Consider the following 72,089-nt stretch of genomic DNA (forward strand, 5'->3'; position numbering starts at 1 on the left):
GTTTTCCTTTGTTTCATGTTTTAAGTAAAATAAAAGAAGTTTCAGGGTAACCTCAACCTATCCAAGTATCCACGCATTTCATTCATAACTTGCTAAAAATGGAATATGTCCTTCAGGAATCACAATGGGCAGGACGAGGATAGATGACTATAACCAAAAACCTAATTGAAGACCAAAAAAACTACGACAGATACGTCACTGTCAAAACTGTCAATGTCACTTATGTCACTGTCAAGTAAACATTCCAGGTTTCGCCAACCTTTTTCTAATATCCTTATTTATATTCGCATTGATAAAAAAGGTTTTTGTCAAAACTATACAACTTTTGTCTGCACTGCACTTTATTTCCAACAATCAACTAACATTGATTGATACAATTCTAACGTGCTAAGTATAAATACTATAAGTTTCTTCAATCACAGAGTAGTACCTACTCGACTATATAGAGGACGAGTCATTTTTATAGTGACAATAGGTATAAAAAATAAAACGCTTATCGTCTCTATACCCAAAAACCTAATTGAAGACCAAAAAACTACGACAATGTTGCCACTGAATTTGTATCGTTACGATGTCTCACGTTACTTCTTACTGTGGAATTAACCAGTCTCCTCGTGAGAGTCGTGAGCCATTTAACATGGTTTTTAATAGTACCAAAAAGGCACTTTTCCATCATAATCTAAATAAAAGAGTTTGTTCGTAATTATTTGTAAATGAATGCACCAAATGTTATGAATACCTGAAGTGATACAAGCACAATACCAGCTTTGCAACCAAAAATCAGGGATATTTAAGTTTTTATTAGCTCGTCTTGTATTTATGTAAAAATAAGTTAATAAAAGTACTTTTTTAAATCGTAGGAGTCAAATTACCAATAAATAATTAATTTTAGCGTGTTTATTTACTAGCAAAAAGCAGAGCTTTGTAAGGGCTCGCGGAGGTTTTCTACCTTAACGTACCGAACCGGTTGCTGTCCGGTATTACGCCTGTCTGTTACAGCTTTTACTTTGTCCTTTAAAAACGTGTCCAGACGACAACATCAAATTGCCAATATCATCCACACGTAATATACAATTTCATAAGTGCATTACATCCTACACGGTCGCCCAGTACTTTTTGTAAGGAACCCAACTGGCTTTCCTACATAATGTTGGGTCAGCGAGCCAATGTTCTTGAATTTATTTTTGCGTCCACTCCACACAATTGATCGAAAAACTATCCCGTCTGGACACCTACTGGCGGTAATCACGCTGCTCCGCACATAAACTAACACACACAGTTCCACTAGGTACAGCCAGGGTCCAGCATCAGCTCTATCTTGGGTACTGCTCTTCCAAGTTCTCATTAAGACGTGTCAGATGACCAAAACAGCGTGTGCCTATGTTGCACCAAACCTGAGTTCCACTAGGTACAGCCAGGGTTTAGCATCAGCTCTATCTTGGGTACTAATCTCCTAAGTGCTCATCAAGACGAGTCGGATGGCCAAAACAGCGTGTGCCTATGTTGCAACAAACCTGAGTTCCACTAGGTACTGCCAGGGTTCAGCATGAGTTCTATCTTGGGTACTGTTCTCCCAAGTGCTCATCATGACGAGTCGGATGTCCAAAATAGCGTGTGTCTATGTTGCATCAAACCTGATCGAGTTCCACTAGGTTCAGCCAGGGTTCAGCATCAGCTCTATCTTGGGTACTACTTTCCTAAGTTCTCATCAAGACGAGTTGCATGACCAAAACACCGTGTGCCTATGTTGTATAAAACCCGAGCTCCATTAGGCACTGTCAGGGTTCAGCATCAGCTATCTTGGGTACCTACTGAAAGTACTGATCTACCCAGTGATCATCATGACAAGTCGGATATCCAAAACAGCGTGTGTCTATGTATGTTGCATCAAACCCGAGCTCCACTAGGTACTGCCAGGGTTCGGCATCGGCTCTATCTTGGGTACTACTCTCCTAAGTGCTCATCAAGATGAGTCGGATGACCAAACCATAATGTGCCTTTGTTACACCAAACCTGAGTTCCACTAGGTACTGCCAGGGTACTGGGTCATTTTGCTGAACTGCACGCCGACGTTTCGATTGGCGTGCAGTTCCCATACAAGTTGCAGTCGGGTTGTAGTCCGTCTGTATCGGCCCTAAGTCACTGAAGTTTGTATTAATTATGCTTATCTTTATCAAAGACATATGTAACTTTGTCTTTATTTATAATTTTAGCAGTTCCAAGCAATAGTAACACCAAAGGCGCCATTCATTAATTACGTAAGACAATTTTTGTCAGCTTTTGACCCCCTCCCTCCCCTATGTAAGAAATAATAAGAATAGGCTGACCCCGTCCAGCCACCAATATAATTTATTTTCAAAAAAATATTTTTATGAATGTTTATTTGTACCTGTACAAAGGTACTTGAGCTCGTTTAAGCTAACTCTGCACCGTGTTTGATAGCATAGAGTGTGGAAGTATTATTTTAAACGTCATAATTTCATAGAAATTAAAAAAAATATCGCATCTTTGTGATCTTACTTAAGAACTATGAAAACCCCCTCCTACCCCCTTGTAAGAAAAAATAAGATATGTTCGACCCCCCTCCACCCCAAAATCATCTTACGTAATAAATGAATGGCGCCAAAACTGTATCTCGAACTGAAAATTACCCGATTTAAGTTTGCTAACACAACATGACTGATCATCACATCGTCAGCGTCACAAAACATACGAGTAAATTGACCTCCGCAGTAAATATACAGCAAGATTGATTGTTCTAGTAGGTATTCACAAAAACTTAATTGCTAAAATGGGAATCAAACCAAGTGAAGCGAGGTGGGTTGAATCCAAAATTGTACCCACTTTGGTATTCATCGTTGTTAATGGCGTAAGCGCCATCGACATTATTGAACTTGAAAACACCACATAGGTATCGTATTGTCTGAATACCCACAACACAAGCCTTCTTAAGTAGTCAATTTGTATAAGAATGTCCAATATTTATTTATTTATTTATATATTACTAACGCCATCTGTTAGAGAAAGAAATAATTAACATTAGCACGAATGTTAATTCATCATTTTGCCAACAGATGGCGCTAGTAGTAATACAAAGTGTTATTACTTTATTTTATTTTTTTAGGTTTATAAAATGATATTTTTATGTTTGATAACACATCTAGACATGAATTTAAATTACTATGTTAAATTTCAAATCTAACAGTGCAGTAGTTTTTCCGTAAAGTGTACCACAAGAATGCATAGTTCGTCGATTAGTGATAGGGCTCGCTTCGCTCGCCCTAATAAAAAAAGGATTTTACTATTTTACAAATAATTTATTGCAGTGGCAACATTGTCGTAGTTTTTTTGGTCTTGAATTAGGTTTTTGGGTATAGTAAATATAAAGTAGTAGAAGTCTGGCTACTGAAATATTACCCAAAGTTTTGGCGGGAAATTCAAAAAATCTTGGGCTGGTCACACTGTGTGTAGTAGGAATTATAGTTTTGATTTGCTGTGCACACGTAAGGTACCTAAGGAAATAAGTTAAATATACGTTGACTGCACTCAAAGTCAGCTCACATTAATTTCTACCACTACCTATGTAAAGTATAGTCAACGACAAACACATATGATTACGTTCCAATGTTTTGATTTTATTGATATTTTCCAGAACTTCTACTTTATCCGTTTTTTTTTACACACTTGTCCTGTTTATGAGATTCAGGTATTAATAAATTCACATACTTAATCAAAGTTATAGGGAAATGTTAGAAGTTTAGAACTAGTACTTAAAGTATCAAAATATTAATAGAGCACCAACCTACGAAATTGTTTCCGACTTGTAAACATTGCAGTTTTTCGTTATAAAACCCTTCACGTCGACTTCGCACATTGTCGTAATTATTTACGGACGTCACTCGGTATAGTCATTATTATATGTATTATTTAAAATAAACGCCTTAGGGGTCATCCATTAATTACATCACACGTTTAGGGGGAGGGAGGGGGTCAAGAAAATGTGACATGTTGTGACAAGGGGGAGGAGGGAGTCATAAACTTTGTGACGTCACTTTAACTTCATCAGTAACTGAAAATGTATTTAAATTATTTTATACGCTAATTATCATTTAAATAACAAGCTTTTAAAACGATAATCGTTTTCATTCGTTTAATTTAATTCTTAATCAGTTTTGGGTTATAAAATTCCTAATATTTCTTTTGCCAAAAATATTTTGATAAAATATTAAATAAATATTTGCCGATTTCGTTGAAGAAATGTGACGTCACACCAGGGGGGGGAGGGGTTTGCCAAATGTGACCAAGTGTGACAAGGAGGGGGGGAGGGGTAAAAAAACCCAGAAATTCGTGTGACGTAATTAATGGATGACCCCTTATAAACCGCGAACAATTTGAATGAATGGCATAAATTGACAACAGACTTTTAACTTTTTTAAAAAGCATAGACAGTTGGTGATGCAACAAGGAAATATCTGTCAACAAAATTTGGCTAGCCAGACTCTATGTATTATACGATTCCTGTATAGATTGGGTAGGATACTGACTGTACATAGGTACCTATTTGAAACGGGCTCTTTTAAACCATTTTTAGTGCGAACTGAACGATGAACATGTAATTCTTGGTTATATACCTATATACAGACCTCAATAAGCCTTAGGTATACCTAGTAAGTACTCACCGCATTACCAACCGAAATGCAACAGCAGCTCCGTCTCTCTGCTCGACGAATACAGTCGCCGTCAGATATATCGGAGCGGCCAAGATACTAAAAATATCGCAACATAGGTACTTACACTTAATGTCTTGATAACAGTAGATTTGTTTACTTATTTGTGAACTCCTTGGCCACCAGTTAAAAGTGTGGCTGTTAATACCTACTATACTATCCGCAAAGCTATCTGGCCGGTAGGGCAATAAACGTCCGCTACCGTTAGGGGTGTAACATGTCGATAACTTTACTTTACTTACTTTACTTTATATAGACTCCGAACACGCTAAGTAGGTAGGTATGCTCCAACTTGGCATGGTGACAATGCACAGGTACCCATACATATTCCATACAACACACAGACACCGCATTATGAAGCGTTTACAAAGAGCATGAGGTTACCACACACACAAACGAGCAATTTTACTTGTAAGCTGCTATATACGACTGCATGGAGCACCGCAACCTACATAGTTGTATTTTACTCCATTTTATAATTTAATAGCCGAGTATCTTTAATTTCACGAGTAGGTACAAACAGCAACACTGTTAACTGTAACTGTCCATCGGTGGACCTTATGCCTCTTGTAATAAGGTTTACGACCTGTCAGTTAACAGTGCGGGCGATGGTGCTGATCGTAATTGTAGAGTCAGACCAAGGCAAGACTGCAACGATTTTGATAACACACGCAGTGCAAGTGTTATTTTAAACATCAATCTTGTATGAAATTATGACGTGTAAATAACACTTGCACTGCTATAAAAATCGTAGACTTTTCTTGGTCTAATTCTAGGCATAACTGATATAAGCGATCCCGCATCCATACTAAATTAGTACGGGAGCGCTTATGTGTGGTGACCTCGATTGTCTTATGTTCTCCGTCTAGTATAGTAGTTGAGGTGGTCTGTGCGCTGCGCAGTGCATATAGGAGTAGGTTACCATACTCCACGTAAAACTTGGCATGAACATTAGAGGGGTTGGAGTCTACTAACAACAACATAGATACTTGTATAATTAACCGCTGGTAGATTTTGTCTCGTTGCAATAAGGTTACAAATGTGTCGGCGATGGCACATTTAGGAACTATTTACTTAGGGTGGTAGTTGCATGGTACAACCATACAACCACGCTACACCATGGAATTGTAGATGGCTTTTCAGGAAACACAAGTCCGATTATAATTTACTTTAGCAATCTTTCTTTTCTTTCATTCTCACTTAATGTGACAAAGAGAATATAGGTACCTACATTTACCCTTACCTTACGGATCAGTCATGATCAGATAATTTTATTTGTAATTTTGACACGAGCATAGCACGAGGTAGGACATTCACAGACATACCTCTACAGTGACTAACTTTACACCGCATTTTAATTTTTTTTTCGGTCATCATAAGTGTCACTACTCCATAGTAGTCCAAGGTAAATGTGGATGAGGGGTGAAAGATAACAAATGAATGTGAGGATTTACTTTTTATTTTCAACTCCTGCCGTTCCGCTATAGGATCTATTTCAATATTCACCTAACTATAGGTATTCTATCAAATTGCATACAAAATGCTGGCATACATTTGTTCTTGACTGTTCTAAACGCTTGGCATCGCTCGCCCGAGCTGCGGCCCGGCCGTCCTCGGTGTGGACGGGCCCTTCTTCCTATACTTATATAGTCCATTTGTTTCTGTCCATGGCGCCGGTGCCACCCGCACCCGGCGGACGCAATCATAATACTTAGGTATACATGATACTCGAATATCTCAACATTCACTTCAAGTCACAAACAATGTGTCACAAGTCACAACGCAAGTATGTACGTCACCGTCTACGTCTCAACTATTTACAAATACAATAAATAGGAATAGAAAATAAATGCTTACAAAAATATAGTTAGAGCACGGGGCGTACTGTGGCTAGTTTAGTGTGTGCCGGGAGTCGCCGGCGTGACTAGAGGGTGTCACCGCTGCGGCGGCGCGTCGGGCGGGACAAGCCCCAGCTCCGTGAGCACCTGCGTGACGCGCGGCACCAGGCGGTCGGCCCAGCGCCACAGCGCGGCGTCGCGCACCGGCTCCGCGCGCAGCTCCTGGCAAGACTTGCTCAGCGCCGTCACGCAGTCGGCGCGGTAGTGCTGCAGGCGCGCCTGCTTAGTGTCCAGTGCGTACGACGAGCACGCGCCGCCCAGGCACGCCAGCGGGAAGTGGTTGTGCAGCGCCAGCACGCGCCCCGTCTCGTGGAACGCCTTCACGTACTGGCCGGGCTTGGTGAAGTTGCGCGTGCGGTACACGTGCTGCAGCATGTGCATGTAGCGCGGTGCGCCCGGCTCCCAGCCGTGCTGCAGCTGGTCCAGGTAGTACACGTTGGACGCGTGGAACGACGACCGCGGCGGCTTGCCGGCCGCCGGGGCGGCCAGCGGCATCACGCGCTTCAACAGCGAGCTCCAGTCGGGGTCCTGCAGCGGCACAATCACCTCGTCTATGTCCAGCAGCGCCAGCCAGCGATACTGGTACATGTGTCGGTACAGACAGTCGTTGTACGGCACCAGTTCCATCTGTCGCTTGTGCGTCGTCTTCTTCTTCAAATACATGTGCTGCAGGCCCGGCAGGTTGGGCTGCCCGCCCGGCAGCGTGATTGGCGTGCTCTCCACTATCCCCCGCGCGCGGTAGTACGCGAGAACCTTGCTGATGTTGGGGTGAACTTGAAGCTCGTAGAAGAACACCTTGTCGGCGCCGAGCAGCCGCACGAGCTCGATCCACTCGACGAGGCGCACGGACAGGTCCTCGTGCTGGAAGTCGAGCCCCTTGACGCAGACGGCGAACTCCTTCTGGGCGCGGTCGGGCGGCTCGTCGAAGTGCACGCGCAGGCAGTTGGTGGCACGGTCGCACGGCTTCTCCACCAGCGACACGGCGGCGGGCCGCAGCGCGCGCACGTCCGCCGGCAGCACGCAGGCTAGTAAGTACGGCTGTAGAACACCGTCGCGGTAGTTACCCCACTTGCTGTTCCACACGTACTTGTATTCGAGGACGCGCACAACTACAGGGTCGGGTCGTTCTTCGAACCAGAGCTGGCAGTGGGTAGGCAGCGTCGGTTTGATGCGGTCGTGCACGGCCAACAATCTCACGGCGGGCCCGATGCGCGAGGCGTTTCGAGCGTCAAGATAAGCGCCGTACAGATGGAACACGCCCTGACTCGAGCGCAACGTCTGCCAGTACGTGTTGTGGAACTCGAGATCGAACACGGAGGGGAACGGCGCGCAGTCTTTCGATTTGTAGAACTTGTTCTTGTCGTTGCGGTGCTTGTGCCAGTAGGTGAGCGGCAGCGAGGGCAGCTGGCGCTCGGCGTCGGCACGCAGCTGGTCCTCGGTGAGGTGCGCATCGGCGGCGGGCGTGGCGGAGGGCGCGGGCGTGGAGACGGCGGGGTCGGACTGCAGCAGCTGCCGCGCAGGCGCGTGGTGCGGCGCGGGCGTCGGAGTGCGCAGGCGCGGCAGCCACACCACGCACAGCGCGCCCCAGCACACCAGCAGCAGCAGCGCGCGCGCGCCGCGCCAGCCCGCCAGCCGCGTCGGGACCCCGCCCGCACACCGCATCACCTGGAACGCACAACATGATCACGTTAATATGGTTTTTACTTCGATAACTTTCGGGTAAATGTTTAGGTAAATTGTATTTATATTTAAGTTTGACCGTCCAACCATATCAGGCAGATTATTGAACATGTCTGTACATGAAAATGCTACGCCCCTGGGATGCGTGGTAGGCTAGCGTAATACGAAGAAGTCGAATGGAATGCTCTCAGTATGGATTGATCCGATGGATCGCAACATTGAAATGTTGAGAAGCATAACGAATTCTAACGACGGTATCGATTAGCATAAAATAATCCTTAGTAACTTATTCATGCAATGAACATTCGGTCACGGACGCTTACATCAACCTGCCTACGCAAATTACGAATACTTTGAGCGACGAGGTACCGAAAAATATTTCCAACCGCGCCCGACGAGTAGGGCCGGCACACCGGATCCGACGTCGTCATGTTTGTCGTTTATCACTAGCGGAAGACAGGCACCCTCAGGATCGAGGTCCGTGATAACTATCGCGGCAGCGCGATGGTTGAGGATCACGTTTCTTACAGGAGATACATGGCATCATGCATTACACTTTGGCCCTAATAATGTCACGCCATTGTCAAGTGTCAAGAGTTGAGAGAAAAAAGATTTTAGTAAACAGGTCATCCTTATTAAACGACTTTTTTTTAACAAAATAGAAAACGAAAATGTAAAGCCCCCTCCACACTCGTGCGCGAATTTGCGAAATCGGCTCCACTCTCGCGTTAGCGGCAGAGTTGGGCAAAAATTAACTTGAATAAGAATAAGAATAAAAACAGAAATTTTATTCTTATTCAAATCGATTTGAATTAGAATAATTCTTACACTAGTTATTTTAGAATAAAATTAAGGTGAATAAATCATGCGATAGAGATAGCGTTTCGTTGTCGTAGCGCAATCGATTGGCATGTTGGCTACGCACCCAAGGTGCCTATCCAAGATGACAATTTTTGTTTTTAATTTAATAACCAAATCATTAGGTAAATTTAGCTGTTCTGGGGTCCTAGCCAAGATGCCAATCGCTTGTGCTCCGACAACAAAGCACTTTCTGTCTCTATCACTCCTACATATTAGTGCGATAGTGACAGAAATAGCGTTTTGTTGTCGTGGCGCAAACGTTTGGCATGTTGGCTACACTCCCAATGTGCCTAGCCAAGATGCAAATTTTAGTTTTTAATTTAATAACCAAATTATTAGGTAAATTAAGCTGTTCTGGGGGCCTAGCCAACATGCCAATCGCTTGCGCTTCCAACGAAGCGCTTTCTGTTTCTATCACTCTTACATATTAGTGCGATAGAGAGACAGAAATAGCGTTTTGTTGTCGTGGTGCAAACGTTTGGCATGTTGGCTACGCTCCCAAGGTGCCTAGCCAAGATGCCAATTTTTTTTTATTTTAATAACCAAATCATCATGTAAATTTAGCTGTTCTGGGGGCCTAGCCAACATGCCAATCGCTTGCGCTCCAACAACGAAGCGCTTTCTGTCTCTATCACTCTTACATATTAGTGCGATAGAGAGACAGAGAGAGAGCTTCGTTGTCGGAGCGCAAACGATTGGCATAATGGCTAGGCCCCCAGAACAGCTAAATTGTACCCAAAATATTCGTTATTAAATTAAAAATAAAAATTGACATCTTGGCTAGCCACCTTGGGTGCATAGCCAACATGCCAATTGTTTGCGCTACGACAACTAAACGCTATCTTTGTCTCTCTATCGCACTAATTGACCGAAGCGAAGCGAAGGTCTACGTTTTGACTCGGGCATTTTGCTTTCGTATGTCCGGATGTTCTCCTCTACAGGTCGCAATTCTTAACCGATTCTCGTGAAATTTTGTGACCGAATTTTATGACTAAATAAAAATTTTTTGTCAATCCGGTTTTTGGAAATTTTTAAAAATGGCGGATTCGTGATACCTTGCGCCTAAACAAATAGTCGTATCGATATCATAAGACTTTTTTCTTTTTGAAACATGTTTACAGAGTTAATAGCAAAAAATGCAGAAAAAAATTATCGCTGGTTTAGGCGGTATTTAGATATTTAATTTTAACTAATTTTAATTTGAGAAGGAGTAGCTAAATTTCGTCAACCCATCTAAGAACTATTTGGCTCAGTTTGTAAACGTTCGCTTTTTCTGTTTGCACAGAGGGTCTGGGTTCGATCCCCAGTAATTGTATGCTGGGATATTATAACTTTTTGTATTTTTTTACACATAAATTTCGTATTGTTTTTCTTTAATTTACTATACATATTTAAAGCTCTTAGCACCATGTTATTTCAAGCTCTGCTCGCGAGGTCTACAGCTCACAGAGCCACTAGTATGTAAGAGTGATAGAGACAAGCGCTTCGTTGTCGGAGCGCAAATGATTGGCATCATGGCTAGGCCCTTAGACCAGCTAAATTGAACCTAATGATTTGGTTAGTAAATTAAAAATAATACGGTTACTGAAACTATGCGATATGCGACTGTAAATTTGTAAGATTTTATTCCATAAAATAGGTATAAATTAGGCAAGAGACTAACTACTTTTACATCTACCTAACTATACGTAATTAGTACCTATACCGTACCCGGACTACATTTTTATGCGTGGAATATTATTTCGAATAAAAATCATGATTATATTTATTTGATTAAGAATAAGTTATTCTCATTCAATTTTTTCTCATACGAATTATTCCCGACCAAAATTATTTGAATATTTTTGACGGGAATAAAATCGAGATGATTTTATTCCTACGAATTCTTATTCAAATAATGATTTTATTCTTGAATGCCCAACACTGGTTAGCGGCTTCGCGCCGCGATTCGCGCACGAGTGTGGAGGGAGCTTAACGAGTCCTGTCAGTTTCTAAATCGTCTAATGTGACGTGTGTCGTACGCGTTTATTTCACAAGCATTTCTCTTGAATGTATTTAACCAAAACACGGAGCTTGACGTGATAAGTGAGCTGAATGTAATCCGGCCAGTCGGTCGGTCAGTGAGCGGGATGAGATTATTGTTAATTATTGTGATTACCATGCGGCGGCTCCTGCCGGTAGGTACCTACTCGGTAGACATGTAAAACTGCTCGCCCGAGAAAGGCCGTGGTACGGCGTGAGAACTATATTATCTCTTCACACTACAAAAGGGACACCAGGGTTTATCGCGTGATGAAATACTAGTTAATGAACGCAAGCGTTACCTAGGTCTATAGGCAGCTGTTATATTTAAACCATCTTAATTTAACCGGCCCTGTTCGCCGCTGTTTTTGCCTTTAGTTTTTGCTTGCAACTCGCTTCTTGCTGCGCCCGCGGCGTTAACGGCGCGGCCCCCAGCGCAGGCGCCGAGAAGAATGCAACGGTAACTGATCACTGCCCACAGCGCTATCATATCGACACATTGACCGCTCGTCAATCTTATCACGGCGAGATAAGATCTATCTGTGGCCAGTTATGTGTTCACTTGCTTAAGTATATCGATATTGACCATTCCTCAATCTTATCACGGCGGCATAAGGTTGAGAAGTGGTGTTGCAGTTAGTGCGTGACGCGTTTCGCTGACGCAGGGTCAGTATTAATTAGATCATAGATCGGGTTAGTATAAGGCTTTCAAATAAACATATCAAGGTCACTCAGTGCACGGATAAATTCAAAATGTACCTAGACTAGAGGTACAATCATTGGTGCTCAAGATTATACTTCTTGTGGTACCCTAGTTAGGGTTCCGTACCCAAAGGGTAAAACGGAACCCTATTACTAAGACTTCGCTGTCCGTCCGTCCGTCCGTCTGTCCGTCCGTCCGTCCGTCTGTCACCAGGCTGTATCTCACGAACCGTGATAGCTAGACAGTTGAAATTTTCACAGATGATGTACTTCTATTGCCGCTATAACAACAAATACTAAAAACAGAATAAAATAAAGATTTAAGTGGAGCTCCCATACAACAAACGTGATTTTTGACCGAAGTTAAGCAACGTCGGGCGGGGTCAGTTCTTGGATGGGTGACCGTTTTTTTTTTTGCTGTTTTTTGCATTATGGTACGGAACCCTTCGTGCGCGAGTCCGACTCGCACTTGCCCGGTTTTTTATAGCTAAGTTTGCAATAGGAACTTGCACTTACTTACTCGTACAGGATATCATGTTGACATGAGAAAAGTATAAATAAATGGTACCGACATGGTACCGATGTATTTTACACCAAGTGTTTCTCTAAAGTTTCAATTTCAATAAGACAAAGTTATTAGGGTTCGATTCCCAGTGTGGCTACTAGGCTAGGCTACTTACACATTTATTCCTTGTGTGATGGTATAGTTGAAAATTTCAACTATAATTGTTTACTCAATATTTGCGTAAGACTCCTGTAAGTGTAGGCATATATTAAGCATACGCAGTACGTAGGCCTTGCTCAGTAGCCTTGACGTCAGAGTTATCCTGATGATCATCGCTCGGATCGGAAGCTCGATGGCACGTCGCAAGGCGTGCGTTGCATGCGCGTATATACTTGAAGCCCAGGTGCGCAATTGCGCATCTTAAACCACTATACTGATTGATACTACTGACGATAAAAGGCCCGCAAAACTGACGCGTTTCGCGGACAGAGGTACGAGAGCTACCGTAATGTCTTCTTTCTCATCCAAAATAACGTAGTTTTTACAGCTCTTTGCAGCTCACAATATTGGTGAATGGTGTCATAAGAAGGCTCAAAGTCACTTAAAGGGCAATGAAATGGAGAGAGCTGTGCTCTCTTAACGAAATTAAGCAAATTAAAAAGATTTTGTGATGATTTTACGGAAGATGGTGAGCTGCGAGCCATCATAATCATAATGCAGATAAATACAACAGATGTCTGCTAGAGCTAAGCTAGGTGGGAAGATTCTCGAGAGAAGTACCGAACGAAAGCAATGTGGGACGGTTCAGAAGCCCCAGAAAAAGTAGGCCTACCACCTGGTCAAAGATCTTAGAAAGCCGTTCACAACACTTATCGTTCTCGAGGCCTTTGGACGTCTTGCATCAGATGATGTTACCTTGATTGATATAACTTTTTCCTTGTTAATTCCTGTGTAAAGCGTTACGAGTCGTTAAATAGTTGCAATTGTCTCCGTGTCACACTCGCGAGCAACAATAGACGAGGAAACTAAGTTGCGTGGCAGTGACTGAGATCTTGAACTGATTGTCACAGCAAGGGCAACTTAGTAGAGGACGTGGAATCCAGTGTTTAATAAGATTTCCGTTTTAATTTAACTAGTCAGTCAGTCATGCATGCCTTGATTCTACAGAAAGACATTATCTGTTTGTATTTAAACCTGTTCTTTACTATGTTATTCACAATTTTGCTCATTACGAAACTCATTAGCCTTGAGGACCTAAGCAACTCAAGCAAGCCTAATGATGATGGCGTGCGATTTGGCAAACATATTGAAACAAAACAAAGGGGTCGTCTTGATTGAATCGATCATAAAGAGCCGGTATACGTGCATGTGTGCGCGGGAGCACTTGGGCCATGGATTAACCCACATGGGCTCCGATAAGTGAAGCGTTTATAAAGGCGCTCATTTACTTCCTGGAGAATACTACACCGTGAGCCGTAGGTCCACTCGATTGCATCCTACATTATTTTATAGGTAGGTACTATAAAGCAGTTATGTAGTCAGTACATTTACTGCCATCTTTCGACACAAATGATTAACACTTTTAGAACGCCATTTGACTTCAATGCTTATTTTTTTGTAGTTATTAAGTGAGTAAAAGGTGTAAACCTCCCCGAACCTGTTCTACCCGTCTGGTTGGCCAGTCGATATAGGGCTTTACAAGCTCCGTCTAAAACGCAGGTTGTCTATAGTCGGGCAGACGGAAGTCGCATTATGCATGTGCGCGCGCACCGCGCAGGGCCGGCTGGGCGCGGGTCGACGCCCGCGAACCTGTTCCACTCCACCCGTCGCGGCGGTCGGCCCTCCCGGCATCGGCAGAACTCGATAGGGCTCTCTGTTATTCTTATGATTACATTCAGCAACATTGCTTTCAATCTAAGGCGATGCCACAATAATGTCAACAAGGAAATTGTCAGTGACATGGTCCGCACCATCGTCAGGCAACTATGCTGCAGCAGCAACGCATTGTCATCCGAAAGTGACTATTATAATCCCAAGGCCGGTTACTTTCTTAGTCCAAAGTCGATTCTTTCTTTTCTACAATACCTACCTACGTATGTATGATTGAAGATTGATGCAACAAAGTTAAGCAGTCGGATCACTGTGTCCTAAAACGTGTGAAACCCATTAAATTTGAACTTGTTGGACACTCATCGCAACGTATTATATTATAATAGGACATGTATCTTATCTATTCGATACACACGAATATACATGTTGATTGGCATTGGAGACCCTGGCCATTTTGTCTTTCGTATTACGTATGACACCTATTTCTGTTTATAATGGATCCTAGGCCTGTTTGACTTCCGTGCAACACTCGCGGTGTCACGGCAAATGGCAATTATCACAGCACTGTTGCGCTTGCGCCCAACCAAACACATCGCGTTTCTATAAACATTACCCGCGTATCGGCATCGGCGCCCGCGCAGGTTACACAACGGAGATGTGCCAAAGGTCGCCTTTCTCCGCGTGGCGTGTGTCACCCCCACACATAGACATCTCGTGGTGTGTGTCACCAGTCACCATCATCACACGAACAGATGGCGTGAGCGAAAGAGGTCAGTTCAAAATGTCGTTACGCTAATAATCGTGATCAATCAATTTAATGCATGCGACCTATTATAAACAATTTTTTATTGTCTTTGATTCGTCCCGGTCTTTACTGGTGGGAGTTTAATACTATTGCCCGATTAGTGCTCATTACGTGGTGCTTTGATTCGACGGCGAAAGGGCCTTAGTCTGCCCATGGTCTACCCAATGCCTACTGAAATAGTAAAACCCCTCCAGATAGGAAATCGAGCCCAGTAGTGGGACATTTAAAGGAATGATCTTGTAATTTGTGTTGCTACATGAATTGGACAGTGTGCTGTATGAATCTGATAAATCATAACACCGAGGAAATAGCTGCTAGTTCCAGGCGAAAAATTTCGCAACCGTTTGTCGCATTGCACTTTTAATAGCAATTGTGGCTGTAGCTACAAGTACCTTAAAAGAGTTTGTGCGTATCAAATAACAAACTGACCCATTTGAAATGTGGGCTGCCAAAAAATAAAGCAATTTGTGTAACGAAAAATCATATCTCCGGAACGGACAAAAAGAAAGAGCAATGTCATAAATAATAGACCGTTTTCTTTGTGCTGATTTCTTGCCGAATAAAAATACTGGGTTTATTTATCGCATGATGATCAAGTTGCGGTGCATTTACGACATACAGATTGTCAGGCAATTTTAGGCTCTAGCAGTCAGTCTCAATAGTGTAGATTTCTCATCATCTTCTTAAAAACTGGGTCACTCAAGTCAGGTACAAGTAATTAGGTATTAAATAGCATACGCCCATTTTTGCCGGTGATCCTTGAACGGATCGGAATAATTACCTATGTCGGTAAATATTTTAACATGATTGAGTTTCACGGGAGTTTTCTAGTAAAAATTGCTCATTAAATTATGCAGCTAAAGGGAAGGATTATTCCTATAATGGTGCTCCGGTTGTTCGAATTACATCGGCGCGGCATCGCTTAGAAGCGGCAATTAACTGAATTAGAAACGGATTGGACTCACTCGAGATTCGTGGAACCGAACGTGGAAAGCAACGGCGTAGCCCATTTACATTCACTACACTTACTCAACTAAATAACCATGGGATCTGTAGATAAAGCCCGTCTAAGCTAACTCTGCACCGACTGTGACGTGACAAAGTGTGGAAGAGCTATTAAATAGTTCATCCTCAGCGTTTGTCCCGTGCTGTGACGGGGTCCGCTTTACTGCCTTTTTCCTTCCACTTAGCTCTATCCTGGACCTGGACATCGTCTTCAGCTATTTAATAATAAACGTTATATTTTCATAGACATTTGATGTTTTCTGTGACACTTCAATACTGTCATGTCACTGTAAAGTCTGTGCTCGGCTCGTTATTGCCAATTCTTTATCACATTAAAATGAATCGCATTTCTCTGAACTCAGCCATGGCGGATGCAGGGACAATGGACTCTGTTGGCTATTGATAGGTATGATATGTATGACGAGTACATACCTACTCATTGCATATTATATTATCGGTGTGCTTTTCGCAATTAACTTGACATACAAAGTTCGTGATGTGCTAATAACTTTTGGTTAAATTTCGTGTTAGCATAGCATGTCTTATTTTCAGTGACCAACATTTTTAAAGTAGTTTCAGGCTTTTGAACTCAGCCGACAGGTTAATGAACAGTGCACATAATTATATCAGTAAGTACCTACGAGGTTTCATTAAGAACCACAAAACTTTTATTGCTCAAGTCAGAAACTTGGAATTGTTTTTATTCAAGTCTGATAACGTTAATTAAAGGAAGCAGGCGATTTCCTGGCGAAAACAGTTGTTTAACCTGTCTTAGCATTGCCATTAAGTTCACCTGATAACGTATCTTTGCTCTGCGTAGTGCGTAGTCTATTACCTTGTGTATCTGCAGTATCTGAGCAAACATGAGCAGTGATATTTGTCGGAGTGACGTATTTTGGCGTAACAATAATTATAAATTATAACATCACGCGGCGGGAAACCACGTACGTTATCTACAAATATTTGCCGATATGTTATCTTGTGGAGATAAACGATGCCTACAATAAATGGAAACTGAGAAAGAATCTTCGACTGCCAATCTAGGTATGTGCTGATACCTATCAATGTCCGTATAAATATTGTAAGTAACATGTATGTAGTTGGTGGCGATAAATAAAACGGTAAACCCAAGATTACTTTACTATGAAGTCTAAACTAAACCCACATGAATACTAATTCGGGAAATCCTTTGATCTGTTGGCGTTTAAATTCACTACCAATTTGAAAACCACACGTTTTATCGTCATCAGGCAGGCCACCAAATTCGCATCATATCACATATATCTAATAATAATATGTTTCTGTAAGAAAATGTGTTTTTCTGTTTGCAGCATATAAGTACCGTATTATGTTGTCTCGCCAGATCGTGTCGGGGCGGCGGAGCGTGCGTGCGCGCGCATCCGGCTGCACACTCTGCTTTAATGACTGTTTTCATAACAAGAGAGCGTGTCGCCACCATCGCCACGCCACCACGCACCTTCCGAGACTGCGAGACAGTAGCCCTACACGTCAAACGATTTCTAGCCTCCCAGAGTGATATCCGCAAGGGATAAGATCTCTAAACTCTAAATATTATGAGGTCAGAGGAGCTGTAGGGGTGATCCATTTGCCCACCATCCTCCACGCTCAAACTTTGTGCTTGTATTGTAATTCTGTCAGTCATGCGTGGATACCGCAGATAACATTTAACTCAACTGAAACATCATAATTATAGATAATTCGCACTTTTACATTTGGACGTTGGGGGTCATCCATTAATTACATCACACGTTTAGGGGGGGGGGGGGGGAGGGGGTCAAGAAAATGTGACATGTTGTGACAAGGGGGAGAGGGGAGTCACAAACTTTGTGACGTTACTTTAACTTAATCAGTAACCAAAATTTTATTTTAATCATTTTATTTACTGTACAGTTCAAAAACAAGTTTTTGGAACGATAATCGTTTTTATTAGTTTAATTTTTTTTCATAATCAGTTTTGGGTTATAAAGTTACTAATATTTTGACAAAAAAATAATAATACTTAATTCGATTTGCCGATTTCGTTGAAAAAATGTGATTTCACACCAGAGGGGAGGGGTTTGCCAAATGTGACCAAGTGTGACAAGGAGGGGGGAGGGGTCAAAAAACCTTGAAATTCGTGTGACGTAATTAATGGATGACCCCTTGGAATTTGTCTTCAAAAATCCTAATATAAGAACAGCCGTCGAACTTGTTCCAGAACAGCCAGGCTAGTGTTGTTCCACCATGTTGCGCTATAATACGGTTAACAATTGAATGCGTTTTCCAACGGCTGTTATGCATGATGAGCTGGGACAGTACTTCTCGTGCTCACTGGAATTGGGATTTTAAATTCGAGTAGCCCAGGGAGCGGCGTGGGGCGTGGGTGTGACATTGTTTGGATCAGCTTCCCGTCGTTGCAACAGTTCGGGCGGTGCAGCGTGCCAACTGTGTCAGTGGGACGGTTTGCCAAGCCATGGCCCGCTGCCCGACGCGACGCATCCACGAGACGGGTAAACACGTTTGGGACAAGATAATTATAAACATATTCGAGACCGAATTTAAAGCAAGCTTTTGTGAGAAGGGATGGATGTTAATGCTGTTGCTGTCATATTTAACGTTTATCAGTTCGTTGATTGACAAAACACGATTACGATTAGGTACTTTAGGAGTGGGTGGTTTGTCTCATTAAAATCTGTAGGTAATATTGTTGTTCATATCATCACGATATTTTTCCTCCACAAAAACCAAAGTAAATTATCATGCATAAGTTCCGTGAGCCTTATTGGTTTTGACTGTTTTGAGCCTGAGTTTGAACTCATGACCTCCCGATGTGAAAGCCACTTCGCGCTTCACTCAGCTTGTTTTAAAATAGAGCAAAGCAACATTATTCGTGTAGTATTATGTCGTCACTGTGTCCTTTCTAACTCGCGTTGCATTTGCGGCGTGAAAGGATTGAGATAGCGTGTCTAATAATCATATAGCTATGGCGGTATATAACTATATACTTACCGTGATGTAAGTCTAAAGGGAAGTGTTTCTGTGTTGCATCGTATTGCCTGCGATGTTTGATCGTGAGATAGCTAAGCGTATAGAAACCTATTTGGTTTGGTAAAGGGCAAGCTTTCACTGCAAGCGTGTCTGGGCAAACCAAGAAACTGTATAATGTTGGAATTTACACACATCAACACCAACAACAGCTCTTGAGGAGCACAAATATTACCTTGAAGACATCGCGCATATGATTTCTCCCTTTTATTAGAGTGATGATGATGATACCTTGTTACGCCTCATCAGGGATAAGGCTTTCAGAATTACCTGGAAAGAAGAGAAGTAAAGAGTAAGTAAGAAGTTTAATGTAGTAAGCAATATGAATAAAAGTTGCTTTAAAGTTGGTTCAAGGAAATAAGGCTAAGTAATTTTTAAAAGAATGCAGTAAGTATTTTATGGGCGAATAACCTTCTTTCAAAAGTTTACTATAACATTAAATTACAGTTACATTCACTTTGTTTATAAGCGTCTTGGGGCAATTATTTTTAAGCACATTATGCTACCATTAATGCATTTCTATTTACGTCTCAATTAATTTGTAAGCATTCCGGTATTTAAATTTGATGCCCTGCCTAAATTGAGTGACACTTGGAAATCGCAGTAACCCCTTGCGCGTGTCGACGGTTAAATGACGAATTTAGGAACGTGACGTGACTCATCTAATGTATTGTTTAAACGTCATAACGACTACCCAATGGAGATTTCTAGAAGCGATTACCTGGTACCTGTCGGGTCTCATTTGTCTGAACAAATTTCTGCGATTGAAGGGGAGTTTGGTGGAAGAATTATTGTGTCTTGCCAGCTACATACCTATGCTATCTGCAATCTGTTTATGTTGTTCGAACGAGTAGTAAGTAAGTGTATCTAGCCGCAGTCTATACCTATGTCAACGACATAAGGGTAGGATAGGAAGTATGTATGAAGGCAGGATGAGTCATAAGAGGGACAGCATCCTGGAGCAGTGGAGTAACAAACGTATCCGGCAGTCCACAAGTATTAGACTTGGTGTAGTAGAGTAACCTTGACGCGCGGCTGCGCCCGCGGCTTCCGTCGCGTCACGCCGGTCATTACCGAGGCCTTACTACTATATGGTCTAAGAGCTAGCCACGGCAACAGGTATGCAATTTATAGAGCAACGAAATCCCTCTAGTTAGTATGCCATACTATCATTATTAATTAATCCGGGCGCCTGGCAGCTGTTTAGCGGTGGGTGTGGGAGTGGATGGGCAACAAAGTGGTTGTAAAATCAATTGAAGGTGTGCAATTTATAGAGCTCTGTGTTTGGTGTGATATAATAGCTAATTGTGTATTTAATTCAAATATAACAATGGCAGGCGTTTTATTTGGGGGAAAGTAGTGCCAGATGATGAAAATACACAATCACTTGTGCGCCTGCAGGAAGATCACGAGCAAATTTCACCTGACTCACAATTGCTTTACGCATAGTGTCGTATACGTCTTCTACTTTTTCCTAACACTTACCTAGGCGTAATTGAACAGAGTAGTACTGTTATTTATTCTGTGACAGAACACACACACATAAATTGCACACCTTCAATTGATTTTACAACCCCTTTGTTGCCCATCCACTCCCGCACCCACCGCTGAACAGCTGCCAGGCTCCCGAATTAATTAATAATGATAGTATGGCACACTAACTAGAGGGATTTCGTTGCTCTATATAAATTGCATACCTATTTCCGTGGCTAGCTCTCCGGCTATACCGAGCCTTCGACGCCGAAATACGCTGGAATTCTATTGAGTCATATAAACGGAATAGGTCCTGATTTGTCTTTCTTTGGGGGGTATTAAGATAAAATCTCGACCAGATTTGTTATTTATATGATGCCATTAAAATTTAATAATTTCTGATTTCAATGTTGTGATTTAATGGAAAAATATAGGTAACCCTTTAATAGTGTGTAAAGTTGTTCCACCATAGCCCACGTTGCTTACTTAGGCTTCATTGCTCTTTACTTTAGAGAAAAAGTTGTTTTGTTTTTCAGTCCATTTATCATATCATATCATATTATATTCCATCATTGGTATAATGACACGTATCATTATAAGTCATCATGGATATAGTTAAATTTAAAATCCACTTTAAATATTAATACATTTACCAACCTACGATACGAAAGATTCATTCCTGCCGATGTCGTTTGTACCGCGAACGTACCCATAACTAGAAGCATTAGTTTAATATGCATCATCATATACAGCCAACCTATTACGGACCTTAATGCAACGAGATTAGATCTATTAAAGGTCAGTGCGATTTTAATCCCGCGGAGATGCGCGCATAATGCGCTGCGAAAGGTCGCGGGCGAAAGGTTAAATAGAATAAATGCCAGAGAAATATATTCAAACATTATACCGTGTACCGATACTAACATCTTCCGCGATGTATAGTTGACATTTGTACACCACGGATATTCCTATGAGGAAGTCGACAAAATTGTGTATTGCCTAACTTATTGTACTTACCAGATATAAAACTCAACTGGTTCTACAAGTAAACAGGTTTCTCCTGTGCTAACATCAGCACTCTTAACTGAGCCTCGGAGGTAGCGTTATCATATGAAATAATGGAATACCTATCCTCCAGGACGGTCATTTCTCCCAAAATCCTCCATCAGGCAACTCGAATCTTTTATCTAGCTTCTAATGGTTGGTTGAGATTTCTAAAATACCTACCTATCCTGACACACCAAGTCCTCCCGCAATCCTGACAAACGACCAAACATCCAGACAATTCAGGGGAAATGCTGTTTAACGATTTGTTAATTTGTTACTTAATAGTGTGGGTGATATTTAGTACTGAATTTTGGAATACATATTTCCTAGTTAAACAATTGACTGAGCAGCAGGGAGAACGCTGCGACGGAGACTAGCCGAGAGGAGAGAAATTAACCAACAGCGTTGGTTGGAATCCACATCAAAAGGCAGCGTAAAACGGTGATGGGTAGACGTGGCTGAGTGTGGCACGAGTTTAGTTAGTAGCATCAAGTCGCTAAACGAGCTTTATTGAGAATAGCGTCTGGTTTGTTTCCACCTGTTTCATTTTCTTCTGACTGTGTTTCAGGATTCCAACAAAACTATCAAGTATAACAAATTGGAATCTAAATCTGCTAATAGGTAATTAATTGTTTATCAGCTGAACAGCGATGGTTCCGGCGCACGTGGCCTTGATTTTTTCACCTCTCATGTTCCGCGGCAATTATTAAACCGTAGTGATTACCACCGAGAGTAGGCAAGTAGAGCGAGCACTCGAGCGAGGAAAGCGACACACACTGACAACTGATAATTCGTTAAACTCATTGCAAAGCTCAAAGCAAGTATACTATAGAGTTGCCACATGCGTGCGCCCGTAAGGGACAGGCCCCTGTTTCACCGCTGTGACAATTGTCACTTGACAACGACAATTTGCCGCACATTGCTGGTGCAACCACTAAATATGTTTTGACGGTAGGTCCTTTCTTTTGACCTGGAAATGTATAGAAAACCAAATGGGGCATTAAAAAACCAGAAATTTCAATTTCAACCATAATAAGAAATAGCATTTGTTGTTAGTTATTTCGAGAATAAACAAACCGCAATAAACAATGTCCAGAAAACCCAGCCCCGAATGAAGCCGGGTAAAACCGTAACTAACACCGGAAGTCGTTATTTTGCGGATATTGATAGTCAAATTTTGATTAGAGGTTATAATAAGGAAAATTATGCTAATTTTATTAATAAAAAGATTTGATTTGTTCCCTAGCTGTATTTGCGAATACTTCTTAATATCATTGTCGGCAAAATACCACGACAACTGAATTGAAGGTTCCGCAAATAAATCACATCCCGCTTTATTCGCATCAGCCAATGGAAAGGTCAACACAGGGAAAGGACAACATAGCTTAGACAGTCATAGCAAAACGTACGAGCACTTAATTTTTATATTAAGTAGTACTTAGTATTCTGCCAGTGGTCATCCTTGACGCGTGAGCACCGAGCCACGTCGCTCAAGACGCGTGAGCACCGAGCCACGTCGCTCAAGGCTGCAGGAGCGTTGTTACAGTCATATAATTACGATGATACTTGTTTTTCCGAACCGAAGCTATTAGATGTTTACGGGAACAAAAAGTACAATTGGCCAATTACCACACGCTCAGAGAGTATCATTTGAATGTTCGGTTCGGACCGAGCGAGGCATTAAATCAAATTAAGTTTGCTGCCGCTCATGTAAACTGCCGGCATAGATATATACTCGTAATACACCTCAGTGAGTAAAGTGACCGTTTTTATTATGCTTATTGAATTAAATAAAAAAAAAACATATAATTTCATTCGACAATCTGGCTTCAGAACTGTCCCCGGCGGAAGAAGATTAGGTAGTTTCCTATCTTCTTCCGCGTATCTTTTTGCGTTACAAAACTCACTATCTAATCTACCTATCTTCGTTGTTTTACTACATATACTTATGAACGAAAAATCCGTAAGTACACTTTAATTACATTATTGAACCGTGTCGTGGCGCCTGATGCCGAAGTGAAGGAAAGGCCCTAACAAGGGAAAAAATCTGTTACGGTTGGTAAAATTGCTGTAGTGTTGTTCTGTTGACAACTCGGTTGGTTATATCCTCTAAGGTTGACAATGTAAATGTAATCGGGCATTATTTTGCGGAAGTCCATATCAATTAAATCATAAATATTACTTTGCTAATCTACAAAATGATAAAGTGCTATGCTATAAGTCAATAATGCTTGCGTAATTGTTGTAAGCAATTTATGTTTCCCACCGCGAAAATAAATATAACAAGTACCAAAAGTACCTACAAATTCCTTATGTATTTTTCGCATTGATTGACTAGCACGTTTTTATTTTTTATTTTTCAGGTTAGCAGAATAGGTAATATTTTCCTTATAATTTCTATTTACAATTTAATAACTACATTTCCAGCTATTTAACAAGATTTAAATGAATTTTGCAATGTCTATCTATCTAACAAGGCAATTAAGAATTGGCTCGACTAGAAACAAATTTAGAATCATACTGAAATGCGAAAGATAATAATAATGTACCATAGATGTACAGGGTATGTAATAGGTATGTGTTTGTACACCCACACCACAGCGGCCACAGCATATTGATTGTGTAAGTTTTACAGTCACACTGTCAAATGCACATTGTATCTTTTAACATACCACATACCACAATGTTTAGATATAAATGTCCCGTGACACCCTGGTGGATATAATACCGGCCATTACAGCTAAATCATATGAATTAGTATAACTCATAATTTATACATGTAAGCAGATTCTCTAGTTGGTGTTGTGATGCTGCAGCGGCCGTGGGACCGGCGCGCGCGCAGTCGAGGCGGCTTCACTGAACTTTACATTTCTATTGGAAAGCGGACGCTCATCGGCAAACACATATCTATCTATGATATATCTTATACTACCTTTAAACGAGCAATTCTTATACATATATTTATTTATATATTTCGGGGACCTCGGAAACGGCTCTAACGATTTTGTTGAAATTTAATTGCTATTTGGGGGTTTCCGGGGGCGAAAAATCGATCTAGCTAGGTCTGAAAACGCGCATTTTTGAGGTTTTAGGCTATGATATTTTATATGGTTTTAGGTATATGTCTTCCGAGCAACGCTCGGTCTCCCAGATATTATATAGTTATGGCACTCACCGTAAAATTGTGAACACTCGTCAGTTTATAATCTCGCTATTTAAATTATAAACTGACTGTAGGTTGATTACAAAATAACCTAACCTACGCTACGTTAGATTGTAACCTTACGGGGCACAATATTACGGTGTCATATACATTATGCAAGTAAACAAGTGTGATACGAATATGTTTCTGTAAAGTCCATAGATTTAGATTTAGATATTTATTCTCATAATATTAAATTACATCATAAATTATGCTAGACTAATCTACATGAATTTATATTATGATCGTCATTCAATATTTACATAATATTATTTAATAGATACAAATTAAAAAATGTCTTGCAATAATTAATCTTATGTCAACAATTTATCCATTCATGTCAAAACAAAATACGGGAATAACTAAGTACGAGTATCTCTTAATGATGATCGTCATGTTCTAAATAAAATACTAGGTACATATTACAATATACATAAATCAATAACTGAGAACATGTCAAATTTATACGATTCAATTTACAATTTAAAATGTCAAGGTCATATACTCATTAACAGAATAAAGTGGATTATCCAATAAAAGGACTCTCAGTTGACGTTCAAATGTTTTGTCAGATGGTTCCGTACGTAATTCAGCGGGTAGACGCTCGTACTCGTAGTATGTCGGGCCGATTACTCGCGGGTTTTTGCATGAAAGTGCCATGCGTCGCGGCACTGTTCTGAGTCTCCCCGTGGATCTGATTATTTTGCCCGTGACCTCAACACGTTTAAACAGTGGCAAGTTTTTTTCTAACGAACATCAATACTTCGAATATGTAAATATACACTTACCTATTAAAGTTATGTATGATTATGATGATTAGCCAAATCATACTAGAGAATTGTACGATTAGATTAACTACCTAATTAATTTGATTTACACGCATTTCCGAGTATGTATTTATCGCTTCACGGCTACTGTACATAATTGCTAACATTAGGTAAGCTGCTTTTATCGGGAGAAGTTAAGAGGCAAGGGGACGACCCGACCGCTTCTCCATCTCCATACAAGAGTAATCTGCATTTTCCTCTCTGGATATTGATATGACTCTCTGGATAATTTAAGTCTAAAAAATGTTTACTAATACATACGCAATTAATAAATGACATTGCCATCGACAACTATTTTTAATTTTTCTGAAATTTTCAAAAATATTAAGGGTCTATTTCCCAATGTCCAAATAAAGTCCCGAATAAGCTACTTAGCACTAATCTGACAAATAAAGTCATCGTTGGCGCTGGTTGTACGCTTAACTGGTTGATAAAGTGCTAAGTTTTGCAGGAAGTTTTATCTGGCAGTTAATAAAATTTATTTTTTAATTAGTTATCCAATACTTTACTCAGACTTTAAACAGAACCTAATAAGTCTGCAAATTTTACGTGATACTTATTAAAAATTTCAAATATAACATGTAGAATACTTCATTATAACAACTTCACACAAATAAAATATTTTAGCTCAGATTTGTACCAATAACCAAGGTTATTTCCAGTAGAATGCTCAATTAAACTGCAAAAACCCATCCTGTTTCGCACTCGCTTAGATAGGTAGTCCTTATCCCTAGGTAATACAGGTGCTCTTGCGCCGGTGGGGGGGGGGGGGGAGGGGGAAGGGAGGGGAAACGGGTAGAACAGGAATAACCACAAGTGCATCCTGTCCTCGCCCTCCCCTCCCGCGCGTCGGGCCCCGAAAGTCCCCTCGCAGATGAGCCGATGAAAGCGATTTGCGAGCGTTTCAACCGTTTACAATGTTTGTGCTAAACTTCGTGATTACAGTTTACATTAGCTAGCAGCTTGCTGAATGAACTCTGACTTATGTGCAGTTGTGTAGGTACTTATCTTATGCAGAATTTGATAGCCATTTGCAAGTCACGATTTAATTTGTAATGCCACTATCATATGAAAGGCTTTGTTATTATTTGACGTTATCCACGTCTGATAGTTTGTTTAAATACCAATACATTAAAATTTTACGGGTTTATTCTGATTTAAACTTTCACGATTTATACACATTCGGAACGTGGCCAACGTGGGAGGTAAATTTTAAAACTTATGAAAGTTAATATGTATTAGGTAATAACTAATGAATATTTGGGATTAAAGTAATCCTAGCAAACGATAAAGGTACTTATTACCTACTTACTCTCAGTCACTCAAGAAAGACCCACATTTATTGTAAATATTATCTCTTTGTGTACTTACTTGTTTTGTGCAATGAAGTGTTTTATGACGAGGTGTAGGTACTACCATTTGAAACGGGTCACTTAGCATGGAAATTGCCATATAATGTGAAATAATCGTTGAATTGAGACGACAACGATCACGTTCACGTTCATTATAGTCGTCGTAGGTAGTAGCCACTCGCCCAACAACGTACGTGCCAAAGTATACTCAGAGGAATGGCGCGTAATTAACTATTTACTTCATAATACGAGCAGTGGCGAGTCTACGAACTATTATATACTGCCCCACCAGGCCAGGCCAGGCCAGGCCAGCCATAACACCCGTAACACCCATTAGGAAACGCATTCGATCGTTTACACTCCGTCTAAGCTAACTTTGCACCGATTTGAACAAAACAAACTGAGGAGTTTCATTATAAGTCTTAATTCATAGAAATTTGTCATTAATTATGAATAGAATAGAAATAGGATATGCCAAATCCTACATCCGACCCATCGATGTAAGGACGTTCTACCAATTGAAATTAGTTTTAAGATTTTATAATTTTCTCTGTGCCTACATTATTCTAGGTACCTACCTATGTTAACAACGGTCGATCGCTCGGTACCTAAAGTGTTTTAAATTTAAATTGCCAATTGCCATGTCTAACTAGGAAGGAAAAACATTTTACAATGTTATAATTATAAAATTGTTAAGGTTGGAAAATACAGTTGGAAACCCATTTAACCACAAGTAGGTACCTGAATTCAGTGGAGTTGTAAACCTATTACGTTCTACCAAAGACAATAAAATAATTCTCTTTGGTTCTACTTATTGCTTTTTGATTTAATCGTACCATAGCGACACATTAAATTACGGTAATTAAGAACCTTTTAAGAGGTGTTGAAAATGCGTGCAATATTAGTGAGAGTGCTTTTACAAGAATGGATGATTATGGCTACTAATTAAAATAACATTACTGCTTTGCTAATCCGCGTTATTATAACGTGCTAGTCAATCAGTACTAATCCGTTATACGCTTACTTGTGTATACAATTAATGTTAAGTACATGCAATTAATGTTTTCGGGAGGGTTTACCGCGGCAATATAGCAAACCACAACAAAAAGTGCAAAACTCAACACGCGTTTCACCCCTCCCCCCTCTACGAGCTATCATCAGTATCATCAGGAGATGCTGGGAATGTTGACGGTCTGGCGTTCATTCATATGGATATCCGCAAAGTACGCCTGATTTTATTAATTAAACATGAAGCTGGTTAAAGTAAGATTCCAAGTATCATAGCAGGAGCGTGCACGACAAAGCGGATGTAATACATATTATATGTAGGCAAACCTTGGCTATTCGGTGATACGTAGTTATTCGGTGATAGTCGGTTTATTGTCTTTTAGCAGAGTTGCCCGGTAATTCTATTGCTTAAAACAATGTTTAAGAGATACCATGGATCTGACTAATGTGGTGTAATATGGTTTCAAGAAATATAATTACCAGGTAACGCGGCTACAAGACATTAAAACTGTTATCACCGGATAACTACGTATCACCGAATAGCCAAGGTTTGCCCTACTTACTACGAACTCGTCACTTGTACATTAGAAAATAATGAGCCAATAGTGATTAACGTCGCTACCGGTTACCGGCGCACGCGCACGTGCTGTGCTGCGTAGCTTTCGCTACATGAGGGCATTCCAACCGCTACAGACTATGGGCCCGATTCGGATTTTGAAATAGACATCTATTAGACATCTTTTAGACATCACCAAGATACGATAACGATATGTTTAAGATCTAACCTGTCAAATTTGACATTTGCGCGATTCTGGAGATACTGTTGAACGATTTCCACAGGATATGACTTAGAGATCCAATTCACATCTAATAGATATCTTACTCTATCTAACGTAAAAGATTTAAGCTAGTTATTAATTTCGTTTAGTAGTACCACTGTATATATATTGTATGTAAATAAATGTTTTTTAAAAGCTAAAAAAAAAAAAAAAAAAAAAAAAAAAAAAAAAAAAAAAAAAAACGTAAAAGTGACATTGGTTGCCCGAATTGCGCTGCAAAAGAGAACTAGTTGATATCTAAACTATAACGTATCTAGAATAGATCTAGTACGTGTCGTCTCTTGTGAATATCTTGAAGTTCGAATACGGCAGTAAGACATAATGCTATCTCCTTTACACTTTTTAAGCCTAAACAAGAGTGCAGAAGATATTTTGACAGTTTTCTTTTTACGGCTACAGTCTTCCTGCGTCTGCATTTAACCCTTAACCTGCTAACACAGTGAATCCTTGAATATTTATTTATCAAAGGCCTGAATCAAGCTGGCGTTTCGCTTGCCTTCGTAGGCTATGGATTATGGATGCTTGCTTACCATAGGGCAGGCCGTATGTTCTTTTCTCACCGTCATGGTTATTGAGGTTACGGTACGGTGGCTTGCCTAAGATTTCGTTTTTTGTGTGTAGCGCAACAAATATACTAATGTCTATTATTGAATACTAACCAATCTAACCACTGCTAGTGACTTCGTCCACGTAAGTTTCGTAAACTGCCTCTCCTTTCCCCTTAATACTCCTACTTACTTAATACTCGTACTTCAACACTACTTAGTGAACAACTACGGGGATTGAAAGTATTAAAACTGACCAATCAATCCAATGCTTGGATACCATACCGGGTTACACACCTTAGCATATTCCACCCAAATCTCTTCAGCCATTGCTTGACTAAGTAACAAACATCTAAACAAACAACCTTTCTCAGATATATAATATTTAGGATCATGGCACCCGGCGCGCGCATTATGCAACACTATGTCCCTCACCGCGTGGGACGGTTTTGGAACTCATTGTCGACAGCAGAGAAGCTCAATTATCTATTATGCACGAGGTTTTGCAACCCGTGACCCCAAGAGACTCGTATCAATCTAGGCGGAACTGCTGACGTTGGGAAACTAATTGTTTAGATACATGTAAGTAATTACAATTTTTATAATTTATATACCGACGAGCGTGATCATCAGAGACGCTTGGAGCAGAAGCCAATTAACTGTCTGGTTTTCTACTGAGGTGGAGATAAAAGGAGATTGCGGGAATCAACCAAAAAGAAGAGAAACTCAGTAATCTGTTTTGCATGAGGTTTTGCAACCCGTGACTCGTATCATTCTAGACGGAAATGAAGTTGGAAAACTAATTGTTTAGATGTAACGACAATTATTTATAATTTATACGTTGACGAGCGATGATCACAGACGCTCGGTGCGGACGCAAACTTACAGTGTCGTCAACTCGTCACTGTCGTCAGCACATATTAGTAGTCATCGGAGATGAGAGGAGACGTGGAAATAAACCAATGTCATAAGTTATAATCCAGCGGAGGCAGAACAGAGAAGAGACAGACAGAGCATTACCACCAATTCTATTGGTTAATTTACATAAGCAAGCAAAGTTCAACGTATAGATGGCACTATAATCGGATACATCAGTACTCAGTAGGTACTGTGACCTTCCACGAGTTCAAATTATACAATAGGTTTAGAATAAAATAGTTGATGAGTAGTAAGATGGCAATCTATCTAAATACAGTCACCAATAAAAATTTGAATCCCCAAAAAAAGTCTTATTTGATTCCATCGCAGGATTCGCAGTTGACTAAACATCGCAATATTCGCAACCTCTTATGTAGATCTATAGAACTAAGTCGTCATTCAAAACCTGTAAAGCTATCTTTAAAAGCATCTTTCAACAACGTATGGTGAGCGGTACAGTGAGCAGTGTTGGCCGAAAGTTAATGCAAATTGAAAATGTGGGCCATTAACCATTATAAATTGAACCTTAAACCGTAACGGACGATTACAGTTTACGATTCAATTTATAATGGTTAATGGCCAACATTTTCAATTTGCATTAACTTTCGGCCAACACTGACAGTGAGTAAGTATTATTCTTGGCATAGACCACTTCACTGATTAACTATCGATAAGTATCATTTACAATTATATTTACATGCAAATCAAAATGATAGTGCAGGCATTTCTTCAAGGATGCGACATGCTCCTTACATAAACAGATACTTACCTACGGTCGCCATTAGATATCGGAGTGGCCAAGGCGCTCACAAATTTGTTACTTAGATATTTTTGAGTACCCTGGCCGCTGAGATATATCTGATGGCTATACATTACGCATAAACGAGCAACGTTGTGCACTTTCACGTCATTACGGGTAGAAACTGATTGCAATGTCATTTGTTACTTGTTAAAACATTACTGTAAGTTCAGCATCAGTATATACGAGTAGTAATGGATGAGACGCGTCAAAACTATCAACCACTCTCTAATAGCTTTACAAAAAGAGATGTGTTTCACTATGTTAAACAATTAGAGTGTGGAAGAAAGTTTTGAACGTGAACTGTACAGATAATTATTATAAACAGCAAGTTAGAAGGCGTCAGATAATTTTGGCGCGTTGTCTCACCCTGCTACCCTTGATGCTGACTGTCATTGTGAAATCTTGAATAAAGGTACTCAAGGGTTAGCTGGAAAAGATACCTTATAGGGATAAATTCGCCTTTGAGTTTCTGTAAGACATTGTTATTAATCGGATTTATGTTCAATAAAATGCATACTACTACACCAAATGTAATACATATACATATGTTACGCAAGCAACATGGTATTATAATTTACTACTCCCATATACATAATGTTTACAATAATGTATGTATGTAAGTACCTATGTGTTATCATTACATTCACGCCAATTTAATACCTGATATCATTTATTAAATACGCATTTTAATGATTATGATAGAAAGGATTATAAATAATCATCATTTATATGTAGGTATATCGAAACAAATGATCAATTATATTACAACTATGTATAGTTAGGTACGTAAGTGTTATTAACTTTTAGCTGCAAATGCGCGGGCTAAGGTTCATTTAAATTTCCTCTTTCCGGTTTTGTTGTTATAAATAGACTTACCTATCCATTTTGTTTCAATACAAATTATCCGACATATGCATGGTTAAAGGAGTAATTATAATATTATGTTTATACCTTTTTGAGTCCCCGTTTTAGCTTGGCCATACCTAATGCTTCGCCGTTCTCTTCTACAGAACGTTAGGTATAGGTATATCTATAAACCGTGGAACCGATCCTCTTGAAATATTGTTTGCAGGCAGGTTTAATATTAATACCCTTTTTGTCGATTCAGTTTTTGGAATAGTGTCAATATGCTGGAGTCATGGGGATTCGCGAGGTCTGCTACTGGCAGAAGTATGTGTTCACGTTCAGTGGCATAGGTTTATTATAGGTACCTACTTGTAGCATATTTCACATATTAGTCCGTACATTCGCTTGGCTCGGTTCCGCCGTAAACGGTGACCTTAATTTAACTCTTACTGAATGAATTAAGACACTCGTGGCGTACAAGGGGAACCGTAAATAGAGCAACGAGGCCGGTGGGGGACCATTACTGCCCACGTGCAGTGTATATACCTACTGTTATAAGTAATAAACGTTACTAGGCTACATTACTTTATAAAAACTGTAAGCAATAAAAACACCATAAAACATATGAGACCTTTCTTCGTGTCCCAGTGATCACAAGTAATTGACGCTTTTTTTAAAACGTAAAGACGGACTGCACAGTGTATACAATACAAACTGCAGCATGCAGTCGGTTTAAACATTGGTGGGTAAAATTATATGTTTTGTAAAAAAAATGTCTAATTTTAGTAATTGGAGTTATTCTGTGACCCAGTCTCGCCACGTGCGCCGGCGCAGACTCTGAGGGAGAGGGAGTGGGGGAACATTAGCTAGAAGCAGATCTGATCAAGCCACGATCAAACAGTCACTGTCGCAATCGCAACAATGGCGCCGCCGCAATTCTCAGACGCATCTGTTATCAGATGTTGCGGTGACGTCATTCGTCGCAACCCAAGCCAAGTGTGTTACGGGGACAGACAGTAGCGGTGCCTCCTCGGAAAAGTTATTGACCTTATCTCCCAGATTAGGAAAGGAAACGATAATGAAAATGAAGGAGCTGACTCTAAGGTTGGTATTCCACCTGTCCAATTTCTTGGTCCAATGTGCAATCTCACTCTCTCACTTAGCAAAATGTGAGATGCAATGCAAATACACATTGGGGAAAGAAATTGGCCATGTGGAATACCACCCTAAGCGACGAGACTGACGAGTAGTCGGCCAGATCACACATAGCAAGATAAGCAGATCAAAATTGCGGCTTGTAACGACTGCAACACAGTTTCACAGACTGCATAGGTATGTGCATCTGCTTCAGATTGATCATAAATACATGCAGGCAAGCAATCAAATATATCCGTGTATAAGTTTATTGTTTAATTTATTAGGCAGTTAATCGCTTAATTGCCTAATAAATACGATTGACGGCGTGAGTTTGAAGTAGAATCTGACTGTAGAATTGGACACAACCCAAACGTGTCAGATAGGGATTAATCAAAAGTTAAATGTATCATCAATCTTCATGCATTGCATACCTAGTCAACTATTGGATGCTTGGAGCCTTAATAGCTGTACCTACACGAGGTTGGTACAACTCGGCTATTATTATAATAATGCGTGACCTAAAGAAGGCGTATAGAAGGCGATCTCAGCGCACATAATATGGTGTGATACCAACAGTGATACCAAGCTCGTCTTTTAGCAACGCACGGTGTCATTGAAAGTGAAGTGTGTGCCGGTGGCGCGGGTCGCAGTGTCGCGGTGTCAGGTCTCAAAACACCGGCATGTTTAGTCTTCGGTAGAATAACATAGGTACGTCTAGGTTCACCGCTCGTGATAACACAATATGTATAACTTAACTTATTGTTTGGAGAATGAACCACATACTACACTCGCGTGCAAAAGTATTGCATCGCTTTGCATTTTTTCGTCCGCACCCAATATATTTGTAAACTGGTTAATTTCACTAAATTATTTTAATGTAATCATGTTCCTTGAAGTTTTAGCTTTACGAAAAGTAAAAAAACATGGAAACCGACCCAGTATTTTTCAAATTATCGGCATTTTCCCGATTTCTGAGCGGTTTCACGTTATCACGCGCACGAGTTGCGCTACCCTTGACCCCTATAAAACGGGGGGCAGAAAGGGGTTGTTATCAGTCACTTATCAGAAGTCGATCGTTACATATCTCCGCGTATTTTCCCGTGAAATAGACCTGGAAAAATGGAAACCACTGAAGCTGAAGTCCGCCAAATCGTCCAGCCCCTGCAAGCGGGGCGTAGCCAACGTCCAGTAGCTGCCGAGCTGAATTTAAGCCAATCTGCAATTTGTAGAGTTTACCAGAGGTTCCAGGGGACTCGATCCTTTACTTCAAGACCAAGAAGCGGCCGCAGAAAGTGTACATCAGAGAGGGACGACTGCTTCTTTGTCACAACATCTCTCCGAGATCGACACCAGACAAGTATTGCCATCCAGCAGCGTCTGCGTGAGGTACGAGGAGTGGCTGCCAGTAAGTGGACAGTAAGAAGAAGACTTAAGAAAGCGAACCTGATACCCAGGAGGCCCGCAGCGGGGCCCAGATTGCTGGCGCGACACCGTACAGCCTAAAGAGAGTTTTCTGAAAATCACAAGGACTGGACCATTGAGCAATGAACCCCAGTTCTCTTCTTGAAAGAGTGCAGAATGTGCTTGAATGGATGTGACCGAAAAGGAAGAGTCTACAGAAGGCTAGAAAAATAGTTAGTTCAATGTTACTTCTCCGAAAGGGTCGCCAATGGCGGTGGTTCCGTAATGTTCTGGGGCGGCATTTCCTACGACGGGCGGACAGACCTGGTTTTCGTGCCTGGCGAGGGCCGTGACAGTGGATTGACCGCTGCCAAGTACGTCACTGATATCCTGGAGGAACATGTTGTTCCTTATGCCGGTATTTTTGATGAGGGGTTCATCCTACTGCAGGATAATGTCCCGTGTCATACCCCTAGGGCCACCGCAGCCTACCTTCTTGAAGTGGGCATCGACACCATGGACTGGCCAGCGATGAGCCCGGACCTTAACCCCATTGAACACGTGTGGGACTACCTAAAAAGTAGGGTTTGGAAGCGGAATCCTGCCCTGGTCAATGTTGAGGTGCTGAAGGGAGCGTTGCTGGAGGAGTGGGGCGCTATTCCTCATCATCACATTAAAAAAATAATGAGGTCTATGAAAAACCACTTGGTTTGTGAAAGGAAGGCTGTGGGTGGCAATACCAAGTATTAATTAAATAATAATAATCGATATTGTATTAAAAGAATGACTTTTATTCTTAAGTTTTAGATTTATTTTTAGAGCATTATGCGACTACTTTCAGTTTTCTGTTTTTTTGTAGTCTTCAGATTCGAAATTTCATTGTATTTGCCATTTTTCTAATGTGTTACATTATAAGCTTTCAGTTGATACCTAAATTTTCAGAATCGGGTATAGAATTACAAAGATATTGGGTGCAGACGAAAAAATGCAAAGTGATGCAATACTTTTGCACGCGAGTGTACATGGTTGCATGATACGGTGCAACAGTTCGATAACGAATAGTTTTCATACTTAGATACATAGAGGAGCACCAATTGAGGTAAAATATTTACTGTTTACAAACGTGTCCATAATATCCATAGTAGTTACACGAAGTTGATGTAATAGAAAGATAATATGATATCGAAGATGTACCTCCATACGATTTTGGGCTTTTTTGGTCACAGACAGAAAATAATTTTTGATCCTGATAGCACAGGTTTTTTAAAGATACTATGTAAGTGGTAACTAAATACAGAGAAGCTATTAATAAGAAATTCTACTTCATTTAGAATACTTAGAATAGATATGTACCTACATTTATGACACTTTGCAACGTTCCAGAAGCAGATTGACGACAAAATAGCAAAAAACAATAGTAGTATTATTGCTTCCTTAGGGATCATCCATTAATTACGTCACACGAATTTATAGGTTTTTTGACCCCTCCTCCCCCCCCCCCCCCTCCCTGTCACACTTGGTCACATTTGGCAAATCCCTCCCCCCCTGGTGTGACGTCACAATGTTTCAACGAGTCGGAAAATCGAATTTTTCAACCGACGAAAAAAAAAACGGAGGAGGTTCTCAAGTCGACGCGTATATTTTTTTTTTTTTTATGTATGACCACGCATAACTTTTTACAGAGGTGTTCGATTTTGATAATTATTTTTTTATTGGAAAGGGTATACCCCGAAGTTGGTCCCATATAAATTTGGAAAAAAAAATCCAACCTTAAGGGTAGGATAATAGGGGATGATTGATTTTTTCACTCACCGATTGTAACGTATGACCACGCATAACCTTTTACAGAGTAGTCGTAATAATAATAAAAATTTGGAAAAAAATCCTACCCTAAGGGTGGGAAAATTGTGGTAATTTATTTATATTACAGACCATAATAGTTAAAGTAGGATTATTAATATAACAGTTAATAGCTAAAGCAAGGTAGGTAGCTATTTTAAAATAAAAGTAATCAAAAATTAAGCATGTAAAAATTTGTATAAATTATAGCCACAGAAAATTATAAAATAAAAACTTTTTAACAAAAAAAATAACCGCCGAAAAAAAACTAAAAGCAAATAAAAAAACCGGCACTAACACGAAACGAGTCGACCAACAAAAACAATAGCACACTGAAAAGAAAAAAAAAAATATTTTGTCTTCAATAACGCAAGTGAATACCTATGAACTATGTATATACATACTTCTGAAATCAATCACAAATCTGCGTATTTATATATTTACAATCTGTTATTTTTGGAGTCGGTGCAGGTGCTTCACTAAGGTGCTCAAGTTTGTTTGAGGCTGGCACCGACTCCAAAAATAACAGATTGTAAATATATAAATACGCAGATTTGTGTGATTGATTTCAGAAGTATGTATATACATAGTTCATAGGTATTCACTTGCGTTATTGAAGACAAAATAATTTTTTTTTTCTTTTCAGTGTGCTATTGTTTTTGTTGGTCGACTCGTTTTTGTATTCATATTTTATCAAAATGTTTTTGACAAAAGAAATATTAAGTAATTTTATAATCCAAAACTGATTAGGAAAGAAAATTAAACTAATAAAAACGATTATCGTTCTAAAAACTTGTTATTTAACTATACAGGGAATTAAATAATTTAAATAAATTTTCGGTTACTGATGAAGTTAAAGTGACGTCACAAAGTTTGTTACTCCTCCCTCCCCCTTGTCACAACATGTCACACTTTCTTAACCCCCTCCCTCCCCCTAAACGTGTGATGTAATTAATGGATGACCCCTTAGAAAAAATAAGCCATTGAGAATGATAAAAGTTTTAACTGGTTAGAATTGTAATAAAAAATGGAAAGGATCCATATTGCAATAATTATCAATACTAATTGAGTTGAGTACACAGTACACATATTAACTTTAATAACAGCAGCTATATTATAAAAATACCGTGTCGATAGGTAGTTTAAAACCTGATTTTTATAACGTCGTTATCTTGTAACTAATCAAATATGATCAGGTTTTAAAATAAACATCATTTACATTATATACCATTTTACTGCTAGTAATGTATACTCAGTCAAATAATACATACAATGATGATTTGTAAAATTTATATACAGAATATATCGATCTGCGTCCGAAAAAGACAGATGATCGACTACTATTTGATATACATAAATAGGTACCTATATTAAATAACTAGAAGGAAATCAGTAAATAAATAAAAATTGCGAGTCGGACTCGCCCACCGAGGGTTCCGTACTTTTTAGTAAGTATTTGTTGTCATAGCGGCAACAAAAATACATCATCTGTGAAAATTTCAACTGCCTAGCTATCACGGTTCATGAGATACAGCCTGGTGACAGACGGACGGACGGACGGACGAACAGCGGAGTCTTAGTAATAGGGTCCTGTTTTTACCCTTTGGGTACGGAACTCTAAAAACGAGGAATTATCCCTGTCCAGTTAATTACTTACATTATTAATGAACAGAAAAACTGCAAGCACAAGTTATTCTGATGCTATTTGAACAAAAACATGATACAAAGAATATTGGGACCTGTGTAGTTAGTTAGTTTTACTGGGCATTTTCCGCAAATCGACAACCAAAGCAAACGCAAAGTGCCTGTTATGCGTGATTCATACACACAATATGAGTCGGAAAAACACGACACTATTTGGTATAAATATATCATTATATCAAATAAATAGAGGAAAATAATTAATAACTTATGAGTACTTAATCAGTCCTTACCTGGTTAATTAATGACTTTAATGAAAGTCACAAACAAGTTATTCGGAAACCGTTTGATATGCATAACTCCGCCAACCGCCCATCCCCTTATAAGTGGTGTTGGAGCTGTGACGAGTTTGGCACTATTGGCACAAGCCTGTAACTGACTAACTGTACAGTGCGGTCGGGTAACGGTGCTGCAGGGATCTCCTGTTTTCGCACTGTCTGTCTTCACTGGCACTGCTGAACGCGGATCGCGACAGAGCAATGTTAACTCTGTCTTTCTCCTTAATCTTGGCTTTTATGTTTCAACCTCAGATACTGCTTCAGATAATTTGGATTTGAGTGAAAATTATATTACTATACAAACATACGGTACGCTGAAAAACGGTAGGATTTTGTGCTCCACCATTGAACTAATAGTCTTAACAATAGCCTAGATAACCAATGGTATCAGTCGATCCGGTTTGTTTTGAGGATAAAATGTCTAATTAATCTAATGTTTATATGTTTTTATTATTATGTTTAATTTATACAACTATTAACTAAACAAATTAAATAAATAAATAAAATAAATAAATATTAGGGGACATCTTACACAGATCAACCTAGCCCCAAACTAAGCAATGGGTGCTAGGCGACGATATACCTACTTATATAGATAAATACATGGGTACGTATTACAATGTCTAAAATTAAAAAAACTAACGTTAAATAACCTACGTTCAAAATACCTAAAATCTAAATACCTCATGGTGTTTTGACTTAAATTCAAAATATCTAAAGTTTAAAAGGGTGCATATTATAATGTCTAAAATTAAAAACACTAATGTAAATTTATCTACGTCCAAAATCACTAAAATCTAAATACGTAATGATTAAATACCAAAAGCTAAAAATGTCTAATGGTATGTTTGGTTTTACGTCAGCGTAACCTGTTTGGCAGAAATAATTTTCAATGAATGTTTAATTTGCAGAATACTTCAGTTTGCATAGTATACAACTCACCATATACAATATTTGCAAGTCCGAATCTTAAGTAGGCTATTGTTAACGTGGCCGATTTTTGTAAACCTTAAACAAACAAATCCGATTCGGAGCACCCCACTATCCACGTGGTCTTGTCTGTCCTACCCCTAGAGTGTATGTCAAAAGCCGGAGGCGCGGAGGGGAAGCAGCCCTCGCCCGCCGTAGCAAAGCGCAGAGCACAATGGGAGCCACAGCGGCTGAGGCTGGTCGCCTTGGCGACCAGCAAGCCGAAGCTGCGAAGGCTCCCATTAGTGCCTGCGCTTTGATACGCAAGGGCGAAAGGGCTGCTTTGCCCGCAGCGCCGGAGCAGATGCGGAGTGCGAAGAAATGACGGCGCATCGGAGCCATCCAGAGCTTCAATATCAAGTCGGACTGCGCATCTGCTCCGGCGCTGCAGGCAAAGGGCTGCTTCCCCTCCGTGCCTCCGGCTTTTGACATACACTCTAGGGGTAGGACAGATAAGACCACGTGGATAGTGGGGTGCTCCGATTCGGATCTACCTTTAGGATTGACCTTTGTTCAATCTACCCTCTTTTACGCTCGTGTAACCTACCCTACTACTTCGTACAAATAGCTAGCAAATGAATCATTTTAGGTATTTTGAACATAGGGTATTTCAAATGTTGGTGTATCAAATTTAGGTGACATATCTGTTGGTATTTCAAACATTAGATATTTAGTCCAATAGGTATTTTAAGCTTAGGTAATTCGTAGGTAGGTGTTACTTGCTTAGGTATTTAAAATCATTAGGTATTTAGATTTTAGGTATTTTGAACGTAGGTTATTTAACGTTCGTTTTTTTAATTTTAGACATTGCAATACGTACCCAAATACATACTTATATACATAGAAAACACCCATGACTCAGGAACAAATATTAGTGTTCATCACACAAATAAATGCCCTTACTGGGATTCGAACCCAGGACCATCGGCTTCGCAGGCAGGGTCACTATCCACTAGGCCAGACCGGTCGTCAAACTAATAATATAAATAAATAAGTCGGAGAGTCACTCAGGCATATCATTTCCGGTTGCTCTCATCTTGCTAACGGCGAGTACTTGCACAGACATAATCTCGTAGCCAGGATTATTCACCAGCAACTTGCTCTTCTATATGACCTTGTGGACCGCGAAGTACCGTACTACAAGTACTTACCTGCGCCTGTTCTCGAGAATGGTCGTGCCACGCTCTATTGGGATCGATCTATCATCACTGACAGGACTATTGTAGCCAAAAAGCCTGATATTGTGATAATAGATCGATCGCAACGTCGGGCCGTGCTCGTTGACATCACCATCCCCCATGATGAGAATCTCGTGAAGGCCGAGAAGGACAAGTCCAGTAAGTACCTAGACTTGGCTCACGAGATAACCGCCATGTGGGATGTTGATTCGACGATCATCGTCCCGATAGTCGTTTCAGTAAACGGTCTAATAGCGAAGAGTCTCGACCAACACCTTGAGAGACTCTCGCTAGGTGGTTGGATCAAGGGTCAGATGCAGAAGGCGGTGATCTTGGACACGGCGCGGATAGTCCGCCGGTTCCTCTCTCTGCAGCCCTGACCACCGGTAGCTTGGGCCTTGCCCCGCTGCTGGCGGCACCCTAGGTTAGGTTTTTTATAATGTGTTTATATTAATTTTTATTGTTTTGTAAGTGTTTTTATATTTTACTTTTATATTCATATTATAAAATAACCTAACTTAAGATGAGAAATAAATAAAGTAAATAAATAAAAAAAAATTGTTTCATGTAAAATTTGCTTTTACCAATAAAGATCTGTATTCTGTATAATGTGCTACACTACGGAGTAATAAGAGAAAATAATAGTTCGGTGGGAAGTTGTGGAACTCCCTAGGGGACTTGATACGGGGAACTTTTAATTGCTGTCTGCAATATTTTAATGTTATTTGGTTTCATTTTAAAAAACAGTTCAACATCATTTGCGTCCGATAATAACACATTTTAGGGCCTGGGTAAAAAGCATCTAAAATCTGCGTAACCAGATGATTGACAACGATTATTGTCTAATTGTTATCTAGATGTGATTCTTTAAATCACCGCGGCAACACAACAATCCATTAATTCACCGACCCATTTGTTCTGAGTCGACTTTTTCAACCGATGAATCACATTACACACGATTGAATTTCCATTATTTATGTCATTTATGTCTGACGGTGGAGTGGAGGTAACTGAAGCGCGACGGCTCGAAAACGTTATAAATTGTTTTCTAATCGGAATACGAGTACCAACGTGTACCTACACTAGGTATAGAAACTTTATGAACTGTACATAAATGTAAACTAGTACTTACTTCGGAATATTGCTCAATCGTCGAGGATGGGATGGCCACCGTGACGAACGCGTACCTTGTGTTACGTCTAATCCGATCAAATAGAAGTAATCTTTGCCTACTCAAGTCATCATCATGATGTATGTAGATAAAATTGTCTGAAACTCGAAGATTTTTGCACATAGGTATCTTGAAGAAAATCTTTTTCACCACACCAGCTCGGAAAGTCTTACTTTGCACTTCAAAAACTGATAGCAAAGTTGCATTTTATTCACATGTGAGGCAAAGTAATCAAATGCAAATTTTGAGTGGTTTCCTTATGTTTGCTGGTAGAATTGACTTTTAAATGATGATTTTGGATGATAAATATTTAATAACATTCATTTGGATGTGATTTGGTTTGATTTCGTTTGATATTTTACATTTAATATTTGCTCCGAATTGGTGTGGTGAAAAATTTTGTGTTTCACTCGGAGGCAAATTTTGCTTAACCCTCGTGCTTTAAAACCCTCGCAACACTCAAGATTCCATTTTTCGAACCACTCGCTACGCGCGTGGTTCTATTTTGGAATCTTTCTCTTGCTCGGGTATCAATATTAGCACGAACGGTTAAACAACAACTTTGCCCCCTTGTAAAACAAATTACTATTTTATGAATTAACGTTAATCATTTAGTTAGGTATTATTAAAACGTATATATTAGTAAGCGGGATTTACCTGTATGCCACCTGACTCATATTTTATGTTTCAAGAAGTTTTAGGTGCTTGTAGTGTAGTGTTTAGTATTCTTATCAAAAACCCTCACAAGAATATGTTTTGCACAAGGTCCTACTTATAAGCCGTCAGCAATAACTTCGTGTCATTGTCAACTCTTATTACAGTCATTTAATTACAGCACATATCGTTGCGCAATTAACAAATTAAGTACTTAAAAATTATATGCACGATGTCCGTGTACTGTGTACAGCTACCACTCTTGATCACAATATATCACGAGGAAACCATTCCTTCGTTCATTCCACGCCATTTTAATTGTCTGTTTATGCTTGTTGTTCGGGTTGACTATCAAGGAAGAGCTAAGACGTAGGTTTGTGGATTTGTAGACCAGTTCTCGACGGTACAACGTATGTAAGTTTGTGCTGAGCAATCTTTCACACAGCAAATTCCCGACAATATGTAACACCAGAGCGGACAGTTAGTGGATGACGGAGTCGGATTTCTAACTCAGCACCGGGGTTCTAAAGCTGCCTGTTCACTGAGGCGGCGATGAGCAGAGATGAAAGGGGACGTGCGGGAATCAACCAATAGCATTGGTCGTCTTCTCCGCTAGATTACATTCATCATCATCATCATTCATCTCTGTCCCAGTGGGATGGCATCCTAAGCCTGTCTAGTCAGGTCAGGCAGTGCTTTTGGCGTGGTGCAAGCTTCAGCCTTCATGCAGCACTAATAGCAGTGTCGTGCGCAAACTCAGGAATGCGCACGGCGGCACATGGATGACTGAGCCTACCTGATTTCTACAGAGTCCGTTCGAGACACTTCTATTCGTTGGAAGTCTTGGAAAACATTTCGAAAACAGAATTTTGCGAGTTTAAATGAAGCTGAGATTCATTGTTAACGACGGAACTAAACACCCTTAACATTGTTAACATTGCCCGTTAACAAAAAAGTTTACAAACCAAGGTATAATGCTCGACTACCTGATCCGAAGTTTTCTCTAAAGTGATAAATTCTTGTCAGGTGAGATGAGGGACGTATAGCAAAAAAGTGGTATTGTAACAATTTCGAGGTTCTTAAAAAGGTGGTTTTCAATTAAAAATCTTTTTTGAACAGAATGGTTTAATTCTTATCCGAATTTGCCGGATCAGTGATGGGATCCTTGATAAATTGATGTAATTTCTCAGAAAGCTTCTTAAGCACACGTTATATATGCGTAATAAAGCACCTTAGTATCTACAGCGAATTAGCGATCATAATTGAATGATCTCAAGGATGTACCTGACTAAATTGGTAGATAATTATATTCGAACGGATCCGATGGAAATCAGATGCCATATTTTTTTTTTATGTATGAGTTGTCTAAACGGTTCCAGCAACTGGGATTGACGTTTTTGTCGTCAGTCCCTCGAGACTTCGTCGCGGGCACCTCTAGTCCGAGGTCACCCATACCGCCGGTGACGTTAATTTGGGAGATATTTACCGTTATCGGAATAACTTTGCATATCTTTACTTATCTAGTAGGCCATTGGGGAAGCATGGACGCTGAAAGCACCATAAAAGCTCTCTAGGAAATGTAGCTTTTAGTACCTGTGTTGTTGCTTTGTGTTAAATGAGATGCGCGAGGCGCATGTCTCGCTTGCAGGCGGTCGGTTCTCGGCTCGGGCACTAGCACTGTCACTGCACTCACAACGACGCGGCCTCCCGGCGGCGCTCTCGACTAGGACTGGCGCGCCGGCGCCCGCGCCGCTCCCCCCCCTCCCCGCGCGCGGCCTTGACCGCCCCCCTCCTGCGCGGACGCATCCAGCTGCAGCAGCCCCCCGCGGTTCCTGCGAGCTGCGGTGTAGCCAGCCCTCCCAGCTTCTGGGCAGCCGGTAAAAGCACTTATAAATAGGTAAGTACATCATAAGTATCTAGTTTGGGTCTCTATTGTTTCCCATATAGTTTTAAGTCATAATATTGTATTGTTTGTCCAAATTTTCGTTAGTCATAATTGGTTTTTCTCAGAAACGCGTAACTTTTCAGGATTGTCATAAAACAAACCTAACCTAACCTATCTATAGAATAACCCTACATGGTTATTTCCTTTCCATTGTGTTGTGCCCCATCCTGCGCTCATTTGCGGACAGGTTCCACTGTTCATACTTGAGGCACTGCTGTGAGATGCATGTTTCCTGCAGTCTATATTATGTGTAATCATTACCAACATACATACTTACTAACATTAGAAATAACAATGAATATTGTATAGGACAGGTGATAACAAATTTTATTAGTCAAATTACTATGAATTGTGTAAGGGATGTTACTTGAATTAAATAAATTAATTTAATTGAATTGTCTCTGTTTTCATTTTTGCGGTAACGGCCTTGGCAACTGTCTTTAGGTTTCTTGAAACTAATGGAGCTATCACGAAGCTTCTTGTCCACTTGCCGACAAAGACCATGTAAGTATTCGGCGTTTGTAGTTGAAAGAGCTACCCGAATGATGAAATCTTAGTCGGGTGACTTCCGGTTCCGGCGAGATGAGCGAACAACAAGATTTTAGGTACAGTTGGTATAGAAGCCACCCGGAAACACGTACTGTACCGTCTGTATATAGTACCTACAGAATGCTCCGAGTGTTTGCTGTTTGCCGTGCGTGATCTTCATTTCTGTAATTGCATTGCGTGCATTGCATTACAACTTTTTCATTTAAACATTTAGAATAGATGAAAATCTATATTTTCCGTAATTCAATCTGAACTTTCCGTTTAAATATAAAGATTCGTTATGCATCTGTCATTATCACATGGTTAAAGTAGTTGGATAAAGTATCTGGTCAATAAAGGATTACCGTAAAATGGGGTGAGTAGGGATTACGAGGGCAGTTGGGTTATGAATGGGGTGATGAGGGATGGTAGGGGGGTGAGATGGTATTTTTAGACCAGAGTTATCACTTTGTTACGTAAATACTTTATTCTCATGAGAAGTCAAGCTATTGTAATATTGTGTCAATTCTAACAATTGTCCCATGTCACTCAATTCCTATCCCCCCTAACCCCGACTACGGGGTGAGCTGGGATTTCCTACTATTTTGTGTTTATCATTGAATCTATGTTATGAAACGACAGATTATCATTGAAAAACTAAAGTCCATACAACTTCATTGTACCGGAACACTTTTCAAGTATATAAATCAACGTGGCACATATAAAAATAAACTTTGATTGAGGTTTGAACTTCGGATTTGGCCCAACTCACCCCATTCTACGGTATTTATTTTCCTTAAAGTGTAGTTTCCTTAAAGGGAGACTTTCAAAGTGTTTTTAAACGGGACGGTTCAAATTGTGAACATACTGGTTTCGCGGCAACATTTTTCCTTCGACCCGTTTGTTGTGAGCTTGTGAGACTGTGACTACTGCGACACCGTGAGTCACCGTCGGCTTCGACGAGTTAACAAACAACTCCGTGTTTTAAGACAACTGACCATTCGTAATTACCCTTTTACACGAAGACAGTAACCAAGATAGCAAGACATGTTACACATTAAAAATGGAAATGAGAAAAGCTACTTTCGCATTTACCTATAATACTTTTTTTTTATGTGATAGTCAGCAAACGAGCAGACGAGCCGCCTGATGGAAAGCGGTCATCGTCGCCCAATACTAGTAGGTATTCTCTGAAAATTGCAATGATTTGTAGGTACCTACTCGACTACTCGAAGCAAGTTGAGTTGTCCATATTTAGATGAGACGTGATTCGACCGAAGTGCCGGCTTCCGCATCCCGCTCACCGTACACTACACCGCACCGTCCGATCGTTCGTTCCATGCATTGCGTGCGTCATGTCATGGACAACTTACGTAATATCTTATTTTATTTCCTATTTACATACAATATATATACAGTGGTACTACTAAACGAAATTAATAACTAGGTCCATGGGGTCCCAGCGCGCATAAGTTGTTCGCAGAAATCGCGAAGCGTCTGGTTGACGTAACTGGTGACCGAAGAGCTGGCGGCTACCTCGCACAACGTATCAGCATTGCGATACACCGAGGAAATGCCGCCAGCATCCTTAGTACAATGCCTCAAGGGCCTATTTTAGATTTAAGCTAGTTATTAATTTCCTATTTATTTACAATCGTGGTAGGTATCAATCATTTATCGTTCACATCAAGAACGAGTTTTGTTTTATTATATTTATATAGTGCTATTTTGCAAGTGTTTATGGATTTTGCAATCCTTGCAACATTCTGGTAGGTACCTATTAGATTTTTATTACTGATTAAACGAACTTACCTGTAAGTGAAGTTCCATCATAATTATACGATGGGATTATAGAACACATTGTAGATGTATGTTCTCAACATAGGAAAGGAAATATCAGAATTGATAAACTTTAAGTTCCTTCATACTGATTTATTACAATAGATAGGTAAATAACATAACATCTTTTGTGTCCCTTACACTTACTTATACTGTTTTATCAAGATTAAATCATACAACTGAAACCAATGAAATACTTCAATGGGTGCTCCATCAATTACGACAAACATAAGGATCTAGCAAGTGCCGTATTATCACTATTAATGTCCACAATAGTTCTGTTATACTTAAATAGAACTTGGCAAAAGTAGTGGAATTGCCTCTCCATCCTGCAGCTTTCCTAATAATGGCGTCCAAGTTTACACCCGCTTTGTAAGCAAAAGATGTAGAAGCATGTCTTGTACTATGCGAAGAAAAGATGGAGATGTCAATTCCGCTATTTTTCAGAGTTGTCTTAATCCAACGACTAAGTGTTGGAGACTTAACGCAACTATGAGGCTTATTAAGTCCTATAAAAAGCAAGTCAGATTTAGGCAAATCTTTAGTTCTGTTGATATAAGCAATCAATGTTCGAGCAGGACATTACTTGAGGGCGTTCTTCGAAATAAGGTAAGTAAAGAGTTGGCAGGCTGGCACTCACTCTAGATGTTTTTATAATTTCAGATATTTTAATTATCCCACCAACAACATCTTCAAGTAAAATTTTGCCAAGACGAAACCATAAAGGCTCGCACTATCAAAAAGTTATCAGATCTCTTGTAGAGCCAAGCTTCGAACTCTACAAGCCCTAACTTCACAAACTAGTCAAAATATTTGGGTTAGCCGTTTCGCGTCACATGGGCGTAAGAAGGTTCTTGTAGTAACAGATAATTTGATCAGAAAGATGTACTATATTACTGATACAAATTTTTGACGACGTCTGCACTCTGTGCGCTCACAAGAGCAAGTAAAGTTACACATTTCATTGAAAGTTGATTGAATGGTAAACTTTCATTTGGATAAAATGATCCTAAATAATTATGATCCTTAGACGCATCCCATGTCACGGTATACCGTGGCATAGGCGGTCTAAGTTTAAAAACGCCCTTACAGAAACGTTTAATACGGTCATCATCTGTTATTTGTCCTAATATGAGCGATAGAGCGGATCTGTGGCTGTTGATTGTGCCGTATTTTCCGCCCGAATTAAATATTTCTGTTAGAAATTCTATAATCATTGGTACTGATATATCAATTTTGCTCTTTAGACAAAAATCAAAACAAACATGGTACTGCTTAATTGAGGTGTCCGATAACGATGCCAGCATGATATTCACCGCAGACTGTGGGCCGCCCCGCTGCATCAGCGACGTGCTGACAATACTCCGGCAACCAGGGTAACGACGCCAGCATGATATTCACCGCAGACTGTGGGCCGCCCCGGTGCATCAGCGACGTGCTGACAATACTCCGGCAACCAGGGTAACGACGCCAGCATGATATTCACCGCAGACTGTGGGACGCCCCGCTGCATCAGCGACGTGCTGACAATACTCCGGCAACCAGGGTAACGACGCCAGCATGATATTCACCGCAGACTGTGGGCCGCCCCGCTGCATCAGCGACGTGCTGACAATACTCCGGCAACCAGGGTAACGCTCGCCCGGATGTTCCGGTTGCTGGCATCAGATATTATTGCGGATTTAAGATCTATGTTTAATAATTTGAACACTAAAAGGCGCTTAAATAACCTACTACGTACCTAGATACCCTCGGCCTTTTTATTAGTATTACAGACACTGGCGGGAATGAGTAATACAAAAAAATCATCCCATTCTATGGTAAACGTGTCATATGTATACGCATTCTGGGTCTCTGTTCCAAGAAACGTACCCGAGCAATTCTCAAAAAGTTTGTACATTTCGATCACATCTTAGATTTCTATAAAAGTTGGTATGCTGGTAAAGTACATGAAGCTGAACAACTTCTACCATATTTCCCAAAATGTCCCAAAAAGTTATTATAAAACTTTCGTGTTTTGTTACGAGATTTCCTTACACAATTGGTACCAAAAAAGGAATTATTCTTAGAAACTTTCTGGGACATTTTGGGAAATGTGGTGGAAGTTGTTCAATTTCGTATACTCTACCAGCATACCAGTTTTTATAAAAATCTAAGATGTGATCGAAAAGTACTAACTTTTTGAGAACTGCTCACCTGTAATAATTTATGTAAATTTAAGTAACTTTAAGTAAATTTTAGTTGTTTATATGTATACTCTCTTTGATATACTAAGTACTTATTAAGAGCGCAAGCGCCTATTTTACCAACTTAAGAAATGACACCTGCTACTGATAATTTCCTGTATATATCTATCTACATTTCTGGGTCGGTAGATAACTACAGTACCTACAGTGTCCTGCAATAATTAGTTATTCTTCGAAGGCTGCAAAAATATGTGACACGCTTCTTATGGCTCCACAAATAAGATCGTGTCAGATATTTTTGCGGCCTTCGTTGTGTAACATATTATTGCAGACTGTACGCTTACTCGTTGGGCCAGCAACAGTGAATTGTCAATGTCAGGCGAGAATAGTCAGTGTGGTGAAACAGGGGCCATCAGCTCTTATCGGTGGAGTAACCGCCATTCATTCCGCTCATTTGTCTGAACAATTAAATATCTAATGTCTTCTTTAACCTTAAATTATTCCGTTTATAAATTAAAGACCGTGACTGCACCATGTGATGGGGCCCTTAATCAAGCGGTATTCGTGATTGGCGTGACGCTACGTCAGGCCAGGTTCAACACGGCTCCTCGACAAACGGCAAAGGATTGTGGCACTGTATCTTATCATTAACATATCACTATAGCGACCCGCCGCGGCTTCGCACGCGGGTTACACAAAACCTGAACAAATTATACACCTAAACCTTCCTCAAGAATCACTCTATTGATAGATGAAAATCCCATGAAAATCCGTTCAGCAGTTTTTGAGTTTATCGCGAACATACATTATATACATACATACACACAAACAGACAGCCGCGGCCGGGGACTTTGTTTTATAAGGTGTAGGTAGTGATAGTGATACAACGATCGTGTTTCGTGAGACACAAAGCGGGATCGTGTGACAATGTTCATCCCTACTATTATTATAAATGTGAAAATAACTATGTTGTCGGTCTCATATACCTATTCACGTCCACGATGAAACCGTTGAATCAATTTAGATGAAAATGAGTTTATATGGTGATAGTTTGAGTCCCGGGGAAGGACATCGGAGAGTTCTTATGATTACACGCTGATTCTATTTGATTTTAGAAGTATAATAAGTAAAGGTACTAAGTAGTAAGTAAGGAGTAGCATAAGTAATTAAGCCTAGACTCGCGTTGATGTCTTTTCAATGAGAGGAATAGTGCATTGTGCAATAACTCCGATAACACCAATATTGTTCATCATCATTAACTTAAGAGTTATTCTCTAGCTAGTCGGTGGAGTATCTTCCAGCTTCCCCTATCTTGCGCCAGCCCTTTGACTTGTTAACGAGACTAAATAATACATACAAATAATACATACAATATGTTCAAAGAGCCCTGACTCCAAAATTGGGGATTTTATAACTCACGCTTCCTTAGTTAATAATACTTATCACCTGCTTTATCTTTATACAGACAGACAAAAGGTTTTCATCATATTTGCGAAGAAATGTAAAGGATGACTCACGTTAGACCGGGCCGGAACTTCTGGGGCATCGTTATCTATGGAAAACTTGATCACCTGTCATGTCATAGAAATAAAGTAAGCGCCGGAACGGCCCGGACACGGCCCGGTCTAACGTGAGTCATCCTTAATACGGTGATAGATAGCGCCCGCGTCATTGCCGCAGCTGCAGTGTCGCAATAGCAATGCAGCTGCAGTTGATGTCCGAACGTGACCGTAACTAGCGTCAGTAGCGTCACCCACAGCAACAGTCTATTTATACCCCGTCGCGTCGCGTCGCGTCGCGTCTTATTGTGAACTTGCGAGGTAATGTACTCGCCAAACTGTTTATAGGTCAGGGGGAGGGAGGAGAGGGGGGGCGGAGGCAATGACCGAGCGAGATTAGATCGAGAATCGCGCGCACGACAGCGCTATCACTATAGATATACATAATTAGAAGATTGGATCATGTGACATTGTGATAAGAGTTCATTTTGCTTGGAGATAACGATCCTAAATAATTTAGATAGATGTCAATGCGTATTATAAATCATAACAAGTAAAACATTGGAACAGTTTGAGCCTGCCTATATAATTATATTTATCAAAAAACTTGCAAATATCCATACAAAATCAGTGAAATTAAGTACCTCACTTCATTCATCACCAATAACGGCTTTGATGCTAAAGTGGAATACTTGACACAAACATACCTAACACCTACCTAAATAGATACATCTATTCATATATCCAATCATAATAAGCCTCCCTGTTACGTTACGTAGTCGATTAAGACGAAACAGGAGCTGAGTTTTAAATATTTTAGGTAAATATACCCGTCTCGCTAACGGAAGCGGCACCTAAAAGTAGTGCGATAAGGACAAGGCGAAAAATCCTGCGTAAAAATCTCAAAAATCGAGGTTTCGTACTCCTCTGTTTCCTCCTCCAAAACTTAACCAATCGTAACCAAATTTGGAAATCTAAATGATTATGAAATTATCTGTGTCGGACCGTTTTGCTTTTTTGGCTAATTGATATCAGTTTTGAATGCCACGGCTCTCATTGCGGCATAGTCAATTAGGCCATTTTTGAAGGGCTCTAGCGCCTTAAAAAACAAAAATATCAAAAAAAGCAAAACGGTCCGACACAGATATTGACAATATTAATCTGTGTTGAAAAAATCATTGCTCTAGCTTCAAAAACCACGGAGGTAAACGAGGAGTACGTTTGTATGGAGAAATGACCACTCCTGTTGGCTCTTAAAAGGGGAAGGAGCTTGTTTTTGTTTACTGTCTAGAATATTTAATATAACGAAATAATTTGGCACGCCGCCGCCGTCAGAAAACAGGTATTATAAACAAATAAACTGATGAATAAATTATTGTCGCCCACGAATAGGCGATCTTACAACATCAAAACAATCGTCTGTCTGTGCTACTGTACATATTGACCACTAAATTAAATTATAAAATTCCCGTTTTCAAATCAAATTCTGTTGTATAGTATAGACTCGATTCTCACAAATCCCAAATTACTTATTACTTATGTGAAATTATATTGTGATATTAAAATTATTGTGAGATATGATACTAACTAGAGATGGGCCCAACATGGAGTTAGCCAAATACGAATATTCGGCCAAATGTTCGGTTTAGATCTTATCGATTGTTTGTACACATTTTGTACAATAAGGTTTAAATAACACTTTAAACTCTCGCGTTTTGTACACATATTTAATTACACAAACGGGTCTACCGCGATATAATTTCATTGTTTTTACCTTTAATTCCGACGTTTCAGCTGAGTTGCACCAGCTGTGGTCACGGAAAGACTGACGTCCCAACAAATGTCAACGGAGATATTAATAAAACACCACTAAACTACCCGAAATTAGTTTATAAAAATGTTCGGGGTAGACAAAGAAATTGCAGCTACCCGTTAAAGTTTAATGTTTATTGTCCACAGCACGACACGCAACACTCACAGTATCCGTACACTGGTCCGAAGATATATCCGCTGGTTTCAACATTTGAATCACTGGTCCCCAAGTAGACGATAATTTGTACCCGTCCTCACGATTGAAATTTTTAGGGTGTTTTTTAATTTCAATCGCCTCTCTCACGATCCGCGGATAATAGTGTCGCTCGTTGGAGAGGACTTTGGGTTTATGTAGCTCAATCCAGTGATTCGTTCCTGTTGTCAGCAAGTGCTCAGCTATTGCGGATTTGTTTACATGGCGATTTTTAACAGCTGCTATGTGTTCCTTCACCCTCTCTTGAACGCTGCGCTTAGTTTGGCCAATGTACGCACTTCCACAACTGCATTCTATCTTGTAGACACCGGGATTCTGGTACGGAATGACATCCTTTGGGCTGCGTAAAAGACTTGCTACTTTAGATTTGTTGGGACGTCAGTCTTTCCGTGACCACAGCTGGTGCAACTCAGCTGAAACGTCGGAATTAAAGGTAAAAACAATGAAATTATATCGCGGTAGACCCGTTTGTGTAATTAAATAAGGTTTAAATAAGTATGTAAATAATAGATACACAATATTAGGTGATGGAATAGCTTTCATGAATCCTTTTAACGGCGGGCAGACAGTATTGTCGATACAGTACCTACACGCAGTGAGTGCATGTGAGTCATCCGCTGAAAATACTGAAACAGTGCGTGTGAATGAACTTACGCATCGTTATTAACTGTACATCCGTCATTCGCATACCTACTGTAGGTACGCACAACTCAATGGGTTGTGATTTGTCTAGATCCGTATTATACCTATTTATGTATTTTTTTCAACCCCCGATAAAAAAAACACTCATCATTTTAGGTTTTACGTCGTAGATCAGTGTGTCTCTAACTCTATGTGGCATCGTAGCTCTCAAACGCATTGATACTATTAGAGTAAGTTTTTATCAAGTCTTTTCCGTCAAGATTATTTTTAGCTGTTTGTTTTTTTTATGTGTAGTTTTTTTTGTTATTCTTCTGTAGGTATTTATCTAATTGAAACACAATATTTTGACAAAGATAACTTAAGTGATTTGCCTACTATAAAGTCAGGGATAATCATTTGGGTAATGGGTATTATTACATTAGATGTCTTCACGAGCAAGTAGCATGTAAGTAACTAAAATTAAGCACCTACCTATAGCACAAAGTACACAATGTTGTCACAGAGAAGGTATTTAGGTAGGTACATATAGTCATCATGCAATCTGTCTCCCACATTGATAAAGATTAGAAGATAAGCGTGATGCTGCGGATCATCGCGCAATTTCAGCTAATCTTGTAAAACAAACATCAAATCCTACAGGTTGTTTTGAAATTAATGAATATTATTATCATCATCATAACCTGAGAGCTTTGCTCCTGACAGTGGAATAGTCGCCCATCTTTTCGTTCCTGGTAATAATAGGGTCATAATCCAAAAAAAAATTCTTTAAATAAATATGTATACTTCAAGGGCTCCTTCACAAGTCAAAGGGTAGATTTGCAATTGTGCTTACCTTCATATATTATGTTATCTCATCTAAAACACACAGCATTTAGCACGACCGTATCGAGTGGTGTTTAGATAAACAAGTTGTACAACAATACTATCAACCAAACGACTATATGTATTCAGGTACAACCCGTACAACCGGCTGAACGTGATTTGGAACAATAAGTAGTTCTAGTTGACACCTCGTAGGCATTTGCATTTGCGAACTCATAATAGGTACTTACATACTCGTACATAATATATACCTAAGGCACGTATTGGTAATCTGCGTCTTGTGAGCCTAATCGCACTTCTATTTATGCCATAGTGGCCTTAACATTATAATTATAAGTAAATGTCCTATGTAGTTGGGTCCTTTAGGTACCTATTCACTTTAGCTTTAGAAGTTGTTCTGATCAACTAAACTTATTGAAACATTCTAAACCTTTTAGATTCACTTATATTTTTTGTGATTTGTTAAAAAACTCTAATCTAAAATAGTGCATCATCTTTCTTTTGTGCACAGCAGCAATAAACGTGTATTTCACAGGTGGGTGTGGTTTAAGCCAATCGAAGCATGATTTAATACTCTTAAAGGCTTCTACACACGTTGCAACAAAATAAATGGTAACTATGCGAAGTTCGAGCAATGAATTCAATCGATGGATCAAATGCCGCAATGTATTGCAAATGTGATCATTATGAGAGACCCAAATGTAATGGTTATAGATATTATAAACGGGGCAGTAAACTGTAGGCAAAATACTCCTGTCTTCTGTAGATACTATTAGTGCAACTGGCATGAATCCAGAACGGCTCACAAATAAACACGGTTGTAACCATCACAAATAAACCTATTTGTGTGTCTAGTTAACCAACTAGAAATACTAGAATACTTAGGTGACAAACAGAACGTGGATTTCCGCGTCATCAAGTTTTACCTGCATGCGGAAAGTAAAAATAAATAAGTATAAGTACCTACTTAATTACCAGTGGGGCTACCGCGAATACCGAAAATCGTCAATTGCGGGGATCTTACTCTTTTACTCCAATGAAGGCGTAATTAGAGTGACAGAGAAAAATGCCCGCAATTGACGATTTTCGGTATTGGCGGTAGCCCTACAGTTACCAGTCAAGGGGAAAGGGGGCTGCCCTGGGTCAATGGCAAAACCCTTGAAGATATTGACTTCGCTGATGACCTGTGCTTACTCGCTACGACACAAGACTATCTGCAGTCGAAGACCGATGACCTGGCCGATGCCGCAGGAAGAGAGGGATTGCGTATCAACTGTGCTAAAACGAAAGCTATGCGCCTGCACGCCCAGAATGCAACGCCTATTCTAGTAAACGGGGAGCCAGTTGAAGAAGTAACAAAATTTACATATCTGGGAAGTGTTATGAACCCCCTGGGAGGTGCAGAAGCGGATGTTGAAGCTCGCATCAATAAAGCCCGCGCCGCATATGCGCAGTTGAAACCCGTATGGACTTCCACAGTCATCACTCGCCGCACCAAGCTAAGGGTTTTCAACTCGAACGTAAAGTCGGTCCTCCTATATGGATGCGAGACATGGCCCGTCAAGCAAGACATAACCAGTAGACTCCAGGTGTTTGTAAACAAGTGTTTGCGGCGAATCGTAGGAGTCTACTGGCCACGGACCATCTCCAATGTTAAACTATGGGAACTGACTGGCCAAAACCCTTTAGCTAAGGAGATACTTCTGCGGAAATGGCGCTGGATAGGACATGTTTTACGAAGGCCAAACAATCACCTATCCAAGCAAGGGCTGACCTGGAAAATTCCCGGAAAAAGAGGACAAGGTCGCCCACGTACCACCTGGAGGCGCACAGTGGAAAAAGAGGCGGCATCAGTTGGCCTCGGCTGGGCGGAGCTGGAGGAGGCCGCGCTGGACCGCGAAGAATGGAAATCCCTTCTGAGAGCCCTATGTCCCTGATGAGGGATAACAGGATAACAGGATATCATCACCTACTTAATTAATATGTGATCCAAAAATAATTTTACATAAGTACTTAATTGAATAAAAATAAAATAATGTAATGTAGCGCAAAATGTTTGACATACTTATAATTTTGTTTAAGCCATCAATACCTACTTTTAATGACCAACACAACTTTTTTTGATAGCGTATATAGATATTGAGCATCTCTGCTCTGTCTTACCGTCATTTACCGAATCTAGGTCCTATTGTGCTCCTACTTAGCTATATTTAAGAAGGGATCATTTTCAGTGATCAGATAAGTGGACCGTCTCTTTGAATTCAAAAATGTACTACGACCTTCGTCTATATAATATTCTATGGTGCCAATTAGAGTTGAGTTTATTTATTTATTCGTATGGCGTTATGAGTCGTTCCACAGTTTTATTTACAAATTAATGTTCTTCTAGAGTTGAGTAAAAGCTTAATTAGTAAATTTCCAATAGGCTTCCTTGTCTGCGGCCCACCGCCAAGCTTCCGGCACACGTGTCGCCCACGTAACACAAGTGTCACCCGACACTAACAACACGTGTCTCGCCCTCCTGACATCCTGCCGACTGACAAACGGCCGCTGGAGATCGCTCCATCTCCATCCGATTTTAATGAGCGACTTCAAAGCGACGGTCGCATTACGAAGTGGAGACTAATAGACTTAATTCACGCCCGATTTATACTTGTCGGTTATATTGTAATATGTTATCAAAAATAAAGATGGTAAGAATAGGCCAAATTCATTAGTGACACACTGCAGAACTCCACCTACATACCTCATCGTACACTCGTACCATAGAGAAAAAATTCACAGATTTCGTGCCTCACACGACTATCGAGCACATTGGAAATGAATCTACGGAATTCGAAAAAATATTGTCGCTGAGCGACGAGAAAGTCTGGATAAGGAAAAAATTACAAAATAAAACTACAACGTTGAATGATAATTATTTTATTCTTAGACTAACACAAGTATCCTGGACATAACGCATGTGAACAAACAAATTGCAAAATTTCCACACGCGTATCCAAGTTTGAATAATTGTCGCCGTGGCGCATAACTTATAGGTACATATTTCATTTTTCGATTAATAAGCAGGATATATTAATGTTGAAAGTAGTGTAGTAAATTATTACACGGCAAATCCGTAGTCAACTCGAGAAGTGGTGATCGGCAGCGGCCCATTTGCTGCAAGATATGAAATTTTCTTGACAGCAGTTTGACGCGACGAGAGATGACCATAACAGCGTTTGTCTATGTTGCACCAAACCTGAGTTCCAATAGGTACTACCAGGGTTCAGCATCAGCTATCTTGGGTAATGCTCTACCATGTGCTCATCATGACGAATCGGGTGTCCATAACAGCGTGTGCCTATGTTGCACCAAACCTGAGTTCCGCTAGGTACAACCAGGGTTCAGCATCAGCTCTATCTTGGGTACTACTGTCCTAAGTGCTCATCAGGACGAGTCGGATGACCAAAGCAGCGTGTGCCTATGTTGCAACAAACCTGAGTTCCTTTAGGTACAGCCAGGGTTCAGCATCAGCTCTATCTTGGGTACTACTCTCCTAAGTGCTCATCGAGACGAGTCCGATGACCAAAACAGCGTGTGCTTATGTTGTATTAAACCCGAGCTCCACTAGGTACTGCCAGGGTTCAGCATCAGCTATCTGCTAGTAGCCGCCAGCAACATGCTGAGGTGAGACCATTTCGTGGCACTTATTCTTTTTTATGTTTCTCTGTATAAGTTTTTATTTTGTGTTTCTCGCCCTCTCCCTCGCCCTCTCCCTCTCCCTCTCCCTCTCCCTCTCCCTCTCCCTCTCCCTCCCCTCTCCCTCTCCCTCTCCCTCTCCCTCTCCCTCTCCCTCTCCCTCTCCCTCTCCCTCTCCCTCTCCCTCTCCCTCTCCCTCTCCCTCTCCCTCTCCCTCTCCCTCTCCCTCTCCCTCTCCCTCTCCCTCTCTCCCTCTCCCTCTCCCTCTCCCTCTCCCTCTCCCTCTCCCTCTCCCTCTCCCTCTCCCTCTCCCTCTCCCTCTCCCTCTCCCTCTCCCTCTCCCTCTCCCTCTCCCTCTCCCTCTCCCTCTCCCTCTCCCTCTCCCTCTCCCTCTCCCTCTCCCTCTCCCTCTCCCTCTCCCTCTCCCTCTCCCTCTCCCTCTCCCTCTCCCTCTCCCTCTCCCTCTCCCTCTCCCTCTCCCTCTCCCTCTCCCTCTCCCTCTCCCTCTCCCTCTCCCTCTCCCTCTCCCTCTCCCTCTCCCTCTCCCTCTCCCTCTCCCTCTCCCTCTCCCTCTCCCTCTCCCTCTCCCTCTCCCTCTCCCTCTCCCTCTCCCTCTCCCTCTCCCTCTCCCTCTCCCTCTCCCTCTCCCTCTCCCTCTCCCTCTCCCTCTCCCTCTCCCTCTCCCTCTCCCTCTCCCTCTCCCTCTCCCTCTCCCTCTCCCTCTCCCTCTCCCTCTCCCTCTCCCTCTCCCTCTCCCTCTCCCTCTCCCTCTCCCTCTCCCTCTCCCTCTCCCTCTCCCTCTCCCTCTCCCTCTCCCTCTCCCTCTCCCTCTCCCTCTCCCTCTCCCTCTCCCTCTCCCTCTCCCTCTCCCTCTCCCTCTCCCTCTCCCTCTCCCTCTCCCTCTCCCTCTCCCTCTCCCTCTCCCTCTCCCTCTCCCTCTCCCTCTCCCTCTCCCTCCCTCGAATAATTATTTTTGCACCTTACAGCTACTATACTAAGTAACTTTTAAGACCTACTTAATTTCAGTCGCTAGGTTGAGATTGAGATTACTTACCTACTCGTTAAAGTAAGGGCTCAGTGTTGGTCTGTGAGGAAAGAGAAGAGTCGTGGATTGTATGGGGCCCAATACATTCCACGACTCTTCTCTTTCCGAACAGATTTTATTTTACTTCTAACGGTCGAATTACCAAACAGACTAACACCCAATGACATCACGCCTAATAGCCTAGTCATTTACAGAATCTAGGTCGTTCAGCAATGGCTTTCACGAGTGCACTATATCATATTATATTAATAACGCGTCGCTTAATTGCGGGGAAAGGTCAGTCGAGCGTGGCGTTGCGCGGGCGATTCACTCTATTCAACATCGTCTACTAGCTCCTGCACGTGGCTTTGCTTAGAACTATAATTTCCGTGATAAAAACTATCGCATGTCCTTCCCCAGCACTTAAACTATCTCCATATCCAATTGCATCTAAATCGGTCCAGCGGTATAAGTGTGAAGAGGTAACAGACAAAGTAATTTCGTTTCGTAAGCAGGGATCAACCTAAGTGTGCGATAGCCGCGTAGAGTCATTCTACTCCCAACACTGTCTACTTCCCTTTATTACCCTCAGGGAATTCCGGGATAAAAAGTATCATATGTCACTTTCTCAGGTTACACACTACTATTTTTTTCATCGAAATCCGTTTAGCTGTTTCGTGAAGTAGAAATAAACATCCGAACATCCAAACATACAAACTTTAACATTTATAATAAGTTTAGGATTGTAACTTTCCAATATAATTAGATCCTAAGCTTCGTTCAAAACAAAAGGAGTTGGAGTTCAGATTAGTGGTTAGTTTGCGGTTGGTCGGTCTCGGATCGGATGCGATTCGATTCGGGTGCCTCATGTTACTAGAGTTGTTAGCCTTATGATGCGTGACGATATGCAATATGCATGACGCCAGGGGGCACCGTATTAGATTAGTCTTCTGATTGAGTTTTGTTACTAAGGGGCTGTCCATAAATTACGTCATCGATTTTTGACGATTTTTGACCCCCCCCCCCCCTAAAATCATCCAAAAATCATGTTTCGAATGACCCTGTTTCCTCCTACGTCATACTACCATCATCCGATGTCCAGACCCCCCCCCCCCCTAATTTGAAATGACGTAATTTATGAATAGCCCCTAAACCATATTATTATAGTTATGGTAAAAAAATATTATTGTAAAAAAGAAAAACCACAACACAGACTGAATAGGTAGGTATATATTTCTCCAGTCTGCTAATCAAATTAGATTTAAAAAAAAATATTTTTTTAGTTTATTTATTCACTTTAAATTTTAATACAATTAATTCTAGCAAGCTGTAAATCGTCTTAATACCTCCATTTTGTCTTTAATGCGTGTAATCCGTGTCTTCACAATCCCAGGAGGTGTGCATAAGAGGCAATTAACCTCTTTCGGATGGCAGTCAATTGTTTTAATTTTAATAACGTACCTCCCATACAACCATTTCCAGTCGCCGTTACGACGCGGTGTTGACACATCTTGTGTCGACACCGTCTGTTTCGGTCACAATTCCAGTCGCAGAGTCGTCGCCGTGTCGACACAGTTACCAGAAATGGGGAAGGGTCGACACATGACACAAAGTGACATAAAGTGTGGTCGCCGTGTGCACACATTGTTTCGGGTTTGCGACTACTTTATGCCAAAATCATTCGTTCATTCGTTCATTTTGTTCCTGTCAAATGGAAACTGTCAGATGGAAAAATACTTAAATAAAAATAAGTGACATTAATACGCCATCTCTAAAACGGATTACAAGACGTAATTATATATTGTTTGCATTTATATTACAATAGGACTTAAATTATTATGGGGAATTAAACTGCTCGAGTGATTTGATAAACTAAGTGTAATATAATCAACGCGCCACCACATTGTTTTAGTTTAGCCGGAAATGAAATTGTTTACTTCTCAGTGCCTGTGTTCATAACTATATTATTTGAAGCATTTTTAGTACTTCGATGCGTATACTATACTTAAATAACAGAAATAACGCTTTACATACTACGAAACTTGTTAATTATGATGTATAAATATGGTTTAAGGCTGAGAAATATTGCAGTCACAAAGTAGTTGCAATGTTTCGACTTTGTGTCGACTCTGTGTTGACACATGACACGCGCTGTCAAAAGTAATAACAAAGTTACTGGTATGTTACTGGATTTGCAAAATGGCTCCTTGTGTTGATTTGTTTTCAGATATTCTCAAAGTGTAAAAATTCCGTGGTCAGAGATGGGCATTAATCGATTAACTGTTTATTCGACTAATTCATGGAATAAAAAAAGTTAATTCTCAAATTTTAATCGCGATTAGTTTAGTCGACCTAACATAGATTGAAATTGAATTAATCTGAATATTAATCGAATGAATTATCGATTAAATCTCGATTGAAAGTTGACAGGGGGCCATTTTTGTACGTAAAAATAATAGAAATGTCTTGCATGCAGATGGTAGCAAAACACTTTGTCATAAAAGTCGAGATGGGTGTCGATAATATAGGTTTTAGGGAGTGCCGATTTCGAAAATAATGACCATTTTGGAATCCGAAATGGCGGCCATGCACTGTGTCATAAAAGTCGTCATGGATGTCGTTTTATACGTTTTAGGGGGCCCCAATTTTGAAAATGATGACCATTTTGGAATCCAAAATGGCGGCCATGCACTATGCCATAAAAGTCGTCATGGGTGTCGTTTTATAGGTTTTAGGGGGCGCAGATTTCGAAAATGATGACCATTTTGGATTCCAAGATGGCGGCCATGCACTATGTCATAAAAGTCGTCATGGATGTCGTTTTATAGGTTTTAGGGGGCCCCGATTTAGAAAATGATGACCATTTTGAAATCCAAAATGGCGGCCATGCACTATGCCATAAAAGTCGTCATGGGTGTCGTTTTATAGGTTTTAGGGGGCCCCGATTTAGAAAATGATGACCATTTTGAAATCCAAAATGGCGGCCATGCACTATGCCATAAAAGTCGTCATGGGTGTCGTTTTATAGGTTTTAGGGGGCGCAGATTTCGAAAATGATGACCATTTTGGATTCCAAGATGGCGGCCATGCACTATGTCATAAAAGTCGTCATGGATGTCGTTTTATAGGTTTTAGGGGGCGCAGATTTCGAAAATGATGACCATTTTGAAATCCAAAATGGCGGCCATGCACTATGTCATAAAAGTCGTCATGGGTGTCGTTTTATAGGTTTTGGGGGGCGCAGATTTAGAAAATGATAACCATTTTGGATTCCACTTTTATGACAAAATACGTAGCCGCCATCTTGGATTATAAAATGATCATCGTTTTCGAATTCTGCACTCCCTAAAACCTATAAATCGACATCCGTGACGACGCAAGTTATCTTTATTTTCAGATCTAACAAATTGCTACAGAATACAAAGGACAGAAGCGAGGAGGTAATGAAACAAGCAAAAATACAGATGATTCCTCGACGCAATTGGGTGATTCTTAAATTGTGTCCAGATTTTTTTTGTCATAAAAGTTTTTATTTTTCACATATTACTCTCACAAGTTCCGTGACATTTCGACCTTGTAATTTTTTAAGTAAATGTTTTTGTTTATCTATGAGGATCTCACTAGAATAGTATAATCAAGGTATGTTTATATTTTATGAATGAAATAGTAACGCAAAAAAAAATATATTTGTGTCTTATATTCCTGCCGAAGACTTTTATTTTACCTTTTCCTTCTACACAAGTTTGGCCAAGTAATAAGAATTTAGGGCTCTCAATTTTATTTTGACTTCTACAACAGTAAAGCTACGAGGCCATGTTTGGTATCGTTTTCGTTTAAATTCGCAGTACCAAATTTAGTTAAGGTATCACATTGACACCATTCCGAAGTAAAAACATATAAACTTATTAAAATACTTTCTTTTAAACTCCTCTTCGCGCTTAAACTGCTGAACAGTTTTAATTTAAATTTGGTACACATATATTTTGAGTCCCGAGACAGGATATAATAAGTTATCTCAAAAATCAGGATCTATATCTGAATCCCTAAAGTCTTTTCTCCTATTTTTGTATTCCCTAATATTGTTTGTCATAATGATCAGTTGTCATAACACTCGTATACCCTAATTTTGGTTTCCCTATTATCGAATGGCCGATTTTTTTTGTCCTAATATGTTTTTCCCTAATGGCACTTTCCATATTGAGTATTTATCCTAATGTTATGTAGCATAATTCTTTTTTTGCCTAATTATTGTTAGGCCTAAAAATTATATATCCTAACCATCATGTTACCTAATTTTACTTAGCCTATCGTTGCTTGACCTAACACTCGTATGCCCTAATTTTGATTTCCCTATTTCGTTTCGTTTTTACAATGGTCGCAGTTCTAACCTAACCTAACCCACTTTTGTGGCAGCAGTTCGTTTTTGTGAGGATCACAGTTCTAGCCTAACCCACTTTCGTGGCAGCAGTTCGTTTTTGCGAGGATCACAGTTCTAACCTAACCTAACCCACTTTTGTGGCAACAGTTCGTTTTTGCAAGGATCGCAGTTCTAACCTAACCTAACCCACTTTTGTGGCAGCAGTTCGTTTTTGCAAGGATCGTATTTCTAACCTAACCTAGTTTTAACAGCAGTTCGTTTTTACAATGGTCGTAGTTCTAACCTAACCTAACCCACTTTTGTGGCAGCAGTTCGTTTTTGCGAGGGTCACAGTTCTAACCTAACCTAACCCACTTTGTGGCAACAATTCGTTACCATTCATTATGGAAGGTAATTGTTATGATAATTGATCAATAGGAAAAGTAACTGTTATAACAATTGATAATTAGGGCAATAGCCATTAGGTCAAAACAGTTAGAGCATATTATTTTATGCCAAACATTGTTAGGGATTTCGAAGAATATGGTAAAAAACATTAAGGATCTTGATAGTTATGGTACAAATGCTTAGGACAAATGAGTCTTAGGCTAACCATTACATTATGGAAAATAATCGTTATGACAATTGATCGTTAGGGCATGTGCCCATTAGGAAAAACCAGTTAGGGCAAGTGACTTTAGGACAAACGTTGTTAGGGATTCAGAATGACACCCCAAAAATCATCCTTTAAAGGTGTGAAATGAGGTGTAGGGGGAATTCAGAATTGACTTCTTGAAGTTAATACTGTTTAAGTTTAGGTTTGAAGTCATGTTTTTTCATCATTTTTAACTAAATCAAAGATGTAGACCATCCCAAATTTCATATAAATCGGTTCAGCGGTTATTGATTTCCCGTACAAATTTCCACGCCACTTTTCACACCTTCAAAAGATGATTTTGGTTATAAGATCTATCGTATGTCCTGTTCCGGGACGCAAACTATTTCTATACCAAATTTCAACGAAATCGGTTCAGCGGTTAAGCGTCAAGAAGAGTTTCAAAAAACCGGCCAAGTGCGAGTCGGACTCGCGTATTAAGGGTTCCGTACATTAAGTCCGACTCGCGCTTGACTGCACATTTCTAATAGGTTTTCCTGTCGTCTATAGGTAAAGAACTATTTTGTGTATTCAGACGGACATACATACAGACGCACGAGTGATCCTATAAGGGTTCCGTTTTTTCCTTTTGAGGTACGGAACCCTAAAAGGATTTATTTTTATTTTGTGGAATGGTGTCAATGTGATATCTTAAATGGATTCAGCACCCCAGATTTATACGAAAACGATACCAAACACGGCCTAGCACCTTCACTGATATAGATATATCAAGATAAAATTGATAGCCCTAAATAAACTTTCCAGAGCGGATATCTCAAAAACTATTCAACATATCGAAAAAATTGACTGAATAAACTTGTAACAAATTAAATTAACTTTCATTTTGTATAAGTGGCCATGTCGCTGAGATGCATAGTTTCCGAGATATAATCGAAAAACGGGAAAATGGGACCTTCAAAGCCCCCTCTTTCCCCCCCGCTCAAGGGCTACGGCCGGGGACTTTTGATATGTTCACCTCCTAACTTGTCAAACCGAGTTACGGAGTCAAAAATTGTGTTCCGAGCATTTCCCTCTACAACTTTTAGAGCATTCGTTGCCTGACCTAAGTAGCTTATTGAATTTCTTTAAAAACTTTTCTGTAAAAGGTTGACGGGTGGTGGGTGTTTATATGGTTTCGGTCGATTATTATCATTTGCATTGCCCATGATGACTTACTAGAATTACGAGCACACGAGACACTAATAGTAGTTTGACAAACCTTGGTTTTCAAGAGGTATTTTATATTGACATTTGCTGTCACAAATTTGCTGTCAGATTTAGTCGCAAACCGCACGCAAAGTGCACACAAATGTGTCGACACCTTGTTTCGGAAAAGTGTAGACACGGCGACGACACTTTGTTTCGAAACAATTCTAGACACATTGTGTGGACTCTGTTACGACACATCTGACATTTAGTTACCACTTTGTGATTCTGCGACTGGAATGGTTATATGGGCTACTCATACTATTTATTTAGTGCAATAAATACACTTATTATGACGATAATTCTAACTACTGAGCTTAATTTTCTTAGAAATACTACGAGATGAGCAACTAACATGTTGACAAATTTGATTTCCTTGGCACATTACCAAGAGGCAATAATTTAAACGAGCGCGCTTTATCGTTATTGTTTTAGTACTTTGTATGATGTGGCGAATTCATGGAATTGCTGACTTTCAAGTAACTCTTCTTGACGCCCATTCAAGCGACACAGTGATGCAACGGACGCAAGATGCAAACAAATATCTAAAATGTGTCTATTTAAGTTGCTAAATGTCATTTGATAACGCATATACAAAGTAAGTATAGGCTCCAATAGCCTAAAGGATTTTAAGAAGGTTGTTGAAGGTTTATTGTCGATATTGTATGGTTAAAAAGTTACTCGTGTCGTATTAAGAAATTAACTGCATATTCAATGTTGCCGTTTTAGTCAATTGGCCAGATATGGCATTGTATTGAGAAGCATGCGGTCTTTGGTGTCGAAGGCCAAGATCCACTTCGGGTCGTCGCGCCACAGCGTGCGTCCCCTGAGTAGCTGTGCTTTAGGTAGTCCTTACTGACCTCAGTATATTGTGTATCTTGCCTTACACTATTGATGTCGCCTGAATAAGGCCGTCGTAAAGGAGCGTCATCAATTAATAGTCGGCCCCTCTAATTGGCTCCAAACGCCGCGGCCTCGCCTTTCGTCTCCATTGTTGACTCGCAATTTAGATGCCGCACATCTCTTTAATGGCGTGAATATAATAGAAATATACGATATACGTCAGTAGTTAATTTAATTGCAAATCGAAGAGGTATCTTGTCATTCACTGAATGGCATTGGCACTATTCAGAATAAACATATTTCTTTAAAAAATGGGAGACATTCGCTGAAATAAAATCGCCGAAATTACTGTGAGGATGTATATAGTTCTAAACTATAGTAAACTTATACTCAATTTTTATACAGTATACGGTTCTCCAATGAAGACAAAGAGCTTGAAACATCCCTAAAGGGGAATAAAAGCGTTTTTACCAGGCGGCTTAGCACGGTCGCGTTTTTATCCCTTGTCACCATGCCTGTCACGTTCTAACAAGTATGTAAGTGCGAAAGGGACGCGCATAGTGATAGTCGATAAAAATGGAACCGTGCTGAGCCCGCAGGTCACATTAGTTATCTGCCATTTGACGTCTATATGAAAATGATGCCCAAATTTTTCGTACACCTTGCATGACCTCGCTTGCACTTCCAAGTACTTCGCACATAGGCAATATCACCGCACCTACGCCACGTTCCGATGCACGATGTCAGAGCCTATCTAACAACAATCTAAGTGGGTAAACGTTTGTCGCAGCGCAAGAGTTCGCGCGCGGCCTTTGTTTGCTGAATGATGGGTATTGGTAATGTTTGCTGCGATCATGGATGTATGAAGATACCCTCGCTAAGATAAAACTGTAACTTCATCAAACATACTAGGTACTTACCTTACTTCCTCATACCTCGAGTTCTGCGTGTGTGCGTGCATACGTAAGTACGAGAAAACTTGGCGTGTTATGGAATTACTGATGCTAAATCTTATATAGCGACGTCATAGAGAACTAGCGATTTCTTTTCACAAGACTCAAGCTTAAGTTACCTATTAGGTTTTAAGCGATTCCAGTTTCAATCTTATTAATACGTTTTACCATACTTCCCATACTAACTCATGTATGGAGTGAGAACTCTAAACTTAAATACTTATTTCTGTATGGAGACGTGGTATCCGTGAGATTCATACATCCATGGTTGCGATTTACGATGCATCGAGAATTGTGCAAGTATGTGCAAACATCGTAAATTTTATATATTTTCGGTGCAGCGGATTGGTGTTAACGGAATTGGTATAAACAATTTCAACCCTAATGATTAATTAGCGTTAATTACGTTAATATTAACCTTAATTTACTACCCTCAGTTGGAATTATCTATACCAATTCAAACACCACTCCGCTGCACCAAAAATGCTATAAAATTTACGATGTCTACTTAAGTCTTCAAATCCATACAGTCACGGATTTATGTTATTAATAAATCGATCATCACCAACCCCATATAGGAGTCAATGTTTCACCAGTGCTCTATTTTAGCAGAGCAAAATGAGGCAACCCACAGAAGTTTTCACAAGCGATATGTATATATAGAGGTAGCGATAGAGGAGTTATGCGGGCGACTTTCTCTGATACCTATTAAAGAGGTTTCATACAAAAATCTACCATTGGGTTTTGTTAGATATTGTACAGTATAGTACCAAACCAAATATATAAAGGTAGTAGAGAAATATACAAAGAGAAAAGAAACTGACTGTGATAGAAATAGAAATAGAAATATCGAAATAGAAATATCGTTTATTTGCCAGAAATATGGTACATAAATTAGGTGGTAACATTCATCTTAAATCGAACATCACATCTCGCCGAGAGTGTAGGCATGCAAATATTACTTACAATCTAGCATTTTAAGATTATCTATATACATATTTACAATTACAACAATATGCTACAATTGCCAACACAAAATATAAATAAATTCAATGTTAAGAAATAATTTTCGAATGTCAAATAGTTCTATTACAAGTTAAAATAAATAAATTACAAGATCAGTACGTATAAATTATGATACATTATTAGAATTTACAACTATTCAGTGTCACATACATGTCAATTATTACCAAACTAAGTTAATTATTAAAAAAATCGTTTAAGTTATAAAAACATTTATCCATCAGCCAATGTCGAAGTTTACGTAAAAACAGATTTTTAGGTCTTAACTCTAAAGGGATATTGTTATATACTTTCCCTGACATCATGAAACAGTTTTTGTTGTACAGGGCTGAATTAACAAACTGCTGTTTCACTCGACATACATCTCTATCCCTGAGTCTTGGATTTTGGGATCGTTTTTCAAACAGCTCAGGATTGCTTAATACGAATTTCGCTTGCTCGTAAATATAAATACAAGGCAAGGTCAGGGCATTAAACTTTTTAAAAAGAGGTCTACAAGACGCTAATGACCCGACACCTCGAATAGCACGTATACATTTTTTTTGCGTTAGAAACACCTGATCGACATCTGTAGAGTTTCCCCAAATAATAATACCGTATCGAAGAACAGATGCGACATAACCATGGTAGGCTGTTAGAGCAGTGGATTCGTCTGCTACCCTCCTCAATCTTTTTAGAGCAAATACAAATCGACTCAGCCTGTTGCAGATAGATGCTACTTGTTGCTTCCAATTTAAATACCTATCAATAGTGATCCCCAAAAAATGTACCTGGTCGCAGCCGTTTATAAGTTGACCTTTACAGTCTATTTTTAGTGATAGTAATTGTAATTACAAAGTTAGTAGCTAAAAGTTTTCACTAGGCTTGTGCCAATTAATATAGACAAGTTGAAAAATAAGGGTGCCTTATACTCAAAAGTATGTCCTGTAGGTCTTAACGCGCCAAAATAAGAGCTATGGGACATATTTTTGAGTAAGATGTACCCATATTTTACATTTGACTGTAAGTACTGCTGTTATAACTGTTATAAGCGAAGAACACGAAGCTGGTGGCTGATTATTTCGATATGAAGGTTGGCACATGTAGGTAAATCTTTTGGTATTAGCACGTCGGAACCTCGTTGCAAGCTCGCATAAAACAATAAACTTTGCGAAATAGCACGTCCAGCGCACCAAATGAAACATTCGCATTAACTTTTATTGCCAAGGATTTTTTTAGAAAGAAGTAGGTATAGGTACATCTATGTTTCAGCATCATTTCGTAAGTCATGACATGACTAATGATCTAGCATTTAATTTTACTATCGTAGTGACATGAGACTTTATTTTATTATACATAGCAATATTATTAATATCATTTTACTAGATGGATGAATCTGCCCACGGCTCCGTCCGCGTGGGTTTGAAAATATGCTATTTTTCTCTTGATGATTTTCTCTCCTTGAGGTACTGGAAAATTTTGTAGGTAACTAACATTACCAACAGCCGAAAAGTGAATTGACTGAAGTTACAATTTTGTTTCGAGCCACCTTTACTAAGTAAATTGTATGAACTTTATGTACTGTTGATTTAAAGTAATTTACGTTGTCAACACGGCGCCGCCATAACATGAACAATGCGTGCGACGTGCCCGCGGCTAATATGGCTGTAGTGTGATCGACGCACGCGCAGCCTTAAACACAGTAAGTACCGAGTACCGACCTAGGTGATCGTTCTCAGATAACATCATATAATAAGCAATAATCGAAATTAAACTTTCGTGAGATATATTTTAAACTGTTTGGACTACAACGGTTTCACTCACTTGAATTTTTAGTCGCTATAATTGGCGACAGGTTCAAGAGCGTTGTCGTCTAAACAATATAATAAGCATATATCACTTGTATTTGCGCTATATATGTATTTTGTAGATTTATCAGTAGGTAATCTAGTAATTTGTGGACGATGATGTTGGTCTCACACTTTATTATCCTTTGTACTCTATTTCTGTGTCTGAACCCTGTGTGTTACTGTTTTTTGTCCCGAATAAATTGAAAAAATAAAGCATTTTGAACAATAAAAGATTTATTTATTTATTTATTTAAGTTTACAAACATCGAGAACTTGATAATCTTCCTATTTACCGCTCGAATACGCAAGATAAGATAGTACGAAAGACGAAACTTACATTTTCGATGTCCGCGGTAGCCCAGAGGCTTTTATGCTTGTCATAAGAAGGTAAAAAACCCACAGAGGGCCCCTACCGCGAACCACGCTCGACGAGTTGCCTCCCTGTCACACTTACGTACGAACATACAAGTGCGGCAGAGAGGCAACACGTCGAACGTGGTTCGCGGTAGGCCCTCAGATTCTAAATGGTCCCAACTATCAGGAGTCAACATTTTTTTTGAATAAACTCACTTCTGCAAGTCTGCTTCAGTCGCCATTCGAATGTCACCTTTACTCCCACTAACGTAACGAATATTCTTTGGATTTCGTTCGTCCTAAACTTTATTTCTTGTCTAGTCTGCGAACGGGACAAATAGCTAATACTCACTCTCGTTGCGACCTTCAGTTTGACCCCCGAAGGTCACCCACCAGACCCCACACGCAACTAGAAACTAAATAAGTGTCTACTAAACAACTTTTTACTTCATTAATATGCTCGAATAATCGTGGACGCGGGAATTTGCATTTTTGCTTGTTAGTGTTTGTACAGCGGTGATAATTTTATGTAAAATGGAATTTCAACAAGAGACTGGCGTTTCTACATTTATGCATGTAGTTCACCTACACGATTAGAAATAGATAGATAGAGAAGAAATAGATTTTAATTAAGAATTAATGTATAATTTTTTCTTTCGAGAATTAAAGATCCTGAGTAGGTAAATAATATGGATCTTCAATTCAATTCGTGTAAACGTACATGTCAATAAGATACAAAAATAAAAACACACACACATCTAAAACTAATTAAACCTAAACTACACACACATCAATTAATTTAAAGAAAATATATTACACAATATTAATACCCACAAAATAAATTCTTAAAATAATTATATAATCAATGTCCATAAAATTCATGAACACTATAAAAGGCTTTATCAATTAAATATTTTTTGAGTTTACTGACAAACATCTCATAAGAAGTTGCCTCTTTGATTTCCGGGCTCAAGCTATTGAATATTTTTACGCCAACTACCCTCAATGAGTTTACCGCTTTAACATCTCTTCCCGTTTTTCTTTGTTCTGGGCGTCGCATTTTAAATTCGCCCTTGTGCTTCCACATATATTTCGCAACTTCCGGGATGAATAAACTAGGGACCGTCAGAATTTTAAGTTTTTGGAAGTAATATTGTTTCGATCTTCTCACATGGATCTTCTTTCCCCGTGCCTTTTCTCATTTCATCTGGGGTCGGCGCAACGTACAATAATTTGTAGCTAAGTAGGTAGGGTACAATTTTGGTAAGCAATAGCCGTCGCCCATGGACACCTGCAACACCAGAGAGAGAAGTGCGTTGCCATGCAACATTCAAGACGCGTATACGCTGTTTTCTGGAAGGTTTAAACTTTTAAAGGTCGTATGGGTTTGGAAATACATAACGGAGGATGTAGTCAATTAATAAGTGACACAGGTAGGTACTTACTGAGTCAACAATCTCTATACCTAGGTAAAATAAAATTAGTTGCTTCGTAGGTAGCATATATACCAACTGAGTTATGGCTGACAAAACATTGTTTGTTTGTACGTTCTCGCAATAACATAACGGGTTGTGAACGATTTTCCATTGATTAATTGCCAATTGATTATTGATGTACATGGGAGCATACAGAGCAAACAAACAATTAATTACATTAGATATTACCTACGACTCTCATCATGTCATTTATCAATATATTACAATTATTTCAATTACACTAAAATGAAGCTTTCATGTTTCAGAAGTTTGTACGGGTAGGCAAATAGCAATTAACAAGCTTTACGCCAATAAATCTAAAAGCTAATCTATGAATAGGTATTATTAACACTATTAAAAGTCAGTTAATGAATATTGAACATTCGTAGGTGATTCACTTGGGTAATTTCCCTAATGCCTGGTGTGCAGTTGCAACCACGTTGACAGCCGGCCAACTGGACGACCTAGATATTCTAGTGCTAGCTCGTAAACCTGCAATACCTACGCATTATTTACTTATTTGTGCTTGCATCTTCGTAAATTATAGTGTTAAGTATTGCGCAACGGCCATTTGTTAATTCTTCGTTTTTTGCGCATTTTGTGTGTGATGAAAAGAAACAACGATTACGCTATTTTAGGTGCGGCTTCACAGGGAATTGATCTCACTGACTTCCGCGAGCGTTCTATAAAAAAAGATATAAGTCCCGATATAAACGTTGCAGACAATTAAGTAGGTAATATAATAATGCCCTTTCGCGAACGCTCCGTCTATGGAACGAACGTCCCAAACCCACATTTTCTAATATAATAATATAGAGGTCAGAGGACAGTCCTTTAAAAAGGATTGTAACAAGGCAGGATTTAAAAAAGCTGGAGTTGCAAGAGTTCACAGGTGGCGGGTAGGTATATCATGGATTTGCTACAAAAATACCTAC

General features: G+C 39.9%; 1 protein-coding gene across 2 annotated transcripts; it reads right to left on the minus strand.

Moving 5' to 3' along the window:
* Nucleotides 1-6,168: 6,168 nt before the first annotated feature.
* Nucleotides 6,169-44,021, minus strand: LOC134799878 (uncharacterized). 2 transcript variants are annotated; one of them, XM_063772296.1, is made up of 2 exons: nucleotides 43,861-44,021; nucleotides 6,169-8,290 (listed from the first exon to the last, which is right to left on the minus strand). In XM_063772296.1, exon 2 carries the CDS (start codon nucleotides 8,285-8,287, stop codon nucleotides 6,662-6,664), a length of 1,626 nt encoding a protein of 541 aa, XP_063628366.1. In that variant the 5' UTR covers nucleotides 8,288-8,290; nucleotides 43,861-44,021; the 3' UTR covers nucleotides 6,169-6,661. The 2 variants fall into 2 exon arrangements, with proteins under 2 accessions (XP_063628366.1, XP_063628367.1); XM_063772297.1 differs by lacking the exon at nucleotides 43,861-44,021 and adding an exon at nucleotides 8,675-8,844.
* Between the last annotated feature and the right edge of the window lie 28,068 nt (nucleotides 44,022-72,089).

The sequence above is a fragment of the Cydia splendana genome, chromosome 19, assembly GCF_910591565.1.
Source record: "Cydia splendana chromosome 19, ilCydSple1.2, whole genome shotgun sequence".
Lineage (NCBI taxonomy): Eukaryota > Metazoa > Arthropoda > Insecta > Lepidoptera > Tortricidae > Cydia > Cydia splendana.

Excerpts from the sequence above, each read along its gene's own strand:
- LOC134799878 (XM_063772296.1), bottom strand. The coding sequence starts at position 8,287 with ATGCGGTGTGCGGGCGGGGTCCCGACGCGGCTGGCGGGCTGGCGCGGC.